At 42.5% G+C, this 71,783-nt stretch overlaps 2 protein-coding genes across 2 annotated transcripts; one reads left to right on the top strand and one right to left on the bottom strand.

The window, feature by feature from the left end:
* Nucleotides 1–659: 659 nt before the first annotated feature.
* LZTS1 (leucine zipper tumor suppressor 1) lies at nucleotides 660–16,903 on the top strand. Its single transcript, XM_045879969.3, has 4 exons — nucleotides 660–837; nucleotides 10,435–10,912; nucleotides 12,210–13,013; nucleotides 15,568–16,903. The coding sequence occupies exons 2-4, from the start codon at nucleotides 10,568–10,570 to the stop codon at nucleotides 16,237–16,239; spliced, it is 1,821 nt and encodes a 606-aa protein (XP_045735925.1). The 5' UTR covers nucleotides 660–837; nucleotides 10,435–10,567; the 3' UTR covers nucleotides 16,240–16,903.
* A 19,106-nt stretch (nucleotides 16,904–36,009) lies between these two features.
* Nucleotides 36,010–60,615, bottom strand: ATP6V1B2 (ATPase H+ transporting V1 subunit B2). The gene is made up of 14 exons (XM_045879968.3): nucleotides 60,393–60,615; nucleotides 54,058–54,113; nucleotides 48,296–48,394; nucleotides 47,442–47,535; nucleotides 47,234–47,311; nucleotides 46,667–46,806; nucleotides 46,199–46,300; nucleotides 45,527–45,624; nucleotides 44,766–44,889; nucleotides 42,976–43,126; nucleotides 40,962–41,044; nucleotides 39,645–39,749; nucleotides 38,422–38,551; nucleotides 36,010–36,537 (listed from the first exon to the last, which is right to left on the bottom strand). The coding sequence occupies exons 1-14, from the start codon at nucleotides 60,526–60,528 to the stop codon at nucleotides 36,398–36,400; spliced, it is 1,536 nt and encodes a 511-aa protein (XP_045735924.1). The 5' UTR covers nucleotides 60,529–60,615; the 3' UTR covers nucleotides 36,010–36,397.
* Between the last annotated feature and the right edge of the window lie 11,168 nt (nucleotides 60,616–71,783).

The raw sequence follows: 71,783 nt of genomic DNA on the forward strand, positions 1-71,783 counted from the left end.
TGCAATTACAATATCATTGACTATCATTGACTATATTCCTTATGCTGTGCCTTTTATTCCCATGACTTGTTCATTCCATAACTGGAAGCCTGTATCTTCTACTCCCCCATTTTGCCCATCCCCCCTCCCCTCTGGCAACCACCAGTTTGTTCTTTGTATTTATAGGTAAAGACCTGCTCTTTTAACTTCAAGACATGTGAAGCTCTAGTTCTAGCATCTTTCGATACCGACTTATAATTTCACAAGCACTTGGTTTAAATTCATCCCCTGTGTACCATTCTTCTTACTGGGGCCAACCATTATCAAATATGTGATTTCATTTAATCCTGTGAATACCTGCTCTGTGAGTTAGGTATCAGCTATGCTCATCTGACACAAGGAAATAGAGATGCTGGCATGTTAAATCTCATGCTGGATGGCAAAACAGATCCATCAATCTGTGATCCTTTGTTGAGGGCCTAATGCGATAATGCAGATAGAACATACCACTATGTAGGGGGCCTAATTGAATGGTATCTGATGGTTCCTCCTATGGACCCACAACTGTGCAGGCACAGATCCTGTCTTTGGGGACTTTGCTTAAAGGAGCAAAGAAGTCCTAGCAGGTAGGTCCAGAAAGTGAACTGTTTGTGTATCCCAGAGCTGTGGTGAGGCAGAATTAGAACTAGAACTCAGCTTTCCTGACTTCCCACCAAGCATCTTTCCATTATAGGACTCTCCACAAGAACAGCAGTTCTCTGCACTTTGGGGCTATCAACACCAAGCAGACAGAGAAGCAGGAGGGAAGACTGTGAAGACAATGGGTAACCTGACTGCCCAGGCAGTGTCTTCTGCCAGGTATCTGGTGTGTGTGTATGTGTGTGTGTGTAGGGGGGGTGCTGTCTTAGCTCAGGCTGCTCTAACAAAATACCACACACTGGGGGGCTTAACAACGGACATTTATTTCCCACAGTTCTGGAGACTGGAAGTCTAGGATCAAGGCACTGGCAGATTAGGTCTCTGGTGAGAGCTCTCTTTCTGGCTTTCAGATGGCCACCTTCTTATTGTATTCTCACTTGACAGGAAGAGAGAGGGAGAGACAGAATGAGAACAAATGAACAGAGCAAGCTCTCTGGTCTTTTCTTGTGAGGACACCAATCCCACCCTAAGGGCCCTATCCTCATGCTCATCTAAAACTAATTGCTTACCTCCTAATACTATTGGTCACATTGGGGGTTAGAACTTCAACATATAATTTTTATGGGGGACACAAACCTTCAATCTGTAACAGGCAGACAATGCAGTGAGAACCTTTACCTCACTTCCATACAAAAGAAAAAAAATTAAAAAGCACTCATGTGCTGGGGGTAGAGAGAGCTGGTCCGATTCAGCAAACTCCTGCCAGTCCCTCCTGTATTTTCAGTTAAACCAGTGCTGCTTTTTACCCTCTTTTTATTTAGGTGTACCTGTCTTGTCTCTCAACCAGATCCTTAAAAACAGACACTGCCTCATATTTCTGTTCTTGGCCAAAAACTTGGAACAGGACTGGGAAGTGAAGGAGAGGGGAAACTTACTTTGCCCAAGCGGCCAGTTGACTCAAATAAAGTCTAAAAGATGGAAATTTGGATTGAAACCAGATTTGGATTCTAGGTTTGAAGACTTGGCTTCCTATGTCTCTGTTGTGGGATCTCAGTTTAAGTCATATATCCTCCCTGTGCCTCACCTTCCCTTCCACAAGCTCGCTCAGTAAATCCCTGTGCTCCCTGTGAGCTGACTTTATTAAAATCATGTATTGAGCACCTACTGTGTTCTTAGCACTGTGTGGGATACAAAGAAGCTTCAGCCCTTCCTGCCTTCAGGAAGGTTTAAAAGATAATTGGAGAGATAACCGTTCATCCCTGAAAGGTTAAATAATGCAGGAGCCATCACGAGGCCTTGAAGGCTGAGTGCCTAGTGAGCCAAGCACTGAGTAGCAAATGTGGGCCCAGCAGAGAGGCTTCTTGTGGTCTGCAGGTCTTCCCCTAGGGCCACACTAGACAGGCCTGGAAGAGGGCTATATTCTTCCTTTGAGAGGAAGCTACAGTTTCAGTACCAAATCAAGTTCCTTGTGAGGCCTTGCCCCTCTTTTTCTCAGCACCCAACATGTTGCTTGGCATATGGTCCACCTTGAGGGACAATGTAAATGAATAATAGTGTGAAATTCTCCAACTTCCACAGATGGAACTAAACATGAGGATGCATAGGTATGGTTCCCATGGCTAAGACTCAAAATTATCCTAGACTGGTGACATCCCACCAGAAGGAAGGAGGCAGTTGCAAGCAGAGCTCTGGCCCCAGCCCAGCAACCACCAGCCATTCCTGGAGGCAGGTCAGCTCCCCCATCTATGGCTGGGGCCCATGTGGAGCCTACAGTGGCTTCCTCTGCCTTCTCAGTCACTATACCCACTGAGTGATCCTCTCTGAATGGTGCAGCACTGCCAGCCCACAGGATGGAATCCCATTTTTATCAGGCAGCCTTACACACACACACACACACACAAACACAGTCCCTACAGCCCCTCCATACACATGTGGCCCACATAGAGCCCCACCCCCAGACTGGAAAATGGAACCCAATTGGCCCTATTCTATTGGTAAAATGGGAATTTTGAGTCCAGGACTCCTGATGTGACCTGGGCAAGTCCCTTCCTTGCTCTGGGCTTCCATGTAGCCTTTGTGTAGTAAAGGAGTTGGGGTAAAGGATCTCTGAGGTCCTACTATCTCTAGCATTATGAAACTTTGACCATGGAAGATGCTGCCCTCATTGTCCAGACTGCCTCAGAGCAGGGAGGCCCTCCATCACTTGCAACAGGATGATCTCTCTGTTTAGTCAAAACTCCTTTACCCCCTCCCCGCCCCCGCCCCCACTCCATCACAGGGTTGCTGCCTCTTGCCTCCGCTCTGCCAGTGGCACCCTCTTATTAACAACAGCAGTGTGCCACTTCCTCATCCCAGAGGAATATGGTGAAGTGTGATTTGGGGTTTCTGTCCCATTCTTACTGCCCTCTTGTGATGTATTGGCCAATAAGGGTCTCAGATGTCACCTCTCCTAAAAACTAGACATCTAAGACTCAAAGAAAATAAATCCTAGAAAACTTCCCACCCATGTGGAGAAGTAGTGATATACAAGAGTATTTTAGCAACAAAATGGAAACATCTGAGTAGGGAGGAATGAGTGAAATGTAGTAGGATACTACTGCGCAGCAGGTAAAAGAAGGAACATGAACTGGTCCCAAATATATCATGTTGAATAAAATAATCAAGGTTGCAGAATGATACATACATCAGGATACCATTTATGTAAAGTAAAAAAGCAATACCTATACTATTCTTTATGTTAAGAATATTTAATGATTTAAAAAATGTACATACATAATCCACGATAGGGATTCTCCCTGGGGAGAGAGATATGGAGAAAAGGAGAAAGGAAGAAGTAATGGGGATTTTAACTTTGAGATGTTTTATTTCTAAAACAAGTAGCATTTTAACAATTGTCAATTCTGCACAAGTTACTTAGATTATTTTTATAGTATTTCAGTATTTTACAAAGGGATTAAAATTAAAGTTAGTGGATGAAGAAGGCTCTAAGAGCAGCATGTCAGGTACCAGAGCAAGCATTGGTGAGATACCTTGCCTGGAGGGAGCCTGTTCATCACAGTCTAGGTGGCTGCTCCCTCCAATGCCTGCTGCCTTTCACCTTATGGACCCTCTTTGAAGCAGTTCCAAAGTCTGTTCAAGTCTTAGGAAACAGTGTTGCAGGAACCTGGAGTCTGAGCATGGGAGGGTGGGGTGGAGGAGGAGGTGCACTCGGGTGATACAGCAGTTTCTCTGGTTTCACTTCCTTTCCTTGCTCGCATCTCAGGGAGTCATTAGTTAAGTCAGTAATCTAAGACTAAGCTATTTGTTCCTCCCCAAAGTCTCCAGTGAGCACTGGGCTTTGGCATCTTGGTGGGAGGGTGCCAGGCAGAGTGCAGAGATGTCCCACAGCAAGGCAGTGGGTTCCTGCTGGACCTTCCTGCAGGACAACTCCCTGGGCAGTGACTGAGAGGGGAGGAGAGACAGGGGGAGGGGAAGGGGGGAGAGAAGGTGGAGCTGATGGAAAAATAACCCTTCCGGAGGCTGAGCATGCTGATCTTGTGAGCGACCTCTCCAGACTGGGCAAGGGCAGAGGAGACAGTGGGTAAAGATGCTCACTCTTCCTAGGCCAAAAGTCTGGATTCCTGTGGGTAAGGCCATAGCTGCTTTTCCTCAGGGTTTGGGATGGGAGGGTGAGTAATATTCTTTCTCACCTTCCTGAGTCTAGACAGACCCCTTTTCAACTCCATGTCTCCATCTCCACATTCCATAAAAGGGGATCAGAGAGATATGTCGCTCTGGCATGAGCCCTGGTTTCTTTGGGGAAGGAGAGTGCAAACTGGTGTGGGGGAAAAGCAGCTGTGCTGGGAGTAGAAGCAGCTCAAAAGGGAGGGCTTCCCAAGATTCCAAGATTCCAAGATTTCTGGTCCTGTTGTAGCAGCCATACTGAGGGCAGGCAGGGGGTGGGGTCAAGTAGGGGACAGGGAGGACTGGCCTGGTACTGGGGGGGAAGTCTCCTGAATTCCCTGGGGCCAAATTTTGAGAAGTATAGGCTAGGGGATCCTTTTCTACCAGATGTTTTTGGCTGTTCTTTTCTTTTCTTCCCTTCTCTTAAACCTGGAGTCTAATTCTTGTTTGACTCTTTCTGGAAAGTCAGTAGGAGGTCATGCAGGAGAATGTTGCTGTGACATGCTCAGTGAGAGGTTCTATGGCTCCGTTATTTTTCCTCTCTTGTCCTCTTCCCTCTTTCTTTCCCCTTCTTGAACCTCCAGGATCTGCGTGATTGCTTATTTTTTACCCTAAGTACGTACAGTACTTTGGGCCAGTAGGGATTTGTTTCCCAGGAATACAAATGTGCCGCTATGCCTTGTCCTTCCTGAGTACATAGATAGCAAGTCTGGCAGGGGTGGGTGGATGGGAAGACCTAGGGTTTGGGAACTAGGATGGATCATAGCCACATTTTCTGTGATGCTCTCTCCAAGTTGATAAAAGAACAAGTCTAGACACTGAAAGGTAATTAGTTTAGCTTCAAGTGCATCTGGAGATAATCCCAAACTTCAGAACTCTTCTCTGTGTCAAGACCTAGGAAATGGAGAATAGAGATCTGGCGCTATGGGACAGGAATGCACTCAGGGGACCAAAGGCCACCATCCTGCACCCACTCTTCTCCTGCACTCCCTGGCATCATTTGTCTTCCTCCTCCCAATCCTCTAGGGCCTAGCACAGTATTCAGGCATCACGGGTCATCCACATTGCTACTCAGGTGAACCAAGAAGCTTACCTATTCCTAAAACCTTGTTGTCATCTTCCCAAAAGGGAAATGTGACTATGGCTAGAGACCACGGACCCTGACTTCTCCTCCAGGCTTTCTCTTCCCCATCCCTGGAAACTTATTTTGTTATTCACAATGGGAGCCCTAACATCTCTGAGCCTTACCTGCAGTCCCCAGCATTGTGCTGTAGCATGGAGACCCTGGAATTTGGGTCTAGGTTTATGTCCCAGCTTAGCCACTGGCCAGTTAAATGACAAGGGCCACATCATGTAACCTCATGCCTCACTTCCTCATTTTGTTCTAGGAGCTATAGATTTGAAGTCTTTGCTTTCATAGAACTTATATATACTGGTGAAGATGCACACAATAAACAAATTAAAAAATAATATTGTTTCAGGTTAAGCAATTGTTATGAAGGAAATAAACAGGCTGGTATAATAGAGAGTAATGGGGGACTTGGATTTTTTTCAAGGGTAACCATAGGTCACTGCAGAGGTAATATATTTGAATTTAGAACTGAAGGATGAGAAAGATCTGTGTGAAGAGCTAAGGAAAGAGAATTGTCAGCAGAGGTAGCATCAGGTGTGAAAGCTCCTCAGTGGGGAAAGGCTTGGTGTGTTCACCAATAGGGGAGAGATGAGTCTGGCTATCCTTTCAGGTGTGAGCAAGGAAAGAATGGGACGAGATAAGATTGGAGCAATAGATAGAAACCAAGGCCTGCTTATTCTAGGAACAGTTCAAAGCTTTGAAGGATTACCATCAGGGAGCATGACACTTACACTTCAGCTGCTTAAGAAGAACAGACTGGGGAAAGACAAATTTGGAGACCATCTCAAGGATTGCATGAGAGGAGATGGTCCCGGAACAGGAGAGCCATGAACAGATTTATGTAGCATGTCTGACGGATACTATAGTTATACTCCAGCTATGCTGTATGCTTCTTGAGGGTAACACCCTCATCTTGGCCTTCAGTTGATCACACATGCATTTGTAGAACACTAACCATGTGCCCAGCACTGCCCTTGACTTGTTAGTTTGCTTTATCCTCATATTGGTCCTATGAAATAGTTATTTTTTCCAATTTATAAGCAAGGAAACCTCAGAGAGGTTAATTTTGAAATTCATATCTGTGTGAGGCCATAGCCAACTGTCTTATCTCTACAACATTGTATATATAAATGTTCATAAATGTGTACTGGATGGGCAAAAAGTAAGTCACTCATTGCCCAAGTGGTGTAGTGCGCAGAGTGCAGGAGAGGCTTTTGGCTAAAAATAGCTTCCCTACATGGGACAACAGTAGAATTTTTGCTTCTTAGGATCTGAAGGCCCAGTTAAGCAAGAGATGGAAGATATGGGGGTGAAAAACACATTTTGTCATCATCAACTGGTAAATTAGCAGAGGATCTCTGTACTCCTAAGTAACATCATTGGGGATTGGGATGCAGGAAAGTTGCATCCCAATGGAACGGAGAGCACTAGTTCTGGAAGATGAGGTGAGGCATTGAAGATAAATGGGGATGAAGAATGCTGCAGAGAACAACGATAAATACCAAGGAAAATACCTGCCAGTTATGGGGTGCCTACTGTGTAGGCATTTAGTAAACGTACCAGGCCTATTAGCTTATTTTGGTGTCTCATAAACTTCTCTTAACAATCCTATGAGGTAGCATAACTGTGTTTCCTTGATTCTAAGAAACCATCAACTTAATAAAAACTTTTCAAAGAAAGCATACATTGTACTTACACCATGATGTCTTGTTGTGTTGTGCCTCTACTAATGGAATATAGAATGCATTTATTCATAACATAACTACTTTACAGTTCAGGCTAACAATGCAAGTTTGAATCCAAGCCTTCATATTCAGAGTCTGAAGAGTCCTTTCTTCCACTCTGCACATACAGTGCCCTATAACCTGCCTGGGACTTCTTTCACACCTTTAGGATTAACGGTGTAATTTAGAGCAGAATAAAGAATACAAGGTTTCTTCTGCATTTCCTGTTTTATTAAACTCATAGTCCCCCCACCCCCATCATCTATCTTTTAACTAAGAAATACTCCTTCACGAATGAGATCTTGCCATTTGCAACGACGTGGATGGAACTGGAAGGTATTATGTTGGGTGAAATAAGTCAAACAGAGAAAGACATGTATCATATGATCTCACTGATATGAGGAATTCTTAATTGCAGGAAACAAACTGAGGGTTGCTGGAGTGGGGGGTGGGGTGGGAGGGATGGGGTGACTGGGTGATGGACACTGGGGAGGGTATGTGCTCTGGTAAGCGCTGTGAATTGTGCAAGACTGTTGAATTTCAGATCTGTACCTCTGAAACAAATAATGCAATATATGTTAAGGAAAAAAAAAAAGAAGAAGAAGAAGGTAGCGGGAGGGGAAGAATGAAGCGGGGGAAATCGGAGGGGTAGACGAACCATGAGAGACGATGGACTCTGAAAAACAAACAGGGTTCTGGAGGGGAGGGGGGTGGGAGGATGGGTTAGCCTGGTGGTGGGTATTGAGGAGGGCACATTCTGCATGGAGCACTGGGTGTTATGCACAAACAATGAATCATGGAACACTTCATCTAAAACTAATGATGTAATGTATGGGGATTAACATAAGAATAAAAAAAATTAAAAAAAATATGCAGCAGACCGGGAAAAAAAAATAATTTGTATTATGATCCTGCTGTTAGAGATAGTTATCTTTCAACCATCCAAAAAAAAAAAAAAAAGAAAAAAAGAAATACTCCTTCACAATGCATGACAACCACATAGATTTTCCCAGCTTTGAAAGTCATGTGGCCTAAGCTTAGAGATTTGTCCAAATTTGCAAATGTGCTGGTGTTGACATCCCAATGTATTCCTCTGTGTGGTGACTGGCAAGGTTGTTGTTATTCTCAGCATTGGTTATAAAATGCATTCCTATTACTTTTTTTTAAGTTTTTTATTTTAATTCCAGTATAGTTAATGTATAGTAGTGATTCAACACTTTCATACTTACTGGGTGCCCATCACTGACGAGTGGATTCCTTAATCTCCATCATCTATTTCACCCATCCCTGCACCCACCTCCCCTCTGGTAACCATCACTTTGTTCTCTAGTTAAGAGTCTGTTTTGTGGTTTGCCTTTTTCTCTTTTTTCCCCTTTGCTCATTTATTTTGTTTCTTAAATTCTACATATGAGTGAAATCATATGGTATTTGTCTTTCTCTGACTGACTTATTTCACTTAGCATTATACTCTCTAGCTCCATTTATGTTGTTGCAAATGGCAAGATTTCATTCTATCTTATGGCTGAGTAACAGTCCATCATTCATATATATATATATATATTTCACCTCTTCTTTATCCATCCATCCCCCTCGGGCTGCTTCCATAGTTTGGCTATTATAACTAATGCTGCAATCAACATAGGGTACGTGTATCCCTTTGAATTAGTGTTGTTGTATTTTTAGTGTAAATACCCAGTAGTGTGATTCCTGGATTGGACATTCCTATTACTTTTAAAAGCACTTTAAACTTCTCAACATTCGGGGGTACAATTATTTCCCTCTTCTTTCTCTGCGGAATCCTCTCCAGTCAGGCCTTGGTTTCCACCCCTCCAGCCAAACTGCTCTCATCAAGGTCAGTGACAACCTACCTCCACATGGCCTGACCTGTTGACCAACTCTCAGTCAGCAGCAGCAGCACCTGACACCATCCTTACAAAACAGTTTCTTTCTTAGGTCTCCTTTATCAGTCAGAGCCTTCTCAGTTTCTCTTCCTCATTCCTCCTCACCTTCTGACCTCCATGAACCAGTCCTCAGACTTCTCTTATCTTCCCGCCTTCACTTCCGTAGTTATGTCACCTAGTTGCATAGCTGGCTTCTATAATCAACAGCTTTTACATGGAAATCTGCAGCTCTCCACCCATCCTACTGCCTACTCTATAGCACTCCTTGGATGTCTAATAGGCTCTGCAAACTTAATGTCTTAAACCAAACTCCTATTTTCCACCCCCACCTCATCCTAAACTGGTTCTTTTTGTGGTCTTTTGTACCTCAATAAATGGCAACTTATGTCTTCTAGTTGCTTGGATAAAAATATTGAGGTCATCTTGACTCCTCTCTTGCTCTCATTCCCTGCATCCAGTCCTGTAGCAAATCCTATCAGCTGGACTTTAAAATTACATCTAAAATGTAATCCACTGCTACCACCCTGGCCCAGTCGTGTTAGTCACTCGCCTAATGTAACTAGCCCACCACTTCCACCCAGGCCCATCAGCAGCTCCTTTTCCACCCTGCAGCCAGAGTGACCCTCTGCAGCCTACGATCAAGTAATCAACTGCTTAAAGCCATGTAGGGGCTCCTCATCTCAATCAGAGTTAAATCCCAGCCCTATGCCCAACGAGGCTTTATGTTTCCTGGTACCTGCTAGTTTTGACTTCTGCCTGTCCTATTCCCCCCACCCTCATTGCTAACTATTCTCCAGCCAGACTGGTCTCTTGACTGGTCTCACATATGCCAAGCACAGTCCACCACAGGGACTTAGGGCTTTTGTTCTTGGGGCTTCTGAGCTTCTTTTCTCTTGCCCCAGATTTCCACCTGGCTTGCTCACTCATTTTCTTGAGGTTTCTTCAAATGATACCACAACTGAGAGGCCTCCCTTGTGCCACCCATATAAAATAACCACCTCCCAGAATTCTACACTTACTCTGCTTAGTTTTCCCCCATAGCACATATATCACTAAGAATAGTAGATACTGATTTGCTGATGGCCTGTCCACACTACTCTGAGCACAAGTCCCGCAAGTGCAGGGACCGTAGCCGTGTTAGTCACTACAATATCCCGGGACTTAGAGGAGGGCCATCCCAAAGGAGGGTCTCAGTGAATGTTTGTTGAATTAGCAGACAAAGGAAGAATGAACAAAGAGTCCAGTAACAGTCAGGGCTGAGCTTTCGTTAGGAGAAGCATACTTTCTCTACTGCTCAGATCTAGCAGTCTGAACCAACTCCTCTCCAAGTCACCATTGAGGACTGTGCAGTGACTGTCCCTTCTCAGGCTGACTTTTGCCTTCTGTCCCCTTCCAGGTGTTCAGCTCTCCCAGGCTCCTCGAGGCCTCTGCTATGACCACAGTTCCCTCGTGGTACCAGGACTGCCCTTTGCTGCTGCAGCCACACCAGATCCCCATTCTGCCCTGTCTGTCCTTGGCCCCAAGCCAGCATGGGCAGTGTCAGTAGCCTCATCTCTGGCCACAGCTTCCACGGCAAGCACTGCCGGGCTTCACGGTACAAGCTGGGCAAATCCTCCCATCTCAAGAAGCTCAATCGGTATTCAGATGGGCTGCTGAGATTTGGCTTCTCTCAGGACTCAGGCCATGGCAAGTCCAGCTCCAAAATGGGAAAGAGTGAAGACTTCTTCTACATCAAGGTCAGCCAGAAAGCCCGGGGCTCCCACCACCCAGATTACACTGCACTGTCTAGTGGGGACATGGGCGGCCAGCCTGGGGTGGACTTTGGCCCGTCCACCCCACCCAAGCTTATGCCCTTCTCCAATCAGCTAGAAATGGTAAGCAAGGGTCTCTGGTAAGGGTGGGTGGGTCAGAAAACCAATAGAGACAAAATGGGGGTAAAGAGCAGGGAGGCAGGGAGGGGAATGGAGGCGGTGACACTAACATTTAACCCTCCAAGAGGCCAGAACAGTGGTGGTAAGGGCGGAAGTGCTCAGTTACACCACAGAGATCAAAGGCTGGACGAGGGAATTGAAGCACTGGTCAATCCCCTAATCTGGAAGCCTTGGGTGAGCCCTAATCAAAGAGCAAAGGGGAATGAAAGCCTTTCTGAGCTCTACTGGAATGCAACTGGTTGTCAAAGCAGGACCAAGAGCAGCATTTTCAAGTGCATGGCAAGAGGAGGGAGCTCTGTTGTCTCTGTAAGAGCCAACGGAGAGTCCACTTGGAGAGAGCTAGCCGCTTCTTTGCTCGCAGACTCCTGGAGGTGGGCCTTGCCCTCACTCGCTCCTCTGTGGTGCCGCAGCTCCTCACTCAAGCTGGGCCTTGGAAATATCTTTGGCTGCTGTATAAGAGCCAAGTTTGTCATCATCAGGTTAGCAAGGATGAGATTAAAAGAGCCCTACATACTCAGAAATCCAGCCCTTGTGCCACCTCAAGCTTTCATGGGTCCCACCAGCGGACCTGAAAATTTTCCTAGTTAAGCCTTTGCCCCCACCTGGGGGGATGAATCCATGGGTTTGCTATACTCAGAAGAGACCCCCTTAGTTTGCAAAGAGCTTTCAGTTTTTCAAGTTAAAGGGCTTGTAGACTGCCGTGCACTCTCCCAATGAAAATGACAATTTTCAGAAAAGGATTGTTATTTCAAGTGATCCTCCCACCCCTTCAATACTGGTCATAGCCAGTTTTCTTACTCCTGGCCTACTGGAAGGGGCAGTGAAGGTGAAGAAGGGATTGACCTCTACAAGGGCACCATGCTCATCCAGCCTAATTGCTTTACCCTCTACCACCCAGAGACCCAGAGCCAGAGCCGTGGCCCAGGGGTTTCAGCCAGTGAACCTAAAAATGCTGTTTGTCATCTCAGGAGGGTGGGGACAAGCTTATGACAGGTTGGTAGTTTATAAAACAAAATGCCTGAGTCATCCTTAAGGATGGCCATCCCTGGACACAAAGGAATTTCTCCTTCCTGAGAGACACTCACCATATTCAGCTGCTTCATAGCCACAGGCAAGGATGCCTGTGGCTATGACCAAGAAGGATGCTGTGTGGCTGGTACACATACCCAGGCAAGGGAGGGAAGGGTGCGAGGGGACCTGAAGGAAGACATGGGATGGATACGGTTGTTTTCCTCACCAGGGCTCAGAGAAGGGTGCAGCGAGGCCCACAGCGTTCAAGCCGGTGCTGCCGCGGTCAGGAGCCATCCTCCACTCGTCCCCTGAGAGCTCCAGCCACCAGCTGCACCCTGCCCCTCCAGACAGGCCCAAGGAACAGGAGCCAAAGCCCAGCCTGTGCTCTGGGGCGCTGTCTGACTCCGGCCGGAACTCCATGTCCAGCCTGCCCACACACAGCACCAGCAGCAGCTACCAGTTGGACCCGCTGGTTACGCCAGTGGGGCCCACCAGCCGTTTTGGGGGCTCAGCCCACAACATTACCCAGGGCATCATCCTCCAGGACAGCAACATGATGAGCTTGAAGGCTCTGTCTTTCTCTGATGGGGGTAGCAAGCTGGCCCACCCAAGCCAGGTGGACAAGGGTTCCTCATGTGTGCGTTGCCCCATCTCCACAGACGAGTGCACCATCCAGGAGCTTGAGCAGAAGCTGCTGGGGAGAGAAGGAGAGCTGCAAAAGCTGCAGCGCAGCCTGGAGGAGAAGGAGCTGCCCTCCAGCCAGGCCTCCGAAGAGCGGCAGTGGCGCTGCAAGGAGGGGCGGGAGGGCCTGGAGCAGAAGGGCAGCAGCAAGCCGAAGCAAGCCTCCCAGAAGAGCCAGCGCACGCAGCAGGGGCTGCACCTCCAGGTGCTCCAGCTCCAGCAGGAGAAGCGGCAGCTCCGGCAGGAACTTGAGAGCCTCATGAAGGAGCAGAACCTGCTGGAGACCAAGCTTAGGTCCTATGAGAAGGAGAAGACCAGTTTCGCCCCCGCGCTGGAAGAGACCCAGTGGGAGGTGAGGCTTTACCGTGTGGGCTGCGGGGGGTGGGGGTGGGGGGTCAGGTGTTTGATGCCAGTCCCTGTTTCTCCAGGTCCTAGCCCATGGTGTGTGAACACAAATTGCCTAAGCAGAGTGAGCCAAAGTGCCAGCCTTGGGACCCAAAGTAGGGGCTATGATTTGTGTGAGTTTCCTACTCTCTGCTACCCCAGGGCCTCATGGCCTCCAGAACTGAATTTACTAACTGAGTCACTGACTGAGAAGCTGGAACCAGGAGCACGGAGGCCTCATTGGGCAGTCCGAGGGCCGACCCACTTCCTCTTGCGGGAGGCTCAAAGGAAGCACAGGCTGTTCCTGAGCCTGAGTTCACACTGGTTCAAGAGACCACAAGAGAGCAGAGACCTTGTTACTTTTGAGAGAAGGTACCCCACCCACCAGGAAGAGTGACCTCACTTGGGGCAGGTATCACTGACAGAATGGCTCATTCCTCACAGAAGTGTAAGTGGGGCTTTGTTTGGTGGGCTGCAATGGAAACATGAGCAAGAGAAGGGCACACAGCACCTAGAAACGAGGCATCTGGACCTGGCTTTGCTGGAGAGCCTGCTTAGCTTCCACATCCTGCTCTCCAGAAGGTAGCTTTCCTCACCTGAAGGGCCTCTCAAGGTGGTACAGGGGGCGGGGGGCACTGGTAGGGGTGTGGGCATGGTGGCTCTGGCATTCTCCCCAAAGACTCCTACCCTGGAAAGGAACTGAGGAGGCAATGTGTCTGGTCAGACCAGCGCCACCTGCAGGTGCTGGGGACACATTCTCAGCAGCACAGCTTCCTATATGCCCTGCAACTTTCTGTACGTACTCTGGAAATTGGAATGACAAGTGTTATCAGGAGTAGAGGAAAAGGATCCTTTCTATGGCAGAGATGAACAGGGGGACTGGACAGGTGAGAAGGGAAAGTCGCTTGTGTTTGCCAGGTCTCCCAAAGAGGAAAGGATACTGACCGTGGGAGCAGTGCCTGTCCGCTTTCCCATTGGTGTTGGCAAAGCAGACCCCATCCCAGCCATTGTTTTTCAGCCAGGGCTCAGGACACATTGGGGCAACTCAGAGATATAAGCTAGTTCTGGCACTAGGCATCCATCCTTATTTGCCCAACCCCCAACTACGCTGGGCATTGCCGTGACCTCATTCCCAGATTGTCCAGTCAGGCTGTACAGCAAAACAATAAAAAATATATATATATTTAAAATAACACGTAAATATATTACAAACATATTTAGAATGATAATAATTTATCAAGTGTTTATTAAGTGCCAAGCCCTAGGTTCTCCCATTTTATCCTTATAATAACCCTATGAAGTAGGTACTGTTACTAATCCTTAATTTAGTTAAGGAAACTGAGGCACAGAGAGGTTATAGTAGCAAGTTAAATGACTTGCCCATGGTGGGTCACCACATAATAGGTATCAGAGCCAGGATTTGATCTCAACACTTTGGCTCCAGAGTTCAATCATTACTCCATAGTACCACAACACCAACATAGTATATCGCCAGGACCAGCCAATCATATCATATGATCCAGCCAGGACTCAAAGGCAGGCCCATGGCCCAACCATGACTGTATGTTGCTCCCTCCATGAAACAAATACAGGCTTGGTCTTAGAAAGGCATCCTTGGTCCCACACAAGCATTGTGGGTAGAGCTCTGCATTGCTTCATAAGTGGCTCATGAGCACAAGGGGTTGGGGTTTACTACTGTGAGTGAAGTGAGGAGAAATTAAGGTGGCTTCTGGTCTTGATCCAAGAATCCATTCTATAGAGGCCCAGGCCCTGACCTTCATTCTGTCCAGCTTTCCCACAGGCCGGCAGGAGAAAAGTCATTCTTGTGACATGGCCGGCCAGACTGGTCTTGATCTTCTTTTGAGCCACCTATGACCCCAAATGACCAAGACCCCGGAGACCGTGGATCTGAATCAGTGCCTTTGGTTTTGTCTGCTGCTCTTGGCCAACTTTTGAAAAGAAATAAGAATAGAAAGGGTGGAGGGGCGGGGCAGGGGGAGAACATAGTAGCTCTCCATGTGGCAGATCTGAATTTGACACCCTGAGCCAGGTGTGTTGCTTGTCATTGGAGTGCAGCGGTTAATGACTGAAGACAGTCTTTATCCCAGTAGGGAGAGAGGGGAGCTGGGTGTGCACAGGGGTGAGGTCAGAGGATATGGGCACAAACATGAATGATAGAAGTTTGGCAGACACAGAAATCAATATCATTGATTGTTAAGTGTGGATGATGGAGCTATGGGTAGTGGTCACTGATTTACACATAGCCGTGGGTTTGGGTACAGATTGAGATTTAGACTCTGATTTGGGATTGAGGCAGGCATGTGGACGGACCAAGTCAGGCTACAGAATGAAAGGAAGCTCAGAGAGGGGCTCGGCCTTCATGGGTCACCCAGACCGTCATGCTCCTGAGATACCGTGTCAGGACCAGCCTAATTCTTTAGGCACTTAAGATGTTACTTGCCCCGGGTAAGGACCTCTTACATCTTAGCACTTTCTCTTCTCCCCCACCCAACCCTTGGCAGGTGTGCCAGAAGTCAGGTGAAATCTCTCTCCTGAAGCAGCAGCTGAAGGAGTCCCAGACAGAGATCAATGCCAAGGCTAGTGAGATCCTCAGTCTGAAGGCACAGCTGAAGGACACACGGGGCAAACTGGAAGGCATGGAGCTGAAGACTCAAGATTTGGAGAGCGCTTTGCGCAACAAGGGCCTGGAGCTAGAGGTCTGTGAGAATGAGCTACAGCGCAAGAAAAATGAGTCTGAGCTTCTCCGAGAGAAGGTGAACCTGCTGGAGCAGGAGCTGCTGGAGCTGCGGGCCCAGGCTGCCCTGCAGCGGGATGCTGTGTCTCTGGGGCCAGGACTGGGGCCTGGGCCAGGGACTACTTTCTCTGAGGACATCCCCGCCCTGCAGCGGGAGTTGGAGCGGCTGCGTGCAGAGCTGAAGGAGGAGCGGCAAGGCCACGACCAGATGTCGTCAGGCTTCCAGCATGAGCGGCTGGTGTGGAAGGAGGAGAAAGAGAAGGTGATCCAGTACCAGAAGCAGTTACAGCAGAGCTACCTAGCCATGTACCAGCGGAACCAGCGCCTGGAGAAGGCTCTGCAGCAACTGGCCCGTGGGGACAGTGCAGGGGAGCCCTTTGAAATTGACCTTGAAGGGGCCGACATCCCTTATGAGGACATCATAGCCACTGAGATCTGAGGGGCCTACCGGGAGAGGGAGAGCCAGGGATCTGGCATCAGGAGGCAGGGGTACAGAGCCTGTCACGGAGGGCTCCTCTCCCCACTCCCCTGCTCAGTAACTCAGGCCTCTGTGAGAGGCCTTCCCCAAGGCACAGACTGGGATTCTCCAGGGGAGGGGGGGGAGGAAGGACTGCTACATAACCTTTGCAGCCCTTGCCCACATTCCAGCATTTACCATCCCTGCAGCCCACCAGACCTCTAGCTTTCCTAAGAGATGGGTTCAGGGATCTCCATCATTTGGTTAAGAGGTCTCTAAACCTTGCCTTTTGTTCAAAAATACTTAGACCCTCTCCCAGGGATGGTGGTAACTGCTGTATTGGCCGATGGCCACCCCAGGACAGAAGCTCCCTTTTGCCTCTTCGCACAACTGCTTTTTTTGCCCCTGGACACATTGGGATGGCTTGAGAGTAGAAAGAAGCCATCTGTGATCATAAACCTTAGAACCTGACCCGGTCATAACCTGAGCTGTTTTTCTCTGGCCTCAGAGTTGTGGGGGTTGGATTTTGGTATGGAGAACCTGGCTTAGCAACATCAGAGCTGTCCCAATCCTAGAAAGCCACAAAAAGGAGGGGAAATCTGGGGCAGCCCAGGAATATCTAGACTCAGCAAAGCCCAGAGGGGGTCAGAGGGAGAAGCCAGGTAGTAATGGCCAGACCCTGCTGGGGGCCCTGCTAACTGAAGGTAAGCAGCCTTTGGACAGCTGGTAGCCATTGAGCTCAGTGACCACTCTTCTTAAAGCCATAGACACTGAGGTCCTGGGGAGGGGAAGATTGTGACACAGGGAAGCTGTGGTTTTCCAAATTTCCCTGGGAGAGCCTCCAGATCTTTCCTCATGGGGCTAGAGGTAGGGGTGCCCCCACGTGATTTAAATTGGCCAGTGGCTACTCTGAACTTGCTTTCTTCTCAAGAATCCAGCCTTTGCTGGATCCAGAATAACCTATATATGACGAAAATGGCGCAGGGATGATCTGACATTTCCCTCCTTTGCCTGTGGCTCAGTTGAGTGGCACACACTTTCCCCTTTGCATTTCCAGTGCTAAATTCAGACAAGACTCCTTACAGGTCAGGAACAGTCCCAGAGTTTGGTGGGCCAGGGTCCCAGGCAGGGAGAAGAGACACAAATACAGCCTAATGAACAGCCCCAGGGCCACTGGCTAGCTTCCCTCCACCTGGGCCCCACAGGAGCCCCCAGTTGTAGAGAATCCAGAAAGCTTCAGTTTGCTAGGGGCTGGGCCAGTGCCTGGGGGAGGCTGGTGTTTCTCGTCTGAAGATGTGCAGAGCTGGGGGAGGAGAGAATGGTGGGGTTTCTTACTTAGTTGCTTGGTTCAGAGGGACAAAAAAAAAAATTTTTTTTTTTTTTTAAGTCTTCTTTCTTTTTTTCTTTCTTGTCTTTTCAGAAGCAAGCCAGATCTAGCAGGCAGCCAGAACTGTTCCAGGTTCTATTTTTGACTCAAGCTACAGCTGTTGTTCTTTCTTAGGACAGCCAAGCCTTGCTAGATTCCTGAGCTTCATGCCTGCTTGCTGAGAGGGGTTCACTGAGGTAGGAGAGATGAGAGAGTCTGGGTATTTAGCAGTCTGAGACCAAACCCCCTGGTTCTGCCTCCCTGACCACAGTCCTTACAGGACCCAGAGTGGGAGTGGGAGCTGCTTCTTGTCACCTCCCCCCACCCCCCCTTCAGAGCCACCGCATTCTTTCCCTGAGTCGGCTGAGAGCAGGGCCATCTTCCCTGCATTTGGCTCTGCCTTCTGGTCCCTGGGGTTAAGCTGTGCCCATGACAGAGGAGCTTTTCTGGAATTTCAAGCCACTGGTCTTAGTCATAGGGCAGATTTAAACCTGAAATGGATAGGCTAAACGCCCCCTTCCTGCCTGGAGGGCAATGCCCTCCACTGGGCACAGTGCAGGCCCTCAAGTCAAAAATGTCCCATTCCCTCTGCCACACTGTTAGAGGGTGGGAGAGGGATGGTAAAATATCTTTCAACTGAGAAGGCACTTTGAGACCAGAAAACAAAGCGGGTGACTCCATCCAGTTTACAGAGTTTTATTCAGGGTAACTTACTGACAGGGAGAATCGGGTGGAGGATGATCCAGGCGCTGCATGCAGTTATTCTCCACAAAGTCTGGACCTTCATCCACAGATTCTATAAAGCGAGGGGACACACAGGAGGGCATTACAGTGAGATTCAAGGGTTTGCACGCACCTAATGGACAGCTAACCTTTAATTAGATCTGCAGCACCGCCTGTGCCTCAGGAAAGACTATGTTCTCTTTAGCAGATTCATGGGAGGCCTAACAGCCTCCCCCAATCCCAGCCTCCGAAGGCATTTCTAAGGTATGTATGTTAACCTCCCAGGGGCCCAGAACACAGCCCCAAGAGAGGTCATCAAGCAACACGAGCAAGATGGAGGGCCCACGATGGAGTCCGTCCTGCCAACTGTCAGCACTGCTACGCACAGCGCTCAGCCTGGGCCTTGTTTGAGTTCCTTTCCCCAGTGAGACCGCCATGAGATAGAGGGGCTGCTGCTCCCCACCCAGGCTGGAGATACCCCACTGCTCTCCACCCCCAGAGAGCAGCCAAAGCCCTGTGACCTTGCTGAGAAGAGATGGGTGCTAAGCCCAGGGGAGGACACTCAGGGGCAAGGTCTGTGCTCCACCATGGTGTGACCATACCAAGCACTCTGCATCCCTGCCTAAGGCCAACCCGTGAATGCCCACCCCCCCCACCAGCTGAAGGCCCCAGGGTGGCCCACAGTGGCACCAGAGCGCAACAGTGTCCTGTAACATAGTGATCTTACCGCCATGTGGTTTTTCTTCCCTTCCCTATGGAAAAACATCCTTACTATTCCCGGACCATGCCAAACCCAGCCTCTCCAGAAGGAGCCTCTGAACAACAGAGACTGAGCAGGGACTGGGAAGTCAGATGACAGGGGCTTCAGAGCAGACGGCCTGGCCCAGGGCCAGCCAGCATGAGCTCGCTGCCCTTCGCTCTGTATACTCCTGCCGGCATGCTTGCTCATTCAGTGAGATCGACCTGCTCTGCTCTTCCAAAGGATGCCCGGCCTGAAAACGCTCTGCCTGCCTGCAAAGAGAGAGCAGCACCCAGTACCACCTCGCCAAGAAGGGCACTCTGCCTCCAGGCCTTGCAATGACCAGAGTCTCTCAGGGCTCCCCCTGGGGCATGTCTTCTGGCTGCTGGGTCATTCAGGTAACTGCTGCTGGGTGCACTCTGGCCCCCATAGGCACTGAGCTCTACAGGGCCTGCGGAGGGTTAGCTCTCCTCTAAGAAACACTTGCTGACCCTCTGCTCCTTGCCCTACTCTTGTCCCGGCCCAGCCTGGGCCATCTCTTGCTGATGGAGCAGCAGCTTTGGGAGAGGGCTTTCCCTATGGGTCCTGAGTTCTCCTAAACCAGAGCTGCCATGGCAGGAGGCTGTGCACCCTGTCCAGTGGGCGCTTCTTGCGTGGTCCATCTTGTGCTGAGTCTGCAGGCAAAGCTGGAACCTCCAGCCAAGGCTGGCTTTGGATAGACTGGCATTTGGAAGAATATGTACATAGTTATTTTTCTCTGGGTTGTTTCTTGTTTTGTTTGTTTTGTTTTGTTTTGTTTTGTTTGAGTTGCTTTTGACAGCTTCATTTTATTTTTGATGCCCCTTCTTGGCCATGTAAACTATCTCTGATAATTTTATGTTTCTATTTATGAATAAAGAATGCCATTTCTCATGCCCTCCAGAGCTACTTTTGTCTCCTCAAGCTACCCTGCTTCTCCAGGCTATGGTATGGCAGCTCCTTGGGGCGCCTCCATCTGGAACAGGAAAGGTGATGTCTCTCCCTGCCAGTGAAGGAAATGCAGACAGCCTTGATGAAGGCAGTGTTGGCCAGGGGGAAAGCATGGGCCTTGGCATCAGGTAGACTTCCAGGCAGTCTGTACCACTCTCCAACCCTGTAGTTTTATCTGTGAAAGGACCCTGAATTGACCCCGAGGAATGAGAAAAGGAGACGAAGGGACATGGTTGTCTGTAACGCACAGGGTCCTCTCCAAAAGAGAACTCCTTCCCAAGCCCCAAACTTAGGCCTCCCCTCCCTCACTGTCTAGCTGCTCACCTCACCAGCCAATTCCTTGACCCATTGACTCCAGCCTCTTTGGCAGGAGACCTGAATGACTATTGTTGCCACTACCTCTGGGCCTCCCCTCTGGGAAGGTGTGGTCACCACGGTGGCCATCTCTCCAGGCTTCTCCATGCCAACCTGCCTTGTTCACCTGGACAAGCATTCCCAACTGCTCTGGGCTCAAATCCTACACTCAAAGGGCTTCTACTCAGGTGGCAGGAGACAGAAGGGACATGTACAAAGGAAACGGAACATATGACGGATAAATGGCAATGCCTCTGAGGTGGGACAAATCAGGGTCTCTAGGGAAGGTGGCAGGCAGGAACGGGTCTGCGGGACCAGTATGGGACAGAAGAGGAGTGAGCAGAAAGGGAAAGACAGGATGGACATCCCAGGACAGGCATTCCCACCAACCTGGGGCTTCCTGCCTGTCTATGCAGGTGACAGGAGCAGCACTGGAGGTTGGAGAGGCAGGAGGCCAGGGTGCGGTGGACCTCCAAACTCAAGGAGGGCCAGGCAGCTGAGAAGTGAGCAAGCCAGGACAGGAGCCTGCATCTGTCTAATCCCAAGGCCCAGCACTCTGACAAATGGGTCGTATCAGCCCTGGAGTAACCCTTCTTGTTCTTTGTCCTGAGCTGGCTCATGGCGGGGAGGCTGTTGCATTGGTGACACCCACTGAAATAGGCCTCCCACTAATCACACCCCGCTTTGGCCCCCTCCCCTTTAGTTCTGGTGGGCCCTAGGACTCACATTCACCAATTGAAGTCAGTAGAAGTGAGGCTCCACCAGTTCCAGCCCAAGCTTAGAAGGCAGCCTAAGCTTGGGAGCTTCCAATTTTATATTCCTGGGGGCCCTGCGCTGCCATGTACAAAGCCCCTCTAGTCTGCTGGAGAGACCTCATGGAGCAGGAGGGCTCCTATTGCCCCCGCTAGGCTCCAGCTAAGTGGAGCTGATCCATCAGACCCCATGGAGCAGGGATTTGCTTCCTCCACTCTGCCCTTTCACAATCCTGACCTCAGAACCATGAGCACATTAAATGCCAGTGTTTTTAAGCCACTAAATTCAAGGTGATTTCTTATGTGGCATAGAAATAGATAACCAAACACTCTCTGGTGACCCCCCTTACTTGCCACTTCAACAAGACTCTGTCTATTGGGCTAGGAGTAATAGAAACGGCTCCTGGGAAGGGATGGGGCAATGGAAAAGACTGCTTTAGTGGCAGGAAGGGCAGCAAAGTAGGGAGCAAAGCCTTCTCCCTGCCCATCTTCCCCTGGAGTGCTGTTGAGGACACAAGCCTTTCTTAAGCCCCCAAACCTACTTACTATTTTAGAAAAAAAAAAAGATCAAAAGGGAAATGAGAGTGGGAGAGAGAGAAAAAGAAAAAGGGAGAGAGGGGCTCCTCCTCCCCTGAGACTAAGCAGCTGAGCTTCAGCCTGGCCAGCACTGGGAGCAGTCCCAGGGTTCTCATGGAGCCATGAATAGAGTATGCACACTGGTGCCTGTGAGGGGTGGGGGGAGGCAGAGTGGCCACGTCTCCAAGCGGCCTCCACAGCAGGTGCTTTCTTTTTCTTTCTTTTTTTTTTTTTTTTTTAAAGATTTTATTTATTTATTTGCCAGAGAGACACAGCAAGAACGGGAACACAAGCAGGGGGAGTGGGAGAGGGAGAAGCAGGCTTCCCACCGAGCAGGGAGCCTGACGTGGGGCTCGATCCCAGGACCCTGAGATCATGCCCTGAGCCGAAGGCAGACGCCTAACGACTGAGCCACCCAGGTGCCCCCAGCAGGTGCTTTCTAAGCTACATGAAGAAGGTCAAGCTGCCTCCAACTTTCTCTCCAACCCAGGCATCAGAGGGCCTGAAATATCGCCATTTCATTCACTCATGTATGCATACATATATTCATTCAACAAATATTTATTGAGCTTCTGTTTTATGCCAAGCCCTGTTCTAGATACCAGAAATACAGAGGTGAACAAAAATAGTGAAGGGCCTTTCTCCTCATGGAACTTATACTCCGGAAGTAAATAAAGCAGATGATTTTCAATTCAATCAGATAAGTGCCATGAAGGAAAGAAACAGGATGATATAAGCCGGCTGGGCACAGGTGGTGCTATGTGGAAGGGTGGCATGGGGGAATTCGGTACAGGGAAAGGAAGGTTGGAGAACCAAAATGTCTTCTTAGTTCAACATTTTGGGAGCGTGTGCCAGTCATCATCCCTTCCTAACTTGGACCTCCCATTCCCACCCCACGTTCCCTCTCTTGGAAATCTCAGCCTTCCTGGGGGCCCCAGCAGACACCTTCTTCACAGGGAGCTGGCAGTGCTTCTCCCTCCTCAGCTTCTCTCTTGCTGCCCTGAACCTCTCCTACGGCAGCCCCGAGCAGCCTACAACCTCAGCTTCCTCTCCCTCAGAAACAATTCCTCCCATCCCTTCCAGTGAAGAACACTGAAAAGCTTGAATTCAGCGTCACACATTGTCCTTCCACACATGAAAATTAAAAACAAAGTTTTATGAAATGACACGATCCTTATATGGACGCTAAAGTTAAAATAGCATCTTTCCCCATGTAACATGATTGAGAAATGTTCCGCTTCAAGCATTGTATCCATATACCCATTTTTTAGTGTCTGTTTTGGTGGGAGGGGTGTGCTTTGCTGGGGCCCCAAGCAGTTTATTCAGCCTACGGTATACTCCAGATTGTTCCCCCAGGACATCTCTCTTCTACCAATCTCTCCTTGCAGCTTGGAGCCATGCTTGACCCACTGCCTCCCATCATCCTCTCTATCCAATCAGATCCCAGATCCTATCCTTCTCTCCATCCTCTTTTCTTCCTGCATCTGCTGGCCAGCTAAGGTCACCAAAAGACTCCCAGAGTGCCCAAGACCTCTTAGACATCTGATTACAACCACCTCGCTTTTATAGATGACAAAAGAGAGACCCAGAGGGGAGAGAGGGGAGAGAGGACATCTTTGAGGTCACACAGCTAGTGAATGATAGAGCTAGTCACCTTGACAATCTAATAACCCCACTGGTTACTTTGCCCCCACTCTGGTCCATTAAGTCTGTTGACATACAAGAGGCAGGTTTATCACCACCCCCCACCCCGGCCCAGTGCTTTTCCCACCAGGTCTCTCCCTTGTTCAAAACCTTCAGGGGCTCCCCCTCCCGACCTCCAAATGAAGTTAAATCCCCTTACCTGGCCTCAAGTCTCTCCAGTTCATGGTTCCAACACCTACCTTGGCAAACCTAAACCACTTTCCTGAAACATCACGTCTACCATCAATATAAGTTCAAAAAATGCCAAGACATTCCTCTTGTCAGTTACAATCTTTATGAGAAAAACCTGTTCTGCTGCCCAGCCCTCTGTTCAGCCCTGAGACCTGACCAGAGATACCCGTTCCGCAGTGTGGCAAGGGGTCAAGTGCTCAATCTACAGAATCAGAGCTGAGTTCATGTCCAGACTCCACCACTGCTGAGCTCATGACATTGGATAAGTTACTTAACCTCCCTGTGCTTCAGAGGGTTTTTTTTTTTTTTTTACAATTAAATGACATAATGCCCACTGAAATGTAGCTAAAGTATTGCTATTATTTTATTACCACTATCATACTTTATTGCTACCATTGTTATTTGTTAATATAATGTCTCAACTTCCAGCTATGCTGAACTACACTGGTGCCCAAGACTCCAGCAGCCTCAGCAAAACTCCACCCCTTGCGGAACAGCTGACTATTCTAGTCAACTGTCCCCCTCCCCCACCTAAGCTTTTCTCTCCAGCCTTCAACTCCAGAAGACCGACTTGTGGGGCAAAACCCCTGGGAGAGAGCAAGGACACACAGCTGGGAGAAGAAAGGAGCAAAGAGGGATTTGCTAGGCAGTGTGGGGGTGCAGATGACCTGTGACAATGACCGAAACCCCATGCCCAAAGGGAGCCAGTTAGAATCCGATTCACACACCCCTAAGTGCAGCCTTTCCTGTCAAACAGACCCCCCTCAGCCCTGCCACACAATGCTGGCCCCAGTGCACCCACAGGCACACAGGCAGAGGCCCCACTGTATTGTCCCTTCAGTGTCCACCACCCCCACTGCCTCGATTATGGCTAAACTGAGCTGTAAGTAGGCTTACCACAGCACTTGTAATCAGTGACAGGTGAGACAAATTAAATTCCTCACACCAAAAGTAACAGGGCAATTTGCCGGCCATGACCCATCACCTGCTGGCACCCTCTCGGACTGCGGGGGTCCAGAGCCACGCAGTACACACCTAGCCTGAGGGTTCAAGGTCCAAGTTTCCCTTTGCTTGATCAGTTCTTCCAGGCAGGAAGACAGGGGCACAATAGAGCAGGCTAGGGGGTGAGGGCAAGGGGGGCACTGCCCATGACAAGAAGAAGGGAAGTTAATATTTACTGAGCTGGGGGATAGATGGCTTCTCAAGCTGGCATCTGCATTTATCACTCAAACAACCCTGCATTTTGCATATGATGGAGCTGTGGCCCTTGGTGCATGGGGCCTCACTGTAGCCACAACACGAGTTCTCACTCTGACACTAGGCTGCTTCTTCCTTCTACCTCTGTTCTAGCCCTCGGATCCAGCTGTCCCCGACTAGCCAAAGAAGGTTGTATTCTGAGCTCCTGCTCCTCACTGTCCCACAGACTGAGAGAGCCCCACACTCCCCTCAGTGCAGGCCCTTTTCATCAGAGCCCTGAAATTCCACTGTTAGAAATGCACATCTTTGGGCTGAGCTTTCAAAAACATGAACGTCCCATGAACTTACTGAGTGAGTGAATGGGTTTCTGAGGCATTTACCAAACTGGAGAAAAATAGGTTTATAGGAGAAAGCTGGGCTCCAGGCTGGGGGGAGGGGAAGTGGGTGCAGCAAGGGGACAGGGGTTAGTAGACAAATGTCATCAGCTGGTTCAAGGTCATCTTGCTTTTCTCCCCCACTGTCCATACAAGTGGCCCAAGCTCGCTAGACCCACCCATCCTCCAGCCCCTGAAAATGCCAATCTGAGCAGTTCAGAGCTTGGCCTGCTCTAGGCCCAGCTTTGGTCACCACCAGGCTGGAGGGTCAGCCTGAGAGGAACCTCAGGACAATCCACCCAAGCCCTTCATATGTAGACAGAGAGTCCAAGGGAACCCTGCCCACCCCAGGAAAGAAGAAATGAGGAGGAGGCTGACACCCCCTCCAGTCCCACCAGCCTCCTACACCAGCTTCCCTGGCCCTTCCCCTGTGGAAGCAAATGCTTTCCAGGGAATTTCTGGCTCTGGCTCTCATTTGGCTTAGCTTCATAAGCTGTACTTAGAAAGCGGGAGGGGCCATGATGGTGCCAACTGGTCAGCTCCAAGTGAGAGCCGGCATCACAGAAAGATACAGCTACAGGAAGACCAAAGTAATGCCCCCCACCCAAAGTGTTGTTTCCCCAATCTCATTATCAACTCCCTCCTCCTGCTTCCTGAGCCCAAGAAAAGCAAAACATTCTCAGGTTCAATTTCATACTGCCATCTTTAAAATATCTTAGTTTGGGGGCACCGAGGTGGCTCAGTTGGTTAAGTGGCCAACTCTTGATTTCAGATCAGGTCATGATCTCACGGTCCGGGGAATGAGCCCCATGTCAGGCTCCAAGCTCAGCACGGAGTCTGCTTGAGGATTCTCTCTGCCCCTCTCCCTGCTCACACACATGCTCTCTCTCAAATAAATAAATAAATCTTAAAAAAAAAGTCTTGGTTTGGTAGGGTATTTTTCTACTTACCGATTCCCAAACAGCACAACTATGTCAGAAAACGAAAAAGCCTATGAAGATAGATCATTTACTTTTCTTCTGCACATGCGCATGCACACACACACACACACACAGAGTAAACCAATAAAAAAAGACAGTGCCATGGCAGCCCTGTACTAGGATGTATGCTATCCCCATTTCACAGGCACCCCAAAGGACTGGGACACTGCAGAGGCCACCCACGTGGCTAATGACCTTGGAACAACATTTTCTCCTGGCTCCCCCTTGGTTGTCTTTCCCCCTCACTGTGCTCCAATCTGCATCTCCCAAGCTTATCCAAACTGTCTTGCATTCCCTGGAATGCTGATGGCCAATATTTCTGAAAGGAAACTTTGGAAAGGGCTGCTCCCTGGTGCCTGGGAGGGCCCAGGTTGTGGGTGGGGATGTAACCTCCCCCCTGGATCCCAGCAGCCCTCACTCTGACCCACTCGGTCACCATAGGTGGGGTGGAGTTGAGGGCTCTTGCAATACATGGCATTTACAGCCTGCAGAGCCCCTCACACCCAGGTGGGCTAGTGCTATTACTGCACCTTAATTCCCATGGGGCTTCATCACAGGGGAGACGGCGGGATGGGGGGCAGGGAGTGACACCAGGGCTCGTCTCCTCCACAGCAGACTGCTCTGGGCTTATAGGGAGGTCCTTGCAAAACTATGCCAAGAAGGGTGGTGTGCGACCATGAGGGGCCCCACAACTTCAGCTTCCTGCCCCGCCGGGGAAGTCGGGGAAGTCAGGGGAGCTCTGGAGCTTGTTTCCTCTTTAGTTAAATAAGGATAATGCCACCTACCTTTCAGGTGTCTCGTACTGTCCCTAGGGCTGCCTACTGAGCATAACAAACTGGGTGTCCTAAAAGAACGGACATTTACTCTCTCACAGTTCTGGAGGCTAGAAGTCTGAAGTCAAGGTGTTAGTAAGGCCTTGCTCCCTCGGAACCCTCCAGGGGAGGATGCTTCCTTTTCTTCCAGCTTCTGCTGGCCCCAGGTGTTCCTTAGCTTGTGGCAGCATCACGCCTCTGCGGGCATCTCCCCTGACCTTCTCCCTGACCCTCCGTGTCCGCACATGGCATTCTCTGTGTCTCTCTCCTCTTCGAGGATGCCAGTCATATGGGATTAGTGGTCACCTCACCTTAACTAATTACATATGCAATGACCCTATGTCCAAATAAGGTCACATTCTAAGGTACTGGGGGTTAGGACAGCAATATATCTCTTTGGGGCACACAATCCAACCCCTAACAAGGGGTTGTTGGGAGGACTGAGATCAAAGGGCGTCAATACAGAGTGGGGGCTAGTGCCCGGAGTCCCTCTAACCCAGCGCAGACTGAAACAAACCCATCCAAGCAGAGCTGCAAGACAGAGGAGGGCCCTGGGAGGGTCTAGCAAGTGCGCCTTAATTCGGGGGCGGGGGCGGGGTTGTTTAAAACTGCCCTCCAGTTAGGAAAGGGCTGGGCCCCCATGGGTAACTCACTCAAAGCAGCTTGATTTTCCCCAGAATAGAACCAGGTCCCAGGAGTGGAGAACTGGGGCCTGTCCCCCTTTGAAGTGCAAATGTCGGCCCCTCCAAGCAGCCCACCCCCCACCCGGAATAATCAGTGCCTAGCATCTGCCGGGTCTGCCCCTGCCGAAGTGCGCTCCCCGGTGCCCCAGGGGCTGAAGTCAGGTGGCTGGAAGGATCAGCCCCCAGGCAGTCCGGGTAATCACCACTTAGTGGGAGAGGGAATTAAGGAAACAGTGTTTAATGTGCTGGGCGGCAGCTGCGGTCCTGCTTCGCCATTTGCTTAGATACCTGCTGTCCCCACAGGGGCCGTGGTGATGGGGGAGGGGAGGAAGGCACGAGTGACTCTTTGTTTTACCGGCAGCTTTCTTCCAGGCGGCCTTGGGGGGCATCTGAGCTAGTTTACAAGAAGGGGACAGGACACTGGATGGTTTTGATAAGAATCAGTGAGTGAACTTGGTGATAAGGAGGCACAGAAGTCCCTTTGGCGGAAGGGGCGCTCCAGTAACACCATCTGGCTCCACCTCAAACCCTGAAGCCAAAGCCAGCACCCAAGACTAGACAGGGTTCTGCTCCAAAAGCTGGGGACTGGGAATGAACACAAGGTAGCTAACACAGGCCTTAGTTTTCTCATCTGTAAACATACCTTACTGCATGGATCACTGGGCTGGGCATGAGAAAGTATATATAACACAGCGCCCACCGATCATATTTAACAGGCTCTTTGCCCACTAGGACAGAGGGGGCCTCAGGAAAGGTTAAAGTCCCAGTGCCACCCCTGGAAGGTGGGCGAAGGGAGGCGTGAGAAAAACATCAGGCAGTCTAGCTCTCAGGGCATCCTTGGTGCTCAGACATGCGGGAGACATGATTGCCTCCTTCCTTCTTCCTCCTTCCATCGCCTTCGTCTGTTCCTTCTCTGCGCTGGTCACTTTACTACTTGGCAGGGTCACTTGCCTCTTTCAGGGCCAGAGTGCAGATCTGTCTTGGCTGAGGTTAACAGGGCATGGTCCCCTAACAGCTCCCAACCTGAGGCTGAACCAGGCATCACCTGAAGTGCAGGGTCCACCCAACATTTGACATCTTTGATGATCAAACCATGAGCAGTGGTGTCTGGGGCTTGTGGGCTAAGGACCTAGCCAGAGCTGGGACTGGGGCTCCCTCTCTCGGGCATGTCCAACTGCTGCCTGGGGCTGTGCCAAGGCTGCCTTCTGAGAACTTCTTGGGACAGGGCACCCTCTCTTGGGGGGGACAGGGCTGTGCCACTGAAACTCTCTGGAGCCTGTAGGGTAAAGGCTTTCTGGAGCTGATATCCGCTCCTGTACCTTCCTGGGCCCCTCAGAAGCCGCAAGATCCTGTCTTGCCCTGAGGCTCTGAGGGCTCCCTAGTCACTGCCACCTCTGTCCTCTGAGGCCTGGTCCTTGGTGGGTATCACGTAGCAGAGATGAGAGGTCTTCTTAGTCGCTGGGATAGTCGGGTCTCCCAGGTCCCATGCTGTCACCCCCATGGCAGCTCTCTTGAGGTCTCTCTGCTGATCTGGTTGGGAGCAGTGGTGGTGGGTGGGGAAAGAAGGCAGCACAGAGTCACTATGTGCTATTTTGTTTTGCTTTTTGGCAGAAGTTGCCAGTCCGGACCCCCTCTTCCCTCAACCCGTTTTGTTTAGGAATACAATCCTGGTAGCCCACTGAGAAACTCGTGTGACTCATCTTTACGGTTCAAGGTCTCATTTCTCTAAGACTTAAGGTCCTGTTCATGACCTTCTTATCCTAAAAAACATTGTCTTTGGAGAACAAACTGTGAGTTAAACCCAGGTCAATTGTGTGCTATCTATGTGACCTTGGGCACGTTACTTAACATCTAGCTTCAGTGCTGACATTAATAAAATGGAAAGTATCTCAGAAGCCATACAAGAGACATGTTAGCTTCCTCTGAACATGAGGCTTAAGACCACAAACTCTTTTAAGAAACATGAAGTCTTAATATTTCTACTTTGTTTTGAGATCATGCATTATAAAGTGGTTTTCATTTACTTTTGATTTCTATTACCACCTGATGATTATAGGGATGACGCCTGCTCAGATTGATTTATAGTTGAGGAAGCTAAAATTAACTGATTTATTCACTGAGGTGTGGGCATTAAATTTCTCCATAACTGTGAATCAGTTGATCATCAATAAAATATGTTCTCTTGTCTTATCTTTTTTTTTTTAAATAAAAGGCATAATGAAGGGCCAGAGCTTAAACAATATTTCAATCAATAAGAAAGAGGCAAAGCAGGGATTTAAACCTAGATATTCTGCTAGGTATTTGGTGGTGTTTTCACTTAATCTAACAGTTTAGAGTAGGTATTGTCCCCAATTATATGATAAACAGGGTCAGAGATGGTAAATAACTTGCCCAAATTCTCATAATTTGGTGGTAGAACACCAAAGATTTCCTCTTGGGCCTGTTGTTCTCCAAAGACCATGATTATCCACATTTGGCTGCCAGAGTCTGAGGACTCCTAACCACAGCAAAGGTACAGAATGATAGAAGGGCACGCAACTAAGATTTCAGGATCCCTGAGTTCCAGTCTCTGTTCTACCAGCAAATCCAATTAATTATTTGACTTCCCTGGATAAAAGGGAATAATGTTACCCTGGCCTATCTTGGGATAGTTGTAAAGAACATTATGACATGGTGGGTTTCAGCAGGGTTGGGAGATAGTGCTGAAAACAGCAATTCACTTGGATCTTCCAAGAGTTTCTGAGGAAAACCCTATGTTCCTTAATCCTTCTCTTTACATGGCAGCAGCAGAGAAGTAAGTGTGCCAATCTCTTGAATTTGTGGCGACATCACTTCTGGTATGTTAATTCTTGGGTGTCAGTGTAAGAGGAAGCCCAGGAAACAGAGCACACAAGGCAGGGCTGGAGAATCTTCTGAAAAAAGTATCCTGTGTCCCCAGACCTGGAAAAACAGGAGTTCTCCCATTCCAGGCTCCTGCCCAGGTCTATGGGGAAAGAGCAATGGCTTCCTAAGATACTTATTCTATCCTATTCTAGAAAGGAGTTCATCACTTATAGAAAAATTGTTCAGTAGTAGAGCTTAGCAGTGGTCTTGTCTCCGGTAAAATGTTTCATTGATTGTATGACCTGCAGTGGTCCAGGGCACATTCAGTGCTTTGGGTAATGATCTGTCAAAGCAGATTCTCCTGTAAACCATGGTGTGCAGCCTGAATCTGTGATTAAATTTCTCCATGCCAACCCTTATTGGCTTAAAACATCTTTCATACTCGTGTTGTTTTTTTTTATCTTTCAGAATCCTTGGCCAAACACACAGGTAACTGGCATTGTTGAAGCACTCAGGGGTACACTTCTTGGGCCAAGTTACTCTCTAGATGGCCCAGAGATGAGCATACAAACCTTTCAGCCCTTACCCTGCCTCTGCCTTCAGGTAGGGTGGGGGCTTCTAGCTTTGCTCACACCTCAGCCTGTTCTCCTTCCTCGCCCTCCCACAGGGTTCAGCCTGACCCCTCCAGTTCCTGAGGTCTCAGGATGGGAAAGGGGAAGAGAAGCATAGAAAGCAGCATAACGGGGCGCCTGGGTGGCTCAGTTGGTTAAGCGACTGCCTTCGGCTCAGGTCATGATCCTGGAGTCCCAGGATCGAGTCCCGCATCGGGCTCCCTGCTCAGCAGGGAGTCTGCTTCTCCCTCTGACCCTCCCCCCTCTCATGCTCTCTATCTCATTCTCTCTCAAATAAATAAATAAAATCTTTAAAAAAAAAATTAAAAAAAAAAAAAGAAAGCAGCATAATGGAAACTAGTTTCCCCACACCTGCCTGCAACCTTGGTCAAAGCAGCTGAAGGAGACAGAAGTAGTGGACCGATGCGAAGGGGCTTTTAAGTACTGCCAGGGAACCGTAATTCCCTTCACAGTAGTGGAAAAAGTCTGAACAAAAGAACTTTATCTGAAATTATGTTTGTTACATGAGCTGTGTTGTTTTAACTCAGATACCACTCAGATTAAAACATATAGCTGTTTTGTAAGTGTATGTTATGAAGAGTCTGTAGCTTAACCACACCTCTTGATGACGTGATTCCCATAATCTGATAGAGTCTGTGGGAGAAAGAAGCCAAAATTGCCATGGGTTTTGGCTTAACAAGATGAAGTGGGCAAAGCCACAGTTGGCAAAGCCATGATTGTTAAGGGATTCTCTATGACAAAGTGTTAAGTTTCTCTGAGTGGTAGGATTATGGGATTATTTCTTTGTACTCATCTGTACTTTTTGAGTCTTATCTGTACAATGAGTGTCTATTAGGTAAACCATTAATGAAACTTCCCCAGTGCTTGAGTTCCACCTGAGAGCTACTGAATAAGCAGATCCTAGGGGAAAGTACAATAGAACCAGAGAACAGAATGTCTTACTTCAGAGCATATTGAGATTTCCAGTAACCTAAGCTTGAATCAGAGTCCTAGCCTCAATGGGAGTTGGTCCCAAAGACCACGTACAGTGTTTCCATGACTTCAGTTCCAGCTATATGCTTGGGAGAGTACTTCATTCTCATGGGCTGAGCCTCTATGTTTTTGAGAACTTCTCCTTTGTGCTAATAACAGAAGTACAAAGATTCCTATTCCAGAAGGTTAGATATGGGTACTAATCCTATTCAGTTACTGAAGAGGTAAAAAATTCCATTACCTGTAAAGTAAGGGGTAAACTAGGAAAATCTGAAGAAGACTTAAAAGTGGCAACTATCTTCAAAGCAGTGTAGGGCTGTCACACATTAGAGCCCTGGGGGACAGGCCAAGGTTTAAAAAAAAAAAAAAAAAAAGATAAAGTTATAGAGCATTTTCCTTGACTTGGGAACACCCCAACCATCAGGTTAATTCCTGAAGTAGAATGCCTCCTGAGACAGTTCCATGTTCAACAGAACCAGATTTCCATGTTTCCGATGTTTAAAAGGGCCTTCAATTATCAGCAGAGTTGGACCTCTGAAATCCTTCTAACCCACAACTTCTGAGTCCAGTCCAGGGCTCTTGGCACCGATTTTGGTTTATTTTTATGACAGTATGGTGCCTTATAGCCCCCAGGCTAATGTGTAGCCCCCCAAAACACCATGTGATTCAATGAATCATTGATTGTCCTGCTGCTGCAGCTGAAAAGTGTCCCCATCTCTGGAGGGGACCGTTGAGCCAGGGCAGGGCCGTTAAGAGGTGCTGCCCTCTTGTGGAAGTGAAGAATACAACTGCTTAAAAGTAATCAAGCCGCTCTTGAGGTTATGGTCAGCACATACAGCCAGCCCTGTCTTACCTCCCCCTCAAAAAAGCTTATCTTTTTAAAGGTGTGAGCCCTGAAATTCGGACCCCAGCCCCTCAGAGTCTTTGGTTCACATTCACCACACCATTAAGTCCCATAGAATACTGGAACTCTAGTCACAATATAAAATCCTGGTTTCCAGTGAGTAGTCTGTGGATGTCATTTCAGTTTATGAAGTGAACTTTGTTAACATCACACTATGGAAAGAGCACTAGACTAACTTGAAAGGCCCAGGTTCTAGCTCATGTTCTGCCATTCCTTATTTGAACTTGAACAAGTCACAAATCTGTTACATTTATAAAATGCTCTGGAGTTTGGAGATGTAATCCTTTGGGAAAGTGGTCTGTCAAATATATGTGCACTACTTACAGCCACTCATCACAGCAAATGGCCGTATGTTCTGTTCTAGACTAGCGGAGCCCCAGGCTTCTAATGACAACTGGAGGTGTTGCTCATTTGTGTCTTCAACCTCAGATATAGCCACGGGCAGAGACTCAAATTCTTTTCCCTTCCTCAGGAACTGCGGCAGACTGATCAGGGACAGACAGGTTGTCCAGGTGTCTGAAAACATTTATTAAGTTTTTCAGGCAGGTTTTGCCACTCTTGCTGAGGATACAAAGCTCTGGGACTGTTAAGTCACTGAAAGAGATTTCTCACTATTTCTAAACATCAAGTCACCTGCTCACTCTTGCCACTGCAGGGCTTTATATAGAGGAGGCGGCAGCTAAGGACACTACACAGTCCACTTAAGCACTAGGCAGGTGTTCACCTGGTAACCAGGTTTACCTGGTAAAAGGGTTCGGAATAAAACTACAGTTGGTAGCTGAGGAAGGCACATAACTTTCACTTTTAAAACCCATTTCTTTGCACTTAAGTTTTCCCCAAAAGATCACTTTCCCTCAAGTATTGCCTTGCTAAGTTTTTCTCGTAGTCTACAAATGGTATACTTAGTTTAGTCTGGAGAACTATTTTCTGTTGTTTATAGATTAAGCTAACTTTCCCTTACTAATGTCAACAATTAGAAAATCTTAAAAGCACACAATGCTTTGTTGACCTCAGACATCTGAAAATAAAACAGCTCAGTGAGGTATTTATTACATTAGTCTGAAAACATTTTTTCACTTACATGAAATCTCAAAAACTGAAGTGACAGTCAATTGCAAGCAATAAATCTTTAATGAGTCAATCAGTTAGCCTGACCTTTGAAGATACTTTTTCTCTTCCCATGTATTTTAAGCTGACTGAAATATTTCCTTTTTTAAAAAATGATGTAATCACAGTGAGAATCCATGTTAAAGCCTCATTTTAACTGGTCCTTTAATTAGGTCTTATCGCTGGTATAAAAAGGTATATTAAGAAAATGTTTCCACTAAAAATTAACTAACAAGAGCACTACTAAGTCAACTATTCCTAAGTATTATATAAGAATAATAAGTCAAATCTGCCTTATTATTAATAAAAGCAGCCTATTACGAGTGCCTACCATAGATCGGGCACTGTCTAGTTAGAAAAGGAATACTAGTACTAGACACTGTCTAGTACACAAAATCTCTGGTACTTCTAATAACCTTAAAAGGAATCTAGGCGAACAGACTCAAATTTGTTAAAAGACTAAACAGGGTCCTACAGTTACTGGCAGAACCAGAACTAGAACACAGGTCTACCTAGTTCTTGTTTGAGCCTCTTGCTCTACATCTCCAAAAAGTTGCCTTGAATTGAAGAGGGGAGAGAACTGGAAGTTCTCCGTGATGCCACACCCTCGTCCTTAACCCAGCATGTTTTCTTTATATCCTGGACATCTAAGATTTTATTTGAAGCAAGTTTCGGCTTGCTTCAGTATGTACTTCTTTTTCTATTTATCATCCTCTATCATTCATTGCAGATAGGTTTGAAACAAAGAATGCTATACAACACCCGTAGTAACTCTCAAGCTTGGAAAAAATACAGTATGTTGGAAGATCTATTACTGTGGAAAGCGCTCGAAGGGGTAGAAAGGGCAACCTGAAGACAGAAGGATATAAAAATTGGGCCATGTCCCTGTAACTCAGGGGGCTGGTTCACAACACTGGGTATGATGTTCAAAACTTGTAAATCAAAGAAGTGTGTTATTATATATTATATATTCATTTGTTGATATTGCTTTTCTGATTAGAAGATACAGAGTCACTTTAGGTAACTTCCATTTAATTTAACATTTATTTTCATTTTATATCCAGATGTCACATTTTCTACATTAAAATATAATCATGCTGACTCCCCCCCACCCCCCCTACTTTACACAACTGGAAAGATGGAATGCACAGAGAAGTTGCTATTGCACCAAGTAACAAAGAACACAAAGAGACCGAACAGTAGACGTGGCAGAAGTGCACAGAAGACAGTGCAGGACTCACAGCAAGAAGGAGCGAGAATTAAAAGCCGAAAGCTTTTAAATGCTATCACTTGTGCCACAAGATTACCCTGAAAAGGCAGAGAGGGGTCAGAAAACGGGATCAAATAGGGGATCTTCCAAAGGCTGCTCTCTAACAGAGTTTAAAATACCCATACACACAAGAGCTTTCTCCTCCCCACCTTGCCCTCAGCATCTGGTCAACACTTCAGAAGCTGAAACCACTGTTAGCATGTCAGAATGTAGAATGGATATGGGTTTTTCTCTCCTCTTTTATCATACCCCCCCTTCCAAGCAACAGTTCTATTAGTTATTTTAATTATGATTCCTCTGCAGGGATGCAGGGAAACCCAGTAAGGATCATCAAGACAAGGCATCTCACTACTGTCAAATCAAAACCAGCTGTGCGAAAGCTACAGGACTCTGTGTTACCCGGGCGGGGGGGACAGTAAGACACAGGAGTCCCGACTCGTAAGGACTAAAGAGAAAAAGGAAAACTCCTTTTCCAATCTAGTCATTACAGGACAGAGCAGGTGGACAGGAAGAACCAGCTGCGTGAAGCAGCAGCACAAACCCATGGGCACAGCAACAATCCAAAAACAAATGTGCAGCGAAGAGGCCCCCGGCTCTTCAGAGAGGAGGCTTCTTTTAGACTTGATCCTGGCTCCAAACTGGAGCTCAAAGCATTGTAACTTCAGACAGTGATACTCTTGAGGGGGCTGAGAGGGAAGGTCGAGGAGACCCATATAATGAAGACATTATTAGGCAACTAACTACACCACTATGTACAAACACATACATCTGTAGGAAAACTTCACCTCCATCCCTGCAGCTACTGTAAAAAGAGCACTGATGATCCAGGTTTTCTCAACAGGGGATATTTTAAAGTCTGTTAGAAGTTTAAAACATTGCAACACTGGCACAATGTTACCTAGTCTTTGTTTTTAATTACAGGGTAACAAGGTAAACTTCAACACAAAGATGGGGGAATGGGGGAGTGCAAAAGGAATAAAGAAAACAGAACCAGTATTTCACAAGTGTATCGAGCCAGCGATGAAGTAGCAGCTAATGCTTTGCAGAGTCTCGAGGGTAAAATTCACTTAGGGTGCTCTGAGGGATCCTCTTCAGCATTTCTTTGGGGAAGATTCGGAGCAGTTGCCAGCCAATGTCCAAAGTCTCATAGACAGTGCGGTTTTCATAAGGACCTTAGAAAAAATTGAAGTCCAATGAGTAAAGGCAAACTACTTCCAACTTTTCAGTGTTATTATTTATTTCACTATATGACTACTGTGAGCATCAAGTATTACCAAAAAAAAGAGAGAGAGACACACACAAAGCAGTTAGGTCTCCTAACACTGGATGCAACCGAATGTGTAAGTGAGGGTACAGAGAGTAAATACCATCAGGAATCAGAAAAAAGGGAGAGGCCTGCAGGCTAGAGGCACTGGGCAATCTAGCATGTGTGGGACAACTCTGTGGACAACTGGGTAGGATCTAAATACCTGGAGCAATGGAAACTAGACCCAGTGTTTTGTCTATGGATTACTGAGAAATGCGGTTTTCCAGCAACAGAGGATGAATGTGAGGGAGGGTAGTATAGACACTTAGAAAACCTTAAATGTCAACTGAACACCTTGAATAGGTCAGTTGTTTTCCAAAGTTGTTACTAATTATTTTTACTAGTAGAGTCATTCTTATCCTGCAAATAAAATTTGATTTCTTAACTAAGGAATCAGAGTGGCTGGAGTTCTGGGTTATATTCTCCACCAGAAGAACTTCATTTTTTATCTTTTTAAGGTATTATGGTTCTGCATTAAAAAGAATTATACATTATTTTGGGGGGTTTGGTGTTAGTAAGAAATGCATCAGATAAATAGAAGAGTGTAGTGTGCGTGATGCATTATTCCAAAGTTAACATATCTGTGTTGAGTACCACTGAGGTCAGAAATAGTGGCAAGGGAGAGACCAACCAAAACAGCTCGAAAATTGAACATGGGCTATGTAATGAAAACCGTTACAGCCTTTTTACTAGAGGGACAATCAATACAATTAGGAATAAATTTATTCTGGCAAATATCAGAGAGATATAGGGAGTCGGAAAGAGTGGTGAAAAAGCTGGCACTAATGACCAAGATGATGGGACAAGGGTTTGGACTAGGCCTTAAGACTCAAAGTTGGTCAGAGATCAGTAGTTTTCCACATCATCCAAGAACCTGTCCAGATGAAGAATCTCTGGCCCCATCCAGTTCTACCGAATCAGAACCTACAATTTAACAAGATCTCCTGTTGATTCAAAAACATATTAAAATTTGAGAAACACTGGACCAAGGTACTGTAATAGAAATGAAACCAGAATAGGATATTCTAAATAAGAACAATAGAAATTGGTAAATATTTGGTCACTGGAGAATAAATGAATAAAGTTATAAATAATGCTCAATTACTGAGCTTGGGCTAAGTAAGACAATGCTCATGCAAGAGGTAGACATACTGAAAAGGGAATTGCTAGGCAGGTGGTCAGCTTAAAAAAAAAACTTCGGGTTCTGACCATGCTGAGCCTGAGGAGATGGCAGCATAAACAAAAGTATCCTAGTTGTTAATGTGGGATTTAGAGCTTCAGAAAAAGGATAAGGGTCATACACAGCAATTTAGTCAAAGTCAAAGCTGGGGGAGGAAGGGGAAGCACAGAAAGAACAGGGAGCTAGGCCTTTAAGAACATAAACAATGAAGGAGCAGGAAGATACAAAATCAGAAAAGGAGATGAAATTAAGTGAATCACAAAAGCCCCAAACTCCCAAAGCATGAGAAGATCATTGCAGAGAGGTGAGGAGGGGGGAGAACCGGCAATGGAGGCGGCAGAGCAGAAGGCCAGGTGTAAGGAAGGGAAAAACTCAGATGGGAGCTAAATGGATAACGGACTTGAAGGCAGAGAGGAAGGAGCCAGAGGGCTAATGGCAAAAAGACATGACAGGCAGCTGGAAGAACCTCTTCTCTAATCAGAAGGAAAATCATGTACAGATCAATGTAAATTCTCTCAGATTGGGAAAGCAGTCTTCAAAATTATGTTTGTAAGAAAACAGTCATCTTACCCTGAGCAATGAAGTTCCTCTCAAACTTCTGCAGAAATTCCAAGTAAAGAAGATCATCTGAGGTTAGGGCTTCTTCTCCAACAACGGCTTTCATGGCTTGTACATCCTTACCAATAGCATAACATGCATACTAAGGAGAAAAAAAAAATTTATATGAACACAGGTAAGATTTTATAAATGTTAAAAGTAATCTGGGCTATAAATTAAGAGTATTTCTGTATCTATCTTCGTAAGAGACCACAGAAGGAATTTCACATTATTTACAAACAAAATTCACATGAAGTTCCTATGAAATTATCAGATTTTATTATAAAGTAGTCTCATTGAGAAAGGAGACTTCAGGCATGCAGTCCACAGGCACTACTAACACTAAAAAATATACTTCCTCAATATGTTAATGAGCTTGCATTTTATAGAGCATTTGGAAGTCAGAACTCATACCACAGACAAATCCATCTCGAAGTTCAAGAAAAATATTTGCAGTAGGAGTAGATTTACCTTTTTTACTTTAAGGTCAAAGGTACTCTTCTTTATTTGTGCTTGGTGTACAATCTCATACAACTACAGAAACTAAGGATTATGGGGCATCTGGGTGGCTCAGTTGGTTAAGAGTATGCCTTTGGCTAAGGTCGTGATCCCGAGATCCTGGGATCAAGCCCCGCATTGGGCTCCCTGCTCAGTGGGGAGCCTGCTTCTCCCTCTCCCTCTGCCCCACCCTGCCGCTCGTGCTCTCTGGCTCTCTCTGTCAAATAAGTAAATAAAATCTAAAAACAAAAAAGCTACGGAAATCAAGGATTTCATAGAATATATAAAGCTGTATCTCTGAGTGTTCTGATGATTGCTTAATTTCTTAAGTAAGAAATTCAAGTATCTTTTTAGGAATATTCTGTAATTATTATTATGGTTACTAATAAAAACCTAAAATGGCCTTATGGCTTGTTTGTTTTTAATTTAGAAACTATCTTGTATAGCATTAGATGTGGGTTTCAAGCAAATGATTTTTAATCTTGTTTATCAGCATCTATCCTTATTAAAAAAAGAAGACTGGGTTTGGTTCTAATGAATGACTGTATCTTCCACATGTAACCTATACTAAAATTCTACTTGGATGGGGGATAAGTACAATGATATGGGAGAAAGATAAGAGGTGTAAGACAGCAAAAAGAATGGACCAAGAAAGGTGGTCATTTCTTTAAACACCATCCTTGAGAGGATATACATACCAGCTGGTTAGATACATCGGCATGATCCTTTCTGGTCATACCTTCTCCAATAGCAGACTTCATTAACCGTGATAATGAGGGCAGCACATTAATAGGCGGGTAAATCTTACATAGAACATGAGAGAAAAAATACATTTAAGTACAAAATTCAAGATTTACCAGTAGTAAAGAAGCATTTTGAAACTCATTATTATCCCTTAAATTACATAAAGCTTCTATTTATTTCCTAGAGGAGTTCTAATATCTTCTCCTAGTTAGAAAATGAAGTGAGACTTCATGGCATAGTATTTCTTTTGGGTATCAAACTCAGAAAGTGAAGTCTGCAAAAAACAGTACAAGATGATACTGAAAAACTAGATTTTCAACATTTGCCTGGAGTATCAAATCTAAACAGCCTCTGAGCTCTGGCTCATATATCACAAACCAAGTAAAAAGATTAACAGTAAGTAAGTATTTCCTCCTAAAAGCTGATATTAGAAGCCGGCATCTGTTACAGAACCATCTTTTTTTGGTTATTCAGTCATTTAAAAAAAAAGGTATCTTGTCATTTACCGACATGGGTGCGCCTTGAGGGGATTATCCTAAGTGACATTAAGTTACATAGAAAAAGATAAATACTATTATGATCTCACTTCTATGTGGAACCTAAAATACTAAAAACCCGTGAGTTTATGGATAGAGTAGACAGGTGGCTGCCTGAGATGGGGGCTGGGCAAAATGGGTGAAGGGGGTCAAAATGTACAAACCTCCAGTTACAAAATGAATTAAGTCATAAAGATATAATCCAGAGCATGGTGACTATAGTATGTATAATACTGTATTGCATATTTGAAAGTGGCTAGGTGAGTGGATTTAAAAGTTCTCATCATAAGGAAAAAGTATTTTGTAATTATGTGTATTGATGGATGTTAACTGGACTTACAGTGATCATTCTGCAATATGTATCAGTATAAAATCATTACTTTGTACACCTAAAGCTAATATGTCAATTATACATCAGCAAAAAAAATAGAAAAAACATATTTTTGTATTACTAATGAGATTGGTAGATATTATTATGGAATAGAATATCCCAAAAAATTCTTTGAGACCACTGACTCCATTTTAAGGCACAATAAAGAAAAGTGGAAACTTAAATACTGGCACTCTTACTCACAACAGGATCTTGATATACAGAGATGACAATTATATAACCATATGAAAAACAAGCTGATATTTTCTAATAATTCCTAAGAGCAAAGTCAAAGTCACTAATCACTAAAGAGTAACTGAAGAGTAGATGTGTAAGCTTTACACCATTGCTTAAATGTCAAATACCTGTCTATTGTGCAGCTGTCTGTCCACGTAGATCTGCCCCTCTGTAATATATCCAGTCAAGTCAGGGATGGGGTGAGTGATATCTACCAGAGGAAGACATCTGACATTAGTTAAAGTGTCCATATCATATAAACAAATCACAGGAAGTCAGTGTGCATTACCTATAGAATTATATAAGACAGTGCTCTTTAAAGTAATTTTTTGTGATAACAGAAAAGTTCTGTATCTGTGCTGTCCAATATGGTAGCCCACCAGCCAAATGTGGCTATTGAGAATCTGAAATGTGGCTATTGTAACTGAAAACTTTATTTCAAATTTTATCTAATTTTAATGAACTTTAGAACTTAAATAGCCAAATGTAGCTGGCGATTATCATATTGGATGGTTTCATTTACTGAGTTGCAGCACAGTTAGACATGTATTGGCACATAAGGTAAATTAGCTGCATTCAGAAAAATTACCATTTCTCCTAGTTATTTCCCCCCAAAATATAAATAAAACTCCATTTTATTTTATTTTATTTTTTTAAAGATTTTATTTATTTGAGAGAGAGAATGAGATAGAGAGAGAGAGCATGAGACGGGGGGAGGGTCAGAGGGAGAAGCAGACTCCCTGCTGAGCAGGGAGCCCGATGCGGGACTCGATCCTGGGATTCCAGGATCGTGACCTGAGCCAAAGGCAGTCGCTTAACCAACTGAGCCACCCAGGCGCCCAATAAAACTCCATTTTAAACACAAAGTTCCCTGGCAGAGGTTTGCCAATTTAACATACACTGAGAGAACTTCTTAGTTCATAAGCAAGTACAAGAATGTTAGATAAGCAAAACACCACTATGCAGGCGGCACCAAGAAAGTTCTACAAAGCAAGAGGTTTCTAAGTTGGTTAAATTACATAAAGTAATTTTATAGGTACTTTCTTGGAACAAAACATTTTCATGTCAGAGACAGTACAGTGTGAATTATGAATTCAGACTGTCTGGGTTCTAAAACTATCACTTCTTAACCTCAGTAGATTACCTCCCTGTGACTCAGAGTAGAGCATTTACCTCAAAGTTGCTATGAGGATCAAATGAGGTAGTATTTATAAAGCACTGAAAACAGTGCTCAATTACAGTGAGTTATTACTATTTCTGAAAATACCTTGTAAAACAGCTTTTTAAACACTGAGATCAGGACAAAAAAGCAGTAATAGAAGAGGACTACTGACTTTTTCACCCCCAAGCATACACTCAAACAGGTACTGTACTGTGTGTGTGCTTTCACATGCAAAGTAAAACAGAGTCATTTTTAACCAGCCTCTGGTGATCACTCTGTCCTGAAAGTCCTGCGGCATTTACTATTTGTGCTCTTCATTTGGCACTTAAGCTACCTTAACTTATTGGTGCATGTACATAAAAAATACCCAACTCAATCCAAAAGATCGAGTAACTTACATTAGAGAGTGAATTAAAAAAAAAAAAAGAATTTCCTTATATCTAGATCAGTGTTCCACAAATAGCAGACACTCAATAGTAACCTAATAAATGAAAACTGAAAATTCTAATTACAAAGAAAATTGTTTTTCTTCTACAAAAGGATGATTATTATGGGCAGTTTACAAATGAAAAATTTCATTTAGATACAAATCACCTAGTTAAGGTAAACTCTTAAAGGATAAACCCTCAAAAGAATTTCAACTCCAAAACAAATGAACATAGGGGAAAAGGCAAACCAAGAAACAGACTCTTAACTACAGAGAAGAAACTGAGGGTTGCTGGAAGGGAGGTGGGTGGGGGGATGGGTAAAATAGGTGATGGGGATTAAGGAATGCACTTGTGATGAGCACCAGGTACTGTAAGTGATGAATCACTAAATTCTACACCTGCAACTAATATTATACTGTATGTTAACTGGCTGGAATTTTAGTAAAAACTTGGGGAAAAAAAAAAGAGTTTCAACTCAAAAAGGTAAGATGTTCTCAGAATCAAGTCCTTACAATGATTACGTCTGCTATAATCCAAAGACCAAAAACTTACCATCATTAGGCATAGTGAGAATAGGGATTTGAGTAATGGAGCCATTTCTACCTTCCACTCGACCAGCACGTTCATATATTGTGGCTAAATCTGTATACATGTAACCTGGGAAACCTCGTCGACCAGGAACCTCTTCCCTGGCTGCTGAAACCTGACAGTAAAATCAAGGAGAAGAATGTCACATACCAGAATATGAAAAATAAAGCTTAGAATACGTTTCCTTGAACATACCCATTTACAAAGTTTTATAATTTTACTTTTAAATACTGTCTCTGGAAGACGATTTAAAAGTCTAGCAACACAAGTTCAGATTATTCTGCAACAAAAATGTTGACAATTGGGGACCAAAAGCTTTTTGCTACAATCATATCACCATAATGCGAATCTTTAATTAGCTTATTAGAAAAAAAATCTGCTTGCAATTTTATAAATCAAAGGAAGTTATTTTAAAACTAAGACAACATTCTTAGTTCACAAGATCTATTTCATGCCATGAATCTTGCCATATTTATGTAAGCCATATTTACGTAAAAAGGTCAAAAGGGAAGGAAATACATCCCAGGAATCATTTGATGCAGTTTACATATTTAATTTAATCCTCACAACAATCCTATGAAGAAGGTAATGTTGTTAACCCCAATTACAGTTGGGATCAAGGGTCAGTTAAATAATTTCCCAAGATCACAGAGCCAGGAGTCCATTCATTGTGCAAAGTAAGAATAGTTATAATTTATATTATGTTATATTATATTAATTATATATTATATATAATATGTAAATTATATTATATAAAACATTAATATATAACATTAATCTACAATCACCAAGAACCTTAAAGCATTAAGCCCAACTTTTAGGTGCTACTTTGGCACCTCCAAAAGAGTATGCTATAGCAGTGTTACTCAAAGTGTGGTCTGCAGACCAACTTTTATTAATGGGCAATGAGATAACACAAAGTAGGATAAGCATTTAAAAACTCTAATGGCAATCTGACAGAATAATTTTATGTCCGTTGAACCTACCAGAAAAAAAAAATCCCAGGCTTGTAAATTGTGTATCTTCTTTAAAATATGCTAATAACTCATTTTAATTTACTTTAGAAAACTACTGGTCTGTGATGGATGGAAAAAAAAGTCCTTCCCTGAAAAAACACTGCAGCAGAGTGAGATATGGTGAGGGATGTCAGGGATTTTTAAGAAGCTAGATATTCATATAGCATGGCCCTTCAGAAGTCTTTTTTCCCCTTCTTACATGTTTAAAAGAGTAACTTACTCAAGATTTCAGTAACTTGTATTAGAATGAATACCCCAAACTTCTGGGTGGTACCTGCTAGAACCTTAACACTGTTCCTAAATAAACACCATGTTTTCTGAAAGAAAAAGTTCTAAAAAGGGTACTGTCAGAGTATGCTCTTCATATATTTAAATACTAACATTATTAAAAATGAAATTCTGAAAAGGGTTAAAAATTGACAATCTGGACAAAGACAGAACATCCTGGGAGAGTAACTGAACAAAGAGCTTGCATCATTTGCTGCCTTTTAGAATCAAGTCTTCAATGCAGAGAGATGTGATAGTATGGTAACTAAGCTAATAATTTAAATCTCATCCTATAATCATTTCAACTAGGTTGACAGAAAAAAAGTTTTGTTTTCCTTTTCGATTAATTAAGGTATTCTACTACCAATACATGAGTGGTGAAGCTTAAAAAAAACATGATTAAAGAAAAATGAACACTTGTAAACAGACATAATAACTCTGAAAAGTGACCCATTTTGAGAATAAAGTTACCTCTCGAAGTGCTTCAGCATAAGAACTCATGTCTGTTAGGATAACCAATACATGTTTCTCACACTGATAGGCCAGAAATTCGGCTGTAGTTAGAGCCAAGCGAGGAGTGATAATTCGCTCAATACTGAAATGGAACATTAAATCCTTTGTTACTCCAATAAAAAGGCCAAAGACAAAACAACATGATTCTGGAAATGATAGTGCCCCTTCAAAAGTTGTAAATAAATAGAGAAAATTTATTTAAGTTTTAAGTAAATAAATTTATTTTAATAAATAAAAAAGCAATTATTACTTTAGAATAAGTTAAGTAAGCAGTCATGTTTTTTCATAAGAATTACTTAATGCTACAAAGTTAGATTATTTTAGCAATGGGCCCATAATTTCTCAGGACTATATACCTCTCAAAATTGAGAGAAAAACAGGGAGGAAGGGAGGGAGGGAAGAAACAAGGGAGTGGCTAGATTTCTTACTGAGTATGGTCTGGGTAATTTATACGTATCATCTCATTTAAAATGCACAATGACAGTACAGGACAAGTATTATTTGTTGTATTTTCTCAAAGAGAAAACTGAACTTCAGAGCCTATGTGATTTGCCCAAAGCCAAGTAACCAGCAAGAAGTAGAGCTGAATTTAATTAAACACAGCTCTCCCATTCCTAGCCCCATGTTGCCTTCACTGTAACATTTCACTTCCCTTGTCTTAGGTAACATTTTTGGTCTAAAGCCTGAGTGAACAGAAAGAAATAGCTCTATTTACTTACGTTGGGTCATTAGCTAAGTTCAAAAAGAGGCAGACATTGTCCATTGAGCCATTTTCTTCAAAGTCAGATTTGAAGAACCGGGCAGTTTCCATGTTTACCTAAATAGCAATGACTTTATCAGTGCTGGGAGAAGAAAAATTCTCAGTATTTCTGATGAAGGCTAATCTATGGATCTACACTGTTCCTTCTTTTGAAGTTTCAAGCACCCCCAAAGTTTCACAAAAGCCAACAGAGTAAACAGCCTGCTTTGGGCATAAAGAAAATTATTCTTAAACTGTGCAGTCAAATGTTGAATTTTATTTATTTATTTATTATTATTATTTTTTTTAAAGATTTTATTTATTTATTTGACAGAGAGAGACACAGCGAGAGAGGGAATACAAGCAGGGCGAGTGGGAGAGGGAGAAGCGGGCTTCCCGCGGAGCAGGGAGCCCGATGCAGGACTCGATCCCAGGACTTGGAATCATGACCTGAGCCGAAGGCAGACGCTTAACGACTGAGCCACCCAGGCGCCCCAAATGTTGAATTTTAATCCTGAGTTTACCCAAAATGCCAAGTTACAACTTCTCTGCCTAGAAATAAATCCAATGATGTATGTGTTGTTTTCTGCATTGTTCTAATAAAATAAACAATCTTATATGTCATACCAAAATAGAAAAAAATTATACTTACGCCCATAGCAGCAAATACAATTGCAAAATTTTCCTCACTGTAGTCCACTACATCTTTGGATTTCTTTACCAAACCAGCCTGGCGACAGATTTGAGCTGCAATCTGATAAGAAGTACAAAAGAACTGAGCTGAAATTTAAAATAACATTTCTACAACAAAATACCATTTATCCTAAACTTTTTGGAATTGCAATTACATAAATGAAATGATGTTCTAAAGGACTTTCCCCAAAAAAGCTACTTTGTACTTTTTGTAAAGATTTGTAAGAGTAAGCAAGAAGACAGACATGGCTTGGATAAAGATTCAATGTAGTTGGAGTATATAAACAATAACATTGAGTACTGTTGAAATGGGTACTGGGTACAAGTGAGTATTGTTGAAAACCTTTTATTTGGCTTCTTATTAACATTGAAGCATTTAGAAATTCTCCCTTGTTAAATTTCACACCAAACAGATCCTAGCTCTCACCTCATTGTGTGGTAAGCCAGCAGCAGAGAAGATTGGAATTTTCTGCCCCCGAGCAATACTGTTCATGCCATCTATGGCCGAAATGCCAGTTTGAATCATCTCCTCTGGATAGATTCGACACTGAGGATTGATTGGCTGGCCTAATGCATTTCCAAAAGAGAAAATTTTAAGACATTAAGACTTTTTTCTCTTAAAAAATCAGTTATTTTTTAAAATCTGAAACTGTTTAAGAAGCTTTCCCATTAGTCTTTTGTAGCCTCACAAAATATGATAGCAGAACAAGTTCCTAAAATGAAATAAAGGTATAGCAAATAAGAGAAAAATCCTAATTTAGAAGCCATTTACATGCAAAGCTATTTACATTTCATATATACCATAGTGATATTTTATAATATCTTAAAATATTTTACATAAAATTTTAAGATGATTTCTGTTTATTAAATAATAAAGCAATTAATATGGACCGCATTGGTTATCTACTTATAATATCACAAAAATCACTACTTGACAAAGATATAAAACAGAGGCTATTTTCTTCAAAACACAGAAACCCATTTATCATCCTACCCATGATGTCAAGGAAGTCTTCAGCCAGTACAACAGGACCTCTGTCAATGGGTTTTCCTGATCCATTGAAGACCCGACCTGTAAAACAGTAACAAGATAGTACAGAGTGGACTATGACTCAAATAGGTAATTTTTAAGAAAGACTCCATGGAAAAATGTTTAAAAGAAAACAGATCTCTGCCCTAAATGCATAACAACATCCATTTACCAAGCATATCCTCGGACACTGGTGTTCGGAGAATATCCCCAGTAAACTCACAGGACGTTTTCTTGGCATCTATACCTGATGTCCCTTCAAATACCTAGTGAGAAAGGGAAGTAATCAGAAAGGCAAAAGGAATTTAGATCATAAGTACTTAAGTACTATTTCTGTCTGTTCAGCCCATATAAAATAAAATACTATTTTCAATATAATGAACAAAGAAATGTCCATGGTGATGAACCAACCTGCCAACCCCTAGATCAAGGATCATGACTCTAGTTTAACTCCACCAAGCTAAGAATGTTTTTTACATTTTTAAAGGGTTTAAGAAAAAAAAAAAAGGAAAAGAAAGGAAGGAGAATATGCATCAGAGGCCTTAGGTGGCCCCACAAAGCCTAAGAAATTTACTATCTAGTCCTTTACAGAAATCCTGCTGACCCTTGCTCTAGATTACTTTTTAAGGGAACATGTTATTTGAGAAAACTGGCATTTCCCATAATTGGTAACATTAAAAACTAGGTATTATAAGAGACAATTTAAAGAAACAGACTCAGATCTTGTTTTGGTTTCATCCCATAAGTTATAAATTCTGCCCTTCATCTCTCTCCTTCCATGTGATTATCTGCTTTGTTAAAAAAAAAAAAAAAAAAAAAAGCCATTTACCAGTGGAGCAGTGGAGCTACTGGACTAGAATGTATATAGATGGCTAACATTTGGCAAGACAACAAGAAAAAATAATTTTTTTCTCCCCACAGCCAGTAATCAATCTCTAAAGAGAGACTTACTCAATGATCTCTAGAAAAGACAAGAAGTGTTCCTTATTTTTGTTCAACTGGCCAGGTTTTGAAAGTGATGCTTACCTGAACCACTGCTTTAGAACCACTAACTTCTAGAACTTGCCCACTTCTCTTCGTGCCATCTGGTAATGTCAAGTGGACAATCTCAGCATATCTGGGAAACTATACCAGAAAAAATAAAGGGTCAATAACTGATATTTAAAAGCTCCCCAAATTACCCTATACGCTCGATCTCTATCATAGCACGTATGCACGTAAAGCGTCCCCCACCTCCCCAAACCACACAGGTATATACTGAGAGTTTGTAACATCCTCAGGTAGTCTACGTCCTTAAAACACTTAGACTGGGGGCACCTGGGTGGCTCAGTCGTTAAGCGTCTGCCTTCGGCTCAGGTCATGATCCCAGGGTCCTGGGATCGAGCCCCGCATCGGGCTCTCCGCTCAGCGGGAGGCCTGCTTCTCCCTCTCCCACTCCCCCTGCTTGTGTTCCCTCTCTCGCTGTGTCTCTCTGTCAAATAAATAAATAAAATCTTTAAAAAAAAAAAAAAAACAACACTTAGACTGGCGCATATAATTTGGTAAACACAGCATAAGGTAGAGAGAAAGGTCTTAAATCCATAAAACAGCAATTTTTTCTCCTGTGTATAGGTTTTAAACTTTGAGACTAAATAAAGGCACAAAACTTACAATAACCACATTCCCACTACTCAGAACTGATGTCTGCTTCTGGGCTGTGTGTGTACTCACCTGTATGCTTGGTGGGGAGGGGGATAAAATGCCAATTAAAAATACAATAATCACTATTATAATAACATAAATGCGCCCCCCTCAAATTCTCCTAACCAAATATATATTCCTCTTCCACTTTTACTATTTTAAAATGCAGGTTTCCAAAAATAGATTTTAGTGTTTTATTTACATAAATGGCAACATACTAAATATATCATCCTGCAACTTTTCATTTTCTTCACTTGAGCTTATGTTTCAGATCTGTTATGGTACTATTTACCTCATTTTATCAACATAATCTATTGAAAAGCACATCCCTACTTTGAGTAATGTAAAGAAAAGTATCTCACAATTAAAATATGGTGCACCACTGATTGTAAAACTCTTGATTATGGAGATGGTAACATGTGAACCAATGGGCATCTTAGAATTAATGTTAAAATAAAACAAATGTAGTTAAAATCAAATGACACATTTTATTTAAGTAGTTCTCTAACAGTGGAGTTCAAGGTTGTTCCAAATCTACACTATTATAAACATGCTACAAAAGCATTCTTTTTTTTTTTTTTAAAGATTTTATTTATTTGACAGAGAGAAACACAGCGAAAGAGGGAACACAAGCAGGGGGCGTGGGAGAGGGAGAAGCAGGCTTCCCGCCGAGCAGAGAGCCTGATGCGGGGCTCGATCCCAGGACCCTGGGATCATGACCTGAGCCAAAGGCAGACGCTTAACGACTGAGCCACCCAGGCGCCCCTACAAAAGCATTCTTGCATGCGGCTCCTTGGGCCAAGTGTTTTCCCTAAGGTATAGGTTACCAAGTTACCAAGTCATGGGCTACATACAGGCTGTGCCCATTCTATAAATTTTCAAATTACTCTGCAAAGGAACTGTATTAATTTACAATCTCCCTAGCAGTATACAAAATCATCTTTTCCCTACAACTATGCCAATCTTACATTACTGAACTTTAATTTTTGCCATTTTGTTAAGGTAAAAATAACATCTTTTCAACTTGTATTTTCCTAATATTTCTAATACTAAACAGCTTTTCATGTTCACTGACAATTCAGACTTAATTACCTATGACTGGCTTATATCTCTTCTTCACTTTTCAAATGGATCTGCTTTTTCTTAAATGTGTAGGAGCTTTATAGATTCTGGATATTAACCCTTTTGTAAATATGCGCTTCCACTCTGTATCTTGCCTTTTAATTTTGTTTATGGTATCTTATCACACAGAAGTTTCAAAACTTTTTAAGTAATAAAATGACTTATCTTCCTTTATGATTTGTGCCTTTTGTATCTTGTTTAGGAAAACCTTCTAATTTAAATGCATACAAACGGTTTTCTATTTTGTCTTCTAATAGGTTCTTCAGGTTTAGGCCTTTAATCCAACTGGCTTTGTTTGTGGTATGCAGTTTTATTTTTCTCCTTTTCATTCTTTTTCGTATAGAAAGCCAATTACCCCCCAATAATACTTGCCAAGCAGCACAACATGTCCCCTATTGACTTGTAATGCTGCTTTTACCATTTACCAAGTCACATACCCAGTGTGACAAGAAATGGTTTCAGGGTGCTTAATTTTGCTCCACTGATACAATTGCTCTGCCTGCACCAAATCTTTAACCTTAATTCTCTATCTCTCACTGATTCTGTTGCCTGGTGGAACCAATGTATTTACCACTCTGAGTCTTTTCATTCACGAACATGGAATCTCCATTTATTTTAAGTCTTTCTTTATGTCTTTCAACAAAGTTTTATGGTTTTCTGTAAATAATGAATTCTGGCATATACAATACTCCTGATTTCTGTAGACTGATTCTTGTATCCAGCAACTCTGTGTTACATCATTGTTTCTAATAGTTTGCCCACTGAATGACTTGAGTCTTAGTTAATTGTATCACCAAGAAATGATGACAGCTGTGCCTTTTCCCTTCTAATACCTTTATACCCTTATTTCTTTTTTCCCACAGCACTGGTTAGGTTCTAAGTACAAAGATGGAGAGTGGTGGTAACAACTATGCATCCTCCTCTTGTTTCTGATTTAAATGAGAATGTTACCAGTCTCTTCTTAAGTATGCTGTTTGCTATAGGTTATGGTGGCTATCTTTTAAGAGGTTAAAAGTTTGTTCTACTACTCTTTATTTACAAGAGACCTTTTCTTTCTTTTTTTTTTAAGAAATGAGTAACTTTATCAGATACTATTTATTTATCGAGAAGACCATAAGCTCTTTCTAGTTTAATCTATGAATGAGCTGAATTAAAGCTAAGTTACTGATATATTTCCTAACATCAAATCATCTTTGTATTACTGGGATAAATTCTACTTTGTCATAATTCTACTGATTTTTTACATAATTATTTTTGCTAATTTCCAATACATGAGCATGCTTTTATTAAGAGCTTTTGAATCTATGCTTATAAGTGAGGATAACTGTCGTTCTTTTTTTCTAGTACCACCCTTTGTCTGGTTTGGAAATTAAAAATATGCCAATTTCAGGGACGACAGGGTGGCTCAGTCGGTTAAGCGTCTGCCTTCGGCTCAGGTCATGATCCCAGGGTCCTGGGATCGAGTCCTGCATCAGGCTCCTTGCTCAGCAGGGAGCCTGCTTCTCCCTCTGCCTGCCACTTGCCCTGCTTGTGCTCACTCTCTCTCTCTGACAAATAAATAAAATCTTAAAAAAAAAAAAAAAGATAAGCCAATTTCATAACAAGAATTGAGTAGCAGTCTCCATCTTCTATTCTGACACAATTTGTGTAAGATCATCTATTCCTTCATCCTTTAAGTTAAAAAGACACTCTAAATCTGGTGTTATAAAACCATTCCTACAACTACATATAATTTATTTACCAGTTTTTCCTCAGCTGGAGCTCTACCCCAAGCAAACATTCAATGAAACTTTTTTAACACTCTTAAAGTTACTTCCTCAAAGATGTTTTCTAAAGTCCTTCTCCTTACTGACTCTCATAGCACCCCAACTTAGCCTTCATAGCACTTACTAAATAGGTATGTGTTTATCTGCATTATATTTGCTTCTTCCCTTCGTGATGCTCCACTGGGGGAGGACCCACTGTTCCCCATCATATCTTCTGCTCTGAGCTCAGTGCTTAACATAATTGAAACGTGAATATTTTGGGGGCACCTGGGTGACTCAGTCAGTTAAATGTTGACTTCAGCTCAGGTCATGATCTCAGGGTCCTGGAATTGAGCCCTGTGTTGGGCTCTGCTTGTCCCTCTCCCTCTGCCCCTCCCCCTGCTCATGCTCTCTCTCCCTCTTCCCTCTCAAGTAAATAAAATCTTAAAAAAAAAACAAAAAACCCCACAAATATTGTTTTCAGTAACACAGTTACTAACAAAAAAGTTTCATGTTTTTAAATGTGAGCCCAAAATGTTATCTAATAAAGACTATAGGAAAAAAATAAAAGGATAAAAAAAACAAAAACAAAAACAAAGAAAGCTTCCTATCTTTTCCTCAAAAATGTGTAGGCTCCCCTCTTTCACAAGACATTTAATGGGCACCTGCCTAAACCTTGTACAAACTGAGTGCACTATATTGAGACTTTGAATCAAACTGTAGACTAGTATGAGACTGGCCGGAGGTAAATTTGTTACGTTTAATCCTGAGGTTAATTTGTATAGGTACCTTGTCATGCATAAAAATATAATATTTATTATATTTATATATATATATAAATATATTTATTTATATATAAAACTGAAAAGACAATGCATTTTGCCCTTTGTTTTGTGAAATGTTTTTCAATTTATTTTCTGCTTCCAGAGGGGTCACATGCCAAACATATTTCCATCATTACTTTTCTCAACAAACTAGTAATTGTGTGCCTTTCCCCTAAACCACCCCAACACCAACCAGTATATAATTACTGTTCTAGAGAGCATACCATATAAATTATTTTCTCTGAAGATATTTTGATCATAGAGCTCAGGTAGGAGGCTTTCCCTAGGGTATTCAGTTATGGTCTATATTCTGTGTCACTTTTTCTATGATAACAGTAATAGTGTTTATAATTCTTATGTATAGGTGTGGCTAAAAAACCAATATATAACTAAAGATCCTCACAACAAACTAAAAACTGTTCTTTGCTTTAGGTTTAGGGTTTAGAGATAGGTTTAGGGTTTTAATCACTGTCGAGATAATCTGTTCTTGTTTATTTGTTACTTGAATACCAGTGTCAGGCCCTCAAAGATAAAAGTAACTTTGTTTATTCACTCAAAGACCTTAAAATTTAGTAAAAAAAGACAAATACTATTAACAAATAATTATAACACATGGAAGTCTATGACAAGAACCATAGGATACCATATAGCTATACAATAACCTACAGGTTATAAAACACACTCATATATTATTGTTTTTCCTCAGTAAACCTATAAGGTAGGATTGACCAAAAAAAAAAAAAAAATTTTTTTTTTTTTTTTTTTTTAATTTTGCAGATGAGCTATTCTAACAGAATCCATAGTTGATCACTACTGGAATCCAGTCTTCTGACTTTTGATTTAAAACTCGTCCCCGGGGCACCTGGGTGGCTCAGTCGTTAAGCATCTGCCTTCAGCTCAGGTCATGATCCCAGGGTTCTGGGATCGAGCCCCGCATCGGGCTTCCTGCTCGGCAGGAGGCCTGCTTCTCCCTCTCCCAGTCCCCTTGCTTGTGTTCCCTCTCTCACTGTGTCTCTCTCTGTCAAACAAATAAATAAAATCTTTAAAAAAATAATAAATAAATAAATAAATAAAACTCGTCCCCTGGGCGCCTGAGTGGCTCAGTCGTTAAGCGTCTGCCTTCAGCTCAGGTCGTGATCCCAGCCTCCTGGGATCGAGGCCCACATCGGGCTCCCTGCTCCATGGGAAGCCTGCTTCTCCCTCTCTCACTCCCCCTGCTTGTGTTCCCTCTCTCGCTGTGTCTCTCTCTGTCAAATAAAATCTTAAAAAAAAAAAAAAAAAAAACTCATCCCCTATATAGCACTGACACTCAGACCAAAAAGTGGGTTAAAAATCATAACTTAAGATTTAAAGTGTATTGAACAGGATTTAATGCCATGTTTTTACATAAATGGTTAAATGATCACAGTGGTATTACCTTAACATGATCTAAGATCACTAGTGGACCATTGACTCCTGATACTGTCTTGTATGCTAGAAAAAAACAGAAGAATCACCTTTAGTCAAACAGGACAACAACCTACAATTACCTCTGTAGTATTACCAAAAAGCTCCTCTCTCTACGGCACCTATTATAATATGGAGCACTCAAACAGTTACAAAATTTAATTGAATTTATAAAATATACCTGTGCCTGTACAACTTTTCATTATCCACCTTCATCCAACCAAAAACATTTTGCATTATTATTATTATTTTTTAACATTTTGCATTCTTACTATAAGTCACTTTGTTTTAAGGACCCAGAATACAAAAACAAAGAAGGCACACAGGGGCAGAGTCCTTTCAAGAGTTCCCAGTTTTATATGGAGAAGGGGGAAGAGTTAAGGGCTGTAACAGAGGTGTACAGAGGGTTTATGGGAGCAGAGGAAAAACCTAGCAGTAGTTCTTACCTAGAAGAGAAAAGGAAATGTTTTAAAGAAGAGGTGGCACTTAGCAAAGTAGATAAGGGAAAGGAAAGCCTCAAGAACTTTAAGCACAAGTGACAAGACTCACAAAGGAAATCTGAGAAACTGTCATCTGTGAGGTAAAAAGCCATAATTAAATGATGTCATAAAAACTACAGGGAAAAGAGCTTTCAGAAGAGGGGAGTGGGCAATGGAATGAAAGGCCAGAGGTCAAATAAGATCCTTAAAAAAAAAAAGTCAAATGTTACTGTCAGTTTAGAGGCTTCTATTTTCTACTGCAAATTATTCTCTAGGAATAAACTACCAATCTATAAGGCTCTACTCAAATCCTTCATTTTAGAAAGGAGATATCCTGCAACCCTACCACACCTACAAACATGTCAAATGTAATGGTAATTAGGTATAAAACAGAACGCTCAGGAGACTGTAATTCTAATGTCAGAATTAACTAAATTCCATAATCAGAACAGCTGAAAAAAAATAAATGAAGAAAACTTACTACAAGGCATTGAATACATTGTAAGAAACTGTCAACTAATTGAGATTTTTTTCACTTGCTTGATTTCTTGTGAGGTCTTGGGACAGACATTTCTGGCACAAATGTAGACCCCCAAGAATGAGGAAACCATTTAATATATCTAATCTGTCCACTCAAGGGGCTTAAGAACTTAAAAACAGGAAGCAAGCGCCCTGGTACAAATGCTGTGAGCAGGAAAGCACCATCAGGGGCACTTACTTGTCATTCATACTCATAGGACATTTAAACCTGATACCAAATATTTGCCTGAATATCTGTAATTGTAATTATCTCAAAAGAGACTCCCAAATGACTTTTTTAACCTTAGATAATAAAAGGCAAGTCACAAATTTAAAGACTTAAGTTACCTGAATGGATGGTAATGTAAAAGAATTAATCATTTGTTCCCTTTATAGAAAAACCTCAGCTGTCACACTTATTTTTATGAAAATCTTCCCCATTGTATGAAAATAAACTAACACTCTTAAAAATAATTCCTACCCCTAAAAAATTTGTTGTTCTCATTTTTACTGTGTTCAAACATTCAATTTTTCAATCACTTTCTAAAATTGCTCCGTAGAAATGCAGAAGGAGCTACATTTGAAACATGTTTTCTTAGAACCCAGTTTTTAAAAATATAGAAACAACATCTCAAAACCTTCACTTAAAACAGTCAGGGATAGGAGGAGGGTATGGCTGGTGAGGTTGGGGAGAGGATCTAGTTTTGAGATTTAGAAGCAACTGTTCTGAATAAAATGTAACCAACAAAATCCTTCAGGTTCTGAAAATTCTCTCTACTTTTTCCACCATGATTTTCACCTCCTTTAACTTTAACCTCTACAACAAAGATGCCTCAGAATCTCATGTTTAAATTCAAGCTCATTTAAAATTATTAAGTTTTGCCAGTCACAAAAGCATGACCAAGAAAAAGAAACACTAGTCATTGTTTTTGTGGGAAACAGTGAATCAAGCTGACTTTTATTAAGATTCTACTTCATCAAAAACAGTCTCTAAATTTGCAATGTATATAGCCTTTAAAAAGCCTATAAATAACCATTCAAACTAACTGATTAATACCTACACTACCAATATACATTTAATAAGTACTTGTCAGGAATTCTCACTTAATCTCCATAAAAGATCTATGAGTTAACTAATATTCCAAGTTTTAGAAGAGAAAAATGACACTCAGAAATCAAGTAACTTGCCCAAGGATCTGAACTTGCATAGTCTGGCTCCAAAGTCACTTGTTCTTTTAACTCTGTACTGCAGCTCAAATTCCAAAACTGAACTGGTTATTTTTTGTGGCCTGGTACATTCTTGTAATTATTTGCAAGACTTACGCAGCTATACTACTCAAAATAATTTCACGAGTCTGCAACTTTAGCTATAAAAAAGTAAGCTATTTTTACTATTCAATGCACTGGACAGTATTTCCCTTGTGTCTACATTTTGTACTACTGCTAAACAATCTTTCTCTAATGGGAGTAGAGCCACTGGAAGAGTTTTTAAGCAGAAAAAAGGAGAATCTAATTACTACTGCTTACTTCAGCAGTTTCCCCTCACTGCAAAACACACACACAAAAATGCAAGGAGACTACTTCGGATACAAATCAGAGCTTAAGCAACATGCTTGCTTTAAATTAAACTGACATATACAAACTGAATTAATAAATGTTATAACCCAAACCCAAACCCAAATAAAAATATCACCAGACTTTACATTTGGTGAGTGCTTCACACTTACACAGAATGTCTTCAGATAGGTTACCTCATTTCAGGCTCACAAAATGCTGGGAGGTAGGCAAGGCTGATATACCCACTCGACACTTAAAGAAACTAAGGCTCTGAGAAATGTATTACTCAAGGGGAGAACCAGACTTAGAACTGGTTTTTTGTTTGTTTGGCTTCCCCCCTACCCCTAATTCTAAGTTTGGTATTCTATGACCTTATAATATTTCTGAACTTAGTCTCCAATATAATTTAAAAATATAGATGACAGAGTCCCTAATATTTGGATTACAAACAGGCACTAGAAGACAGTTTGTATAGGAACTATAGCTCTCTTCCATGATAATAAAATTATTTAAAAAAATACAAGCAAAGAAAATATCAAACACCATTTAACTCTAAACAGTTATTTATCCAGCCTTCCTCACCATTATCATTAACAGCCCAAAGCAGAGAGAAGTTTCAAGAAAGGCTGCCAAAGACATTAAGCTGCTCTTCTAAAAAGTCAAAACCCATTCACAAGTTATATAAACATTGCTATTTACCAAAATAATGAACACTCTTCTTATGAAAATTTCCAAATGAATGAGAAGTTAGATCCGCAGGGGATATTCAGAACTTCTGACAACACTGACACATGTTTACATTACATGGTGAACATATCTTACAACCAAAAAGTTACATCTCTGATTCTGAACTATCAAGCAGGCAATAAATATTTATGGAGTAATATTTCAAAACTAAAATCTACAAAAGTTTTAAGCAGCACATGTTTTGTCAGATGACATTCTCTTCCTCCTGCAGGATATGAGATTGTTCAACACTAGTAACACCACTTAATGATTGTGAAATTTTCAGAGAGAAAAGTAGACAGTCATTGCACAAGAGATCCAGTACTCTAGCCTCCACCTTATTAGCAAAACAAAAACCTCCCCCGGCAATCATCTTCTATTGTGCAAGAACAGTAGAGACCCACACCCTGACAGGTGGGCAATGAGGGAGAGGTTCTAGAAAAAGTAGGCCTATGATTCCTTTAGTTTACTTTTCATTGAGGCTACCTCTGCTTTATGAAATAAGAAACTTAAGGTCAGTTCTAATCTAAGGTCTCAAGAACAATGGAAATTATCTAATTCAAAATGTTCAGTGTCAAAAAGTTCAGTATGTATTACTGAACTTTGCTCAAAGTTTAAACAACAATTAAGTTTTCTTTCCTTGTGAATTTAGAAATTCAACTAAAGTGCTCAAGATAACTTTAAGGCTACGTATCTCATTTTCTATTTCTTGTTAAAAGACCCAGTTTCGTGAAGTTGTTTTAAAACAGGATCCAATTTGTACAGCAGTACTGCCAATATTAACAGTCCATTCCTTCATTCAAAAGCACACATTAAATAACTACAATAACATACCATCTAAGATGGTATAATCAATCTTTAGAAAAATTAAGAGGTTAATCAGTATTTATTCAGAGGCAATTAAAACTGTGGGGCTAGAATCAAGAATGTGGCAATATAAGAAAAGGATGATATTCAAATGTAGTTAGCTGTTAGTCTAAGTATGGTATCATTTCTGCTTTTTAGAATAACCCGGGTACAGAAAAGTAACTCAACCAAGTGTCCCAACTCCCTACTCTGATTCCAGCCACATTAAGAATCTACTAAACTATTAGAACAAGGGGTTTAAACGCAAGTTATAAAACAATTACAAGATACCTTCTATGTGTCAAGCACTGTGCTAGGCACTGAGGATACAAAAAGGATTCCTGAGGTTCAGTGTTAAGCATTATATTGCAACCACTTTGTCAGGAGGAATCTCATCTGGAATTCTTTAGCCACTGGCTAAGCACACAAAGAATACTGAAAAAGCATACTCATCTCCCTTAAGGGTTAACAATCATGGAGTACTTTTGAAACAATTATTTCAGTTAATACTCTTCGAATTGACATAGAACGAATAATTGTATGGAAACTGACTACTGCACCCTTATAATCTTATAATCTTTTCCTAGAAGCACCAATAATGTCTGTCTACCCAAAGCAAAGCAAAGCATGCAAATGCAATTCATAAAAGAGAATGTAAATTGTTAGGTATAAAATTGTCAAAATCTATAGAATCTGTTAATTTCCTGAAACATTTACTTCAGCTTATATAAACCTCCAATAGGCAATCTCAGATAATTCAGATAATTCCCACTGTAAAAAGCACATCTCAGCAAACCACTGGAATCAACTGTGTTTTCCTTCTTCCTCACACTGCAGTGCTGTCATATGACCTAGTGACAGATCAGGATGGGATTAGTCAGACTGGAGGGCGGCTAGACCGAAACCCTTCATCTGAAATTCTTTTTAACCAATAAGCCACCCACAAACAGGCATTCTGGCAACTAACCAGCGCAAACATAGTCTCACCACCTGGGGAAACATCAGCTTTCCCAAGTTTTAAAAAGAGTCTATTTCCAGGGCTCATCCCCAATTCCGAAGGAAGCTGTGAAGAGATCTGGTGCTACACAACTGTATTGTTTAGTAATCAAAAAAGGCATTTCTTTTGGAACTACTGGGTAGTCCACTTAAAACCTCATTTATTAAGGCAGGTTTTTGGGTTTTTTTTATAATCACAACACTTAAACATGCATATGATATTATTCTGCACATAATACTATATAATATGGCCAAAGCTACTCGGCTCCCCAGGATAGCCTTGCACTTAATTGTGTTAGGTTTAACTCCTCAGTAAATGAAGAGACAATGGTAAAAAAAAGGACCAGCGAGAATTAAACGGAATTTTAGAGGCGCCTGCTGGCTCAGTCGGTTGAGCAGGCGACTCTTGATCTCGGTGAGTTCAAGCCCCGTGTTGAGCTCCACGGTGGGCGTGGAGCCTACTTAAAAAAAAAAAAGGTGGGGGGATTTTAGTTTCTGCTCTGCCAATAACTGCTTAAAGTCTGGCAAGTCCTGTCCCTCCCAGCACCTTAAGCTTCCCACTGTAAAATGAGAGGGTTAGAGTAGATGACCTGCAGGGTACTTTTCAGCTGTAGCTTCTCTGATACCAAGGTGTCCTCCTGTGAAGCAGCCCCTCCACAGAACATCTCCCTCTGGCTGCGGGCCTGACCATCAACGAAAGGCCTGACCACGTCAGCGTTGGCACTACATAGTCTCCTTTGGCAGGAACTCCTGACCAGCCCTGAAGATCTACACTGGTGGGAGGAGATGGGAAGGGGCGTTCCCTCGACCCCTACAAATCCAATTGAGGTTAGGGGATGATTAAGATTGAAGTGACAAGAAGCGGCCTTCCTTTAGAGACAAGAAGCAAGAGCCCAAGTGTGCCCCAGTCTAGGGAAGTTGGGAGAGCGCGGGCTATAGCCAGGAGCCCACCAACCCCAGGAAAAAGTTCTCGTCGATGCTCTTGCCCTCCGCCCACCTATTTTACGAAAACATCAGATACATCAGATACACTCAAATCTCCTTCTAGAGACAGACTAATGAGTCAGAGTAGGTGGGATGAGAGAGGGAAAAATAAATGCCCCCTCCCCCGCTAAGCAGGTGAATGGAAGCAAGAGACTGAGCTAAGGAGCAAGACAGGACTTGTCTTTTGTCTGATACTCACTGAGGCGAGGCTGGGAAAGGTAGTTCCGGCTAACTGCCAGCGCTTGCTCCCGAGATCCCACCACAGGCCCACTGGTGGGCACCGGTAGCTCGGGTGCGGCCCCGTTCACGATCCCCCGCATTGCCCGCAGCGCCATCTTGTCTCCTCCGTGCCGACTGGCCCCGTAGCCGCGCCGCGCAGGCGCGGATATAGCCGGGTGGCCTGTGCTCCCGGCTCCGCCCACGCGCGCTGCGGAGCCCCGGCCCGCCCCGCCCCCTTAGCCGCTCACCTCCCGCAGCCTCGTGACTCGGGTTCCGCGTGGGCGGGGTTGAGTCCGCGCACTGGCGAAAGGAGCTGACCAGCGTGCTGCGAGGGAGGGTGCTGGGCCAGGCACAGAAGAGAAGCGTTAAGAGGGTCCCAGATAGAAAGGCAAGACTTAAGAAAGAGAAGAAAGGAAAAAAGGATGCGCATGAAGGGAGGGAGGGGGAAGAAAGGCGAGCACGTACAAGAAAAGGTCAACTGGTGTCCATTTTCATGACAATGAATGAAGAAAACTCTGAAAGTTCTGAAAAAGCACTTTGAAAAACAAACATTAAACCTATTCCAGTTATTAACATAGGGCACTATGTGCCATCATTTCTTGCACTTTACTATCTTCCTATCCAATTTATTCACTTATGTATCCATTCAAAAAACATATAGTGGACTATTTAGGGCGGTGTGAAACACAAAGTGTAACATATTTCTATATTATTTTAGAGATAGAATTTATACAAGAATGACTAGGTGGTTGTGGGAGGTGACAGTCCCGCTTAGGGCCTGAGTGATTGAATTGATTGTGGTGCTGTTTATAGGTAGAGAATAGAGAAGGAAGTGAAAAACCTCGCGGGTGGTGGTGGAGGAAAAGAGAAAAGCTAATCAGGGATGTGTTAAATTCCCAGTGGAATATTCTGAAAGAGATTTCTATTGGATTATATAGGTCAATGCCTCACAAGAAGATATCTATGCTAAGCTGAGATCAAAATTTCTAACTTATCACCATGTAGGTAGCATGGGAATAAAAGAGGTAAGTCAGAGAATGTGTGTACTGTGGGGAGACGCTAAAGACAACCTCTAAGGGATCACTAAGATCAAATGAAGAGTATCCTGCAATCAAATTTGGAATGATATTAGAGTTGGGAAAACCTAGAACACATGTCCTAGAAGCAAAAGGAAGAGAAAAATCTTAAGGACAGATTATTGTATAATGCCAAAAACTGAAGAGAAGGCAAATGATCGAAGTATTACAAATATTCATTGTATTTGGCCATTAGAAAACCATTGTGATATGATGGGGAGATGGATGCTTAATAGAGAGCAATAAACTTTTGCACATATGTGAAAATTTTAGGGTTTGAACGGTATGTCTGGATGGTATATTACAGATTAAGTGAGCGTTACTTGGTTATTTAAAGTCTATTCTAGGTCAGTCTCATTTCTATGCCCTTTGGTATAAATGCCCACAGCTCTTTTGAACCATATCATTGAAGCAAGCATTCCTTAATTTTGAGTGATACTGAGCATCATTTAACATGTCTTAATAATTATAGAAAAGAAAGGGAAAACAATATGAGACACCATTTTGATTTGTGACAATGACAACAATTAAGTTGGCAAGAGCATAAGGAAACAAGAATTTTCATATTTCATTGCTAAAGGTATAACTGGTATGTTATCTAGAAAAGCAATTCAGATTCATCTATCATCTATTTATCTATCTATATCAGTATATATGATAAATATTTGTAATTACATATTAATTAAATACATATACATATACATCACATATATTATTATATGATATGTGATCTGTATTGATCTATATACATATACATGGATATATACAGTCATATTCATTGAAACATTTTGAAATACCAAAAATCTAGAAATAAACTAGATGACCATTCATAAGTTACGGCCTATCCAGTCAAAGGTACTCCTTAACCTTTGAAGAATTCAGCATAGCCTTAAGTGTTGAAATTAAAAATAAAAAATCCTTCAAAATAAATTATTAAGTTTTTTAAAAAGCAATTGCAAAGTAGATTAATTTGTATACATTTTAAGTAATATATAAATATGTAGTATTATAAATATATATGTAAAAATGTATATAAGTATAAATGTAGTTACATGTATAAAGAAGTATGTATGTAGATATATGCATATATGTACATATGTGAGAGAATTCTACTTCTTTAAAAAAGATTTTATTTATTTGAGAGGGAGAGCACAAGTGGGGGGGAAGAGCAGAGGGAGAGGGAGAAGTAGACTTCCTGTTGAATAGGGAGCCTGACATGGGGCTTGATCCCAGACCCCGAGATCATGACCTGAGCCAAATGTAGGTGTTTAGCCAACTGAGCCACCAAGGCACCCCAAGAGAATTCTACTTTTAATTTAATAATCTGTCTGTATAGTTTCAATCCTTTAATAGGTTTTTGCACTGAGTTTTTTTTCCATATATACAGCAGCTTTTTTTTTTTAATAAAAATTACAATCTGGTATTCTCATGTTAACTTTTCATAATAAGTATGTTTCAAATATGAATATCAAACTATTAGCTATTTTTACACCTGTTTTTCTTGTCTAGAATTTATTTTCAATCAAACAAGTAATACAGTAATTTATTCTTGTTTTTAAAAAAAATGTACACAATGCAAATAAGTCAAAAGTTTCTCTTGATTTCCATCCAGTTCCATCCAAAGGGAACCACTCTTGTCAATTTGATAGGTATCTGTATAGATTTGAAGTGTGTGTAGGTATTTAATATAAATAGGATGATGTTGTACATACCATTCTGTGTTCTATAACTTGCTCTTTTTATTTAATAATAAATGAAAATAAATCCTGGGCATCATTCCATATCAATACATAAAAATTTACTTCATTGTTTTGAAACTTTATATAATATTCCATCTGTAGTTGATGTATCATCTCCTTTTTATGGACATTTAGATTGGCTCTACATTTTGAATAACAAAAAAAAGTGAATTAATATAATTACAACTTTTATCTTTTTATCTTAGGAGTAGTTCAAAATTCTTATTTTTAAGAAGTTTTGTGTAATTTCTATTCTGCGAGCAGGAATCAATTGTGGTCTACAGTGCATAAGCAAAGTATTAACCTCAAAATTTATTTTTTTAATTTTATTTTAAATTCAATTTCATTAACATATATTGTATTATTAGTTCCAGTGATTCATCAGTTGCTTACAACACCCAGTGCTCATTACGTCAAGTGCCCTCCTTAATGCCTATCACCCAGTTACCCCATCACCTCCACTCCAGCAACCCTCAGTTTGCTCCCTATAGCTAAGAGTCTCTTATGCTTTGCCTTCCTCTCTGTTTTCCTCTTATTTTATTTTTCCTTCCCTTCCCCTGTGTTCATCTGTTTTGTTTTTTAAATTTCACAATGAAATCATATGGTGTTTGTCTTTCTCTAGCTGACTTATTTCACTTAGCATAATACCCTCTAGTTCCAACCATGTCATTGGAAATGGCAAGATTTCATTCTTTTTGATGACTGAGTAATATTCCATTGTGTATATATATACCACTTCCTCTTTACCCATTCATCTGTTGATGGACATATGGGCTCTTTCCATATTTTGGCTATTGTGGACATTGCTGCTAGAAACATTGGAGTGCAGGTGCCCCTTCTTTTCACTACATCTGTATCTTTGGGGTAAATACCTAGTAGTGCAATTGCTGGGTCATAGGGTAGCTCTATATTTAACATATTGAGGAACCTCCATACTGTTTTCCAGAGTGGCTGCACCAGTTTGCATTCCCACCAACAGTGTAAGAGAGTTCCCCTTTCCCTACATCCTTGCCAACATCTGTTGTTTCCTGAGTTATTAATTTTAGCCATTCTGATTGGTGTGAGGTGGTATCTCATTATGGTTTTAATTTGGATCTGTGTCTTTTGATGTCTTTTGATGTGTCTAAGATTGCTGTAAAACAGATGTCATTATCTGGGAACACATGGCAATCTGTGAATCCTTATAAAAAATGAACATTATTCATATGAGCATTTTTCATGGAGATGACCCATAGATTTTTATCAGATTCTCAAAGGAACATGGAACTCTTAAAGAAAACAAAATAACTAAGGATCCCTGAGTAATTGGATAAGTGGCACATCCATTTATAGATTCACAGGTGTTAAATCAAATTTCTATATGATAGTGTCAGATAGTTGGTATTACTTGGCACCATCTCCAACTTCCTGGATGATTATAATTATTTTTATTTTATGAAGATGTCAACAGATAACTAAAAAATAATAGTCAATTGAAATTGAACATATTTAAACACGTTTCCTCATGTTTAAAAAAATATTTTCTTAATATAAAAAAAAGACAAAGGCCAAAACAAATATTTTACACATAGAAAAATACAGATAGGAAAATATGGAAAAATTTTAGTTTCTCTAATAATGAAAAAATTCAAACTGAAACAACCATGAGGTTCCACTGCATCTGTTTTTAACAGTTTTATCAAAACTAACGAAATGATTTTTTTTTAAAGATTTTATTTATTTATTTGAGAGAGAGAGAATGAGAGACAGCATGAGAGGGAGGAGGATCAGAGGGAGAAGCAGACTCCCTGCCGAGCAGGGAGCCCGATGCGGGACTCGATCCTGGGACTCCAGGATCATGACCTGAGCCGAAGGCAGTTGCTTAACCAACTGAGCCACCCAGGCGCCCCCAAATGATTTTTTTTTAAGTGTTGGCAATATTAGGGACTAAGAGGTGTGCCAACACATTTCTCCTTCCTCTGTAAATTGGCCAGTCCTTCTACAGAGCAACCTGGTATGGGTTAGGGATCACAGAACTGTTCATAGTGCTTGATCCAATAATTTGTTTTGGTAACCTCAAGAATGGGATTATTAACCAAAGTAAATACAACCATGTTTATAGCTTATTATAGTAATACTATTATTCACTGTAGCAAAAATCAAGTAATAACCTAAAATGTCTAACTATAGTGAACTAGACAAAGAATTTGTATCTATATCTATATAGGACTACTAATAATTTTATTTTTTAAGTAATTTTTAAAATTGAAGTATAGTTGACACACAATGTTACATTAGTTTCAGGTGTACAACATAGAGATTCAACAACTTTATACATTATGCTATTTTAGCCACAGGTGTAGCTACCATCTGTCACCATACACCGCTATTACAATACCGTTGACTATGTTCCCTATGCTATACCTTCATCCCCATGACTTATTCTTTCCATAACTGGAAGCCTGTATCTCTAACTCCTTTTCACCCATTTTGATCATCTCTGTACCCCTCTCCCCTCTGGCAACCACCAGTTTGTTCTCCGCATTTATGGGTCTGTTTCTGTTTTGTTTGTTTGTTTGTTTGTTTTGTCTTGTTTTGTTTTAGATTCGACATTTAAGTAAAATCTTATGGTATTTGTTTCTCAGTCTAACTTAGTTCACTTAGCATAATACCCTTTAGGTCCATCCATGTTTTTGCAAATGGCAGGATCTCATTCTTTTTTATGGTTGAGTAATATTCCATCACACACACACACACACACACACACACATCATGTCTTCTTTATCCATTCAATTACTGATGGACACTGTGAGCTGATACCTCATTATGGTTTTGATTTGCATTTCCCTGACGATTAGTGATGTTAAGTATCTTCTCATGTGTCTTTTGGCCATCTGCATGTATTCTTTGGAAAAATATCTATTCAGGTCCTCTGCCATTTTTAATTGGATTATTTGTTTTTTTTGGTATTGAGTTGTAAGTTCTTTATATATTTTGGATAGTAACACTTTATTGGTTATATCATTTGCAAATGCTTCTCCCAATTTAGTTGGTCATCTTTTTATTTTGTTAATGGCTTCCATTGCTATGCAAAAGCTTTTTTATTTTGGTGTAATCCCAATAGTTTATTTATGCTTTTATTTCCCTTTCCTTGAGAAAAATCCATGAATATGTTGCTAAGGGTGATGTCAGAGAGATGACCTCCTATGTTTTCTGCTAGGAGTTTAATGGTTTCAGGTCTCACATTTATGTCTTTTTTTTTTTTAATGTTATGTTAATCACCATACATTACATCATTAGTTTTTGATGTAGTGTTCCATGATTCATTGTTTGAGCATAACACACAGTGCTCCATGCAGAACGTGTCCTCTTTAATACCCATCACCAGGCTAACCTATCCTCCCACCCCCCTCCCCTCTAGAACCCTCAGTTTGTTTTTCAGAGTCCATAGTCTCTCATAGTTCATCTCCCCCTCCGATTGCCCCCCCCTTCATTCTTCCTCTCCTGCTATCTTCTTCTTCTTCTTTTTTTTTTTAACATATAATGTATTATTTGCTTCAGAGGTACAGATCTGTGATTCAATGGTCTTGCACACTTCACAGTGCTCAACATAACACATACCCTCCCCAATGTCTATTACCCAGCCACCCCATCCCTTCCACCCTCCACCACTCCAGCAACCCTCAGTTTGTTTCTGAGATTAAGAATTCCTCATATCAGTGAGGTCATCGGATACATGTCTTTCTCTGACTGACTTATTTCACTCAGCATAATACCCTCCAGTTCCATCCACGTCATTGCAAATGGCAAGATTTCATTCTTTTTGATGGCTGCATAATATTCCATTGTATATATATACCACTTCTTCTTTATCCATTCATCTTTCGTTGGACATCTTGGCTCTTTCCACAGTTTGGCTATTGTGGACATTGCTGCTATAAACATCGGGGTGCACGAACCCCTTTGGATCTCTACATTTGTATCTTTGGGGTAAACACCCAGTAGTGCAATTGCTGGATCATAGGGTAGCTCTATTTTCAACTTTTTGAAGAACCTCCATACTGTTTTCCAGAGTGGCTTCACTAGCTTGCATTCCCACCAACAGTGTAGGAGGGTTCCCCTTTCTCTGCATCACCGCCAACATCTGTCGTTTCCTGACTTGCTAATTTTAGCCATTCTGACAGGTGTGAGGTGATATCTCATTGAGGTTTTGATTTGGATTTCCCTGGTGCTGAGCGATATTGAGCACTTTTTCACGTGTCTGTTGGCCATTTGGATGTCTTCTTTGGAAAAATGTCTGTTCATGTCTTCTGCCCATTTCTTGATTGGATAATTTGTTCTTTGGGTGTTGAGTTTGATAAGTTCTTTATAGATTTTGGACACTAACCCTTTATCTGATATGTCATTTGCAAATATCTTCTCCCATTCTGTAGGTTGTCTTTTGGTTTTGTTGACTGTTTCTTTTGTTGTGCAAAAGCTTTTTATCTTGATGAGGTCCCAATAGTTCATTTTTGCCCTTGCTTCCCTTGCCTTTGGCAATGTTTCTAGGAAGAAGTTGCTGTGGCTGAGGTCGAAGAGGTTGCTGCCTGTGTTCTCCTTTAGGATGTTGATGAACTACTATCTCACATTTAGGTCTTTCAACCATTTTGAGTCTATTTTTGTGTGTGGTGTAAGGAAATGGTCCAGTTTCATTCTTCTGCATGTAGCTGTCCAATTTTCCCAACACCATTTGTTGAACAAACTGTCTTTTTTCCATTGGACATTCTTTCCTGCTTTGTCGAAGATGAGTTGACCATAAAATTGAGGGTCCATTTCTGGGCTCTCTATTCTGTTCCATTGATCTATGTGTCTGTTTTTGTGCCAGTACCATACTGTCTTGATGATGACAGCTTTGTAATAGAGCTTGAAGTCTGGAATTGTGATGCCGCCAGCTTTGCTTTTCTTTTTCAACATTCCTCTGGCTACTTGAGGTCTTTTCTGGTAGCATACAAATTTTAGGATTATTTGTTCCATTTCTTTGAAAAAAAATGGATGGTATTTTGATGGGGATTGAATTGAATGTGTAGATTGCTCTAGGTAGTATTTTATAGTTTTCTGAGTACAGATTCTTTGCCTCCTTAGTTAGATTTATTCCTAGGTATCTCATGATTTTGGGTGCAATTGTAAATGGGATCGACTCCTTAATTTCTCTTTCTTCTGTCTTGTTGTTGGTGTATAGAAACGCAACTCATTTCTGTGCATTGATTTTATATGATGCCACTTTACTGAATTCCTGTATGAGTTCTAGCAGTTTTTCAGTGGAGTCTTTTGGGTTTTCCACATAAAGTATCATATCATCTGCAAAGAGTGAGAGTTTGACTTCTTATTTGCTGATTTGGATGCCTTTTATTTCTTGTTGTTGTCTGATTGCTGTGGCTAGGACTTCTAGTACTATGTTGAATAGCAGTGGTGATAGTGGACATCCCTGCCGTTTTTCTGACCTTAGGGGGAAAGCTCTCAGTTTTTCCCCATTGTGAATGATATTCGCTGTGAGATTTTCAAAGATGGCTTTTATGATATTGAGGTATGTACCCTCTCTCCCTAACTCTGAAGAGTTTTGAATAAGAAAGGATGCTGTACTTTGTCAAATGCATTTTCTGCATCTATTGAGAGGATCATATGGTTCTTGTTCTTTCTTTTGTTAATGTATTGTATCACGTTGAATGAGTTGTGGATGTTGAACCAACCTTGCAGCCCAGGGATAAATCCCACTTGGTCGTGGTGAATAATCCTTTTAATGTACTGTTGGATCTTATTGGCTAGTATTTTGGTGAGAATTTTTGCATCCATGTTCATCAAGGTTATTGGTCTGTAATTCTCTTTTTGGATGGGGTCTTTTTCTGGTTTGGGGATCAAGGTATTGGTGGCCTCATAAAATGAGTTTGGAAGTTTTTCTTCCATTTCTATTTTTTGGAACAGTTTCAGAAGAATAGGTATTAATTCTTCTTTAAATATATGGTAGATTCCCCCCGGGAAGCCATCTCGCCCTTGGCCTTTGTTTGTTGGGAGACTTTTGATGACTGCTTCAATTTCCTTAGTGGTTATAGGTCTGTTCAGGTTTTCTATTTCTTCCTGGTTCAGTTTTGGTAGTTCATACATCTCTAGGAATGCATCCATTTCTTCCAGATTTTCTGATTTGCTGGCATAGAGTTGCTCATAATATGTTCTTATAATTGTTTGTATTTATTTGGTGTTGGTTGTGATCTCTCCTCTTTCATTCATGATTTTGTTGATTTGGGTCATTTTTCTTTTCTTTTTAAACCCCTGGCCAGGGGTTTATCAATCTTGTTAATTCTTTCAAAGAAGCAGCTCCTAGTTTCATTGATCTGTTCTACTGTTCTTTTAGTTTCTATTTCATTGATTTCTGCTCTGATCTTTATTATTTCTCTTCTCCTGCTGGGTTTAGGCTTTACTTGCTGTTCTTTCTCCAGCTCCTTTAGGTGTAGGGTGAGGTTGTGTATTTGAGACCTTTCTTGTTTTGTGAGAAAGGCTTCTATTGCTATATACTTTCCTCTTAGGACTGCCTTTGCTGCATCCCAAAGATTTTGAACAGTTGTGTTTTCATTTTCATTTGTTTCCATGAATTTTTTTAATCCTTCTTTAATTTCCTGGTTGACCTATGCATTCTTTAGTAGGATGCTCTTTAGCCTCCATGTATTTGAGTTCTTTCTGACTTTCCTCTTGTGATTGAGTTCTATATTCAAAGCATTGTGGTCTGAAAATAGGCAGGGAATGATCTCAATCTTTTGTACCGGCTGACACCTGATTTGTGACCTAGGATGTGATCTGTTCTGGAGAATGTTCCATGGGCACTAGAGAAGAATGTGTATTCTGTTGCTTTGGAATGGAATGTTCTGAATACATCTGTGAAGTCCATTTGGTCCAGTGTGTCGTTTAAAGTCTTTATTTCCTTGTTGATCTTTTGCTTAGATTATCTGTCCATTTCAGTGAGGGGGGTGTTAAAGTCCCCCACAATTATTGTATTGTTTTCAATGTGTTTCTTTGCTTTTGTTATTAATTGGCTTATATAGTTGGCTGCTCCCATGTTAGAGGCATAGATATTTACAATTGTTATAGACCCTTTAAGTATGATATAGTGTCCTTCCTCATCTCTTACTACAGTCTTTGGTTTAAAATCTAATTTGTCTGATATAAGGATTGCCACCCCAGCTTTCTTTTGGTGTCCATTAGCATGGTAAATGGTTTTCCAACCCCTCACTTTCAATCTGGGGGTGTCTTTGGATCTAAAATGAGTCTCTTACAGACAGCATATCGATGGGTCTTGTTTTTTAATCCAGTCTGATAGCCTGTGTCTTTTGATTGGGGCATTTAGCCCACTTACATTCAGGATAACTATTGAAAGACATGAACTTAGTGCCATTGTATTGCCTGTAAGGTGACTGTTACTGTATATTTTCTGTGTTCCTTTCTGGTCTGTGTTGCTTTTAGGCTCTCTGTTTGCTTAAAGGATCCCTTTCAATATTTTGTAGGGCTGGTTTCGTGTTTGCAAATTCTTTTGTTTTTGTTTGTCCTGGAAGCTTTTTATCTCTCCTTCTGTTTTCAATGACAGCCTATCTGGATATAGTATTCTTGGCTGCATATTTTTCTCATTTAGTGCTCTGAAGATATCCTGCCAGTCCTTTCTGGCCTGCCAGGTCTCTTTGGATAGGTCTGTTGCCAATCTAATATTTCTACCATTGTATGTTACATATCTCTTCTTCCGAGCTGCTTTCACGATTTTCTCTTTTTCTCTGAGACTTGTAAGTTTTACTCTTAGATGTCAGGGTGTTGACCTATTTTTATTGATTTTGAGAGGGGTTCTCTGTGTCTACTGGATTTTGATGCCTGTTTCCTTCCCCAAATTAAGGAAGTTCTCTGCTATAATTTGCTCCAGTAGACCTTCTGCCCCTCTCTCTTTCTTCTTCTTCTGGGATCCCAGTTATTCTAATGTTGTTTCATCTTATGGTGTCACTTATCTCTCGAATTCTGCCCTTGTGATCCAGTAGTTGTTTATCTCTCTTTTTCTCAGCTTCTTTATTTTCCCTCATTTGGTCTTCTATTTTGCTAATTCTCTCTTCTGCCTCATTTATCCTAGCAGTTAACACCCCCATTTTTTATTGCACCTCATTAATAGCCTTTTTGATTTTGACTTGGTGAGATTTTAGTTCTTTTATTTCTCCAGAAAGGGTTTCTCTAGTAACTTCCATGCTTTTTTCAAGCCCAGCTTGTATCTTTAAAATCATGATTCTGAACTCAAGGTCTGACATCATACTAATGTCCGTATTGAGTAGGTCCCTGGCAGTTGGTACTGCCTCTTGTTCTTTTTGTTTTGGTGATTTTTTCCGTCTTGTCATTTTGTCCATAGGAGAGTAGATGAATGAGAGAACAAAATGCTAACAGGGTAAAAACGTCCCCAGAAAATATACTCTAAATAAATCAGAAAAGACCTGAAACCAGGGGAAAAGAAAGGGAAAAAAAGAAAAAAGAAAAGGAAAAAAAAGAAAATGAAAAAGATAAAAACAAATAAAAACAGAGCAA

The sequence above is a fragment of the Mirounga angustirostris genome, unplaced genomic scaffold (genome assembly GCF_029215605.1).
Source record: "Mirounga angustirostris isolate CCGP_5_RB_7025 unplaced genomic scaffold, mMirAng1.0.hap1 SCAF_2, whole genome shotgun sequence".
In the NCBI taxonomy this organism is placed as follows: Eukaryota; Metazoa; Chordata; class Mammalia; order Carnivora; family Phocidae; genus Mirounga; species Mirounga angustirostris.

What these genes read in the sequence shown, in the direction of transcription:
- LZTS1 (XM_045879969.3), top strand. Translation starts at nt 10,568, where the DNA reads ATGGGCAGTGTCAGTAGCCTCATCTCTGGCCACAGCTTCCACGGCAAG. An exon ending in TCTCCAATCAGCTAGAAATG is followed by an intron (nt 10,913 to 12,209) that starts GTAAGCAAGGGT and finishes TTTCCTCACCAG; the next exon opens with GGCTCAGAGAAGGGTGCAGC. An exon ending in TGGAAGAGACCCAGTGGGAG is followed by an intron (nt 13,014 to 15,567) that starts GTGAGGCTTTAC and finishes AACCCTTGGCAG; the next exon opens with GTGTGCCAGAAGTCAGGTGA.
- ATP6V1B2 (XM_045879968.3), bottom strand. Translation starts at nt 60,528, where the DNA reads ATGGCGCTGCGGGCAATGCGGGGGATCGTGAACGGGGCCGCACCCGAG. An exon ending in CCTTTCCCAGCCTCGCCTCA is followed by an intron (nt 54,114 to 60,392) that starts GTGAGTATCAGA and finishes GTTTTTTTCTAG; the next exon opens with CATACAAGACAGTATCAGGA. An exon ending in AACTTAGCTAATGACCCAAC is followed by an intron (nt 44,890 to 45,526) that starts GTAAGTAAATAG and finishes GTTCCATTTCAG; the next exon opens with TATTGAGCGAATTATCACTC.